Here is a 72,089-nt window from a genome sequence, read left to right as displayed (position 1 = left end):
CGCCCTAACTTGGGTGGCCTAGAAATTGAAGCATTATTTGTCCTCATATACTACTTATCTCATTTCACGCTTGGATCCACTAAAGTATATTTTCCAGAAGCCTATGCCCACAAGGAGGTTAGCGAAATGGCAAATATTACTCACGGAGTTTGACATCGTCTATGAGACGAGGACGGCCATGAAAGCCCAAGCACTGGCCGATCACTTGGCTGAGAATCGTGTTGATGAAAAATATGAGCCGTTGAGGACGTATTTTCCTAACAAGGAAGTGATGCATATAGATGAGTTGGAATTACCTGACGAACCAGGTTGGAAGATTTTCTTTGATGGAGTCGCAAATGAGAAGGGAATTGGAATATGAGCTGTACTTATTTCTGAAACGGGACGTCATTATCCTGTTACAGCTCAGTTGTGTTTCTATTATACCAACAACATGGCTGAGTATGAAGCATGCATTTTGGGTCTGCGACTAGTTGCAGACATGGATGTCCAGGACGTTTTGGTCTTGGGAGACTCGGACCTCCTGGTGCATTAGATTCAGGGTGAATGGGAAACACGGGATTTGAAGCTCATACTATATCGACAATGTTTTCACGATCTGAGCAAGTGATTTCGATCAGTGGAGTTCAGACACATCCCAAGAGTTCACAATGAGGTTGTCAATGTATTGGCCACTTTAGCATCGATGTTGCACCACCTAGACAAAATTTATGTTGACCCGTTGCACATCCAGGTTCGTGATCAGCATGCTTATTGCAACATGATAGAGGAAGAAGTGGATGGCGAGCCATGGTTTTATGACGTCAAGGAGTACCTCAGGATGGGGATATACTCGGAGCAGGCCACCGGAGATCAAAAAAGAGCCATTCGGTGATTGGCAAGTGGATTCTTCCTCAGTGGAGGAGTGTTGTACAAAAGAACCCCAGATTTGGGATTGCTGAGATGTATAGATGCCAGTCAAGCCATGACAGTTATGACAGAGGTACATGCTGGAGTTTGTGGGCCACATATGAGCGGATATGTATTGGCGAAGAAGATTCTTCGAGTAGGGTACTATTGGCTCACTATGGAGCGTGATTGTATCAATTTCGTGCGAAAATGCCATCAGTGTTAGATACACGGAGATTTGATTCATTCTCCGCCGACAGAATTGCATACAATGTCAGCACCATGGCCATTTGTTGCCTAGGGCATGGATGTCATTGGACCTATTGAGTCGGCAGCTACCAACTGTCATAGGTTCATTCTGGTGACCATCGACCATTTCACTAAGTGGGTTGAAGCTAAAACTTTCAAGTCAATAACCAAGAAAGCAGTGGTGGATTTTGTTCACTCCCATATCATCTGTAGATTTGGGGTCCCTAAAGTGATCATCACGGATAATGGTGCTAATCTTAACAGCAATTTGATGAAAGAGGTATGTCAATAGTTTAAGATTGCACACCGCAATTCCACGCCATATCGTCCCAAGGCGAATGGAGCAGTTGAAGCGGCCAACAAAAACATAAAGAAGATACTTCGGAAAATGGTAGAAGGTTCTAGGCAGTGGCATGAAAAATTACCATTTGCATTGTTGGGTTATCGCACCACTGTCCATACTTCGATAGGGGCAACTCCTTATTTGTTGGTATACGAAACTGAAGCAGTAATACCGGCGGAAGTTGAAGTTCCATCCCTTCGGATTGTCGCTAAGGCTGAGATTGATGATGACGAGTAGGTCAAAACTCGTTTGGAGCAGTTGAACTTGATTGATGAAAAGAGATTGACAGCTGTGTGTCATGGCCATTTATATCAAAAGAGAATGGCGAGAGCCTACAACAAGAAGGTGCGCCCCAGAAAATTTGAGGTGGGGCAGCAGGTGTTGAAACGAATCCTGCCATATCAGGCCGAATTAAAAGGCAAGTTCGCCCCGAATTGGCAAGGACCATTCATTATAACCAGAGTGTTGTCCAATGGCGCTTTATGTTTAACAGATATCGAAGGGAAATGCGTCGACATGGCTATCAATTCTGACGCAGTTAAGAGATATTATGTATTATTTCTTTTGATTGTAATGGTTGTTTGTTTGTAGTTGGCATTTATCAGAGAATGAAATGACGGAGGTCATTCTTTCTTCTATCCAAACACTTTAACCTTTGCTTCCCCTTTTGAGCCTTATTTATTCTTTCATATCCCTATTTTGGAATCAGTAATTAAAATGAAAGAAAAAGGAAAAGAGAAAAATAATGATAATAAAGGCAAAAGAAAGTCACAAGAAAATGAAGGAATTGGGAACTACGTCTGACCTGATTCCTCAAAGAAGGATACGTAGGCGCCTCACGGCTCGGTCATAGTGTAACATAGTGTGCATAATGTAACATAGTGTAACAAAATAAAAATCCCCGAGCAAGAAAACTGGGGCAGAAGTTTGCGTTTGTAATTTTGGTAAGAAAGTTTGATTCCAAGAGTTGTACTGTTTTACCCATCAAAATTATTTTGAACTTTTGATACCCCTTTTCCTTTTTAACCATACACAAAAACCCATATTGATGTCCAAAAATGACCTCCCGATCAGTATCTGAGAAGTGCCAAGTCAATGCAAATGGAAGTCGTGAATAACACTCTAATCCCCAGCAAAGAAGAAGATCATAAGCTGGAAATGAATTGATAGCCGAAAAGAATCCCCAGCAAAGAGAGTCATATCGACAGCACTCCAATCCCCAGCTGAAAATAAAATAAAATGAGAGAGTCTTATTAGTGAAAACCTTCACAGGCACCATAAGGCAATGGGAGTTGAGAGAAACGAGAGAATCTTATTAGTGAAAACCCCTCGAAGGGCACTATGAGGCGACAAGACAAGATTGGCTGAAAGGATCCGCATTTGGCAAAGAGTTGAGTGTCTGTTTATCCCCAGCAACATGAGGCCGTCCGAAGGGTTGATTGATACAAATAGACTGGGTTGATTAATCTGAAATGCGCGACATGATCGTTCGGATCGGTTATATCATTCAGATAAGTTCTTTTCTTTCCTTTTCCGCAGCATTTGTTCAGAAAGACTTCTTCTTTTTCTATTTTTTGAAATCATCACTTTTTCATTTCTTTGTTTAAAGACTTTACCTCCCCAGCAGTTTGTTTTTGAAAAGGATTTTCAGAGCTTACTACCAGTTGCCAAAATGGTGCAAAGCAAAATGCGAATAGGACAGGCCAAAGATAAGGTGATAAAGCGAAAAGAAGTTGGTCGCAAGACCACATGATGAATGGGTCTAGATTCCAAGAGGACCAAATTTCCATGGGAAGTTGGAGAAAAATGGAAAAGCAATAGTTAAAAGGTTATGGGGATCCCCAGCAGATTTGCGAGATACAGGAACAACTTTGACAGATTCTCGACCAAGTTCCGCAATGGTCGGACAACACAGAGCGGGGAAGGAAGAGAAAAGAAAAACCATCCCTAGCAGAAGTATCATCCTCAGTAAATAATATCATCCCCAACAAGTTTTGTAGCAAAGCAGGGAAAGGAAAAAGGGAAAAAAACATCCCCAGCAGAAGTGGCACGACCACTCACCACGTTTTAAATTAACAAATTTCTCTTTGATTTGAAACAGGGAAAGGAGGTATTATTGACAACGGGAAGACAAGTCCACAAAGAAGATTATCAAACTGGGGCAGAAAATTTTCGCTTTCTTGAAATCAGATACCCACATGGGGAAGATGGAAGATAACACAAGTTTTGAAGGAAGTGGAATCCCCCGCAGTATACGAGAAGGGAGATATAAGTTTTAAAAGAAAAGCAATCTTGGAAGAAGCAAGATAACCCAAAGTTGCAAAAGTAATGGCCTTTGAATCAATATCATCCCCACCATTGTTAAAAGAAGGAAGATAATTTCCCAGCAGTGATATCCCCGGCAGGTTTCAGAGAAGTGAAAACACCAGCTTGAGGAAAGTAGTCCAAGTGGAAGGAAGGCACCAGCTTTAAAGGAAGTAGTCCGTGAAGAAGGAAAATAACATAGCTGTGAATAAAACACCGGCATTTGTCCCCAATAGATTTCGGAGGAATAAGACACCAGTTTTTTAAGGGAAACAGTTGAAAGAAGATGATTCAAGTTGTCGAGGTCAGGAGCCCACCTGGAGAATGGAGGTGTTATTTTTAAGAAGTTGTTGAAGTCAGGAGCCCGCCTGGAGAATGGAGGCTGAATTGTTTTAAGAAGTTGTGAGGTCAGGAGCCCGCCTGGAGAATAGAGGTGTTATTTTTAAAGTTGTTGAAGTCAGGAGCCCACCTGGAGAATGGAGGCTAAATTATTTTTAAGTTGTTGTTGAAGTCAGGAGCCCGCCTGGAGAATGGAGGCTGAGTTATTTTTAAAGTTGTTGAAGTCAGGAGTCTGCCTGGAGAATGGAGGCTGAATTATTTTTAGGTTGTTGTTGAAGTCAGCAGCCCACCTGGAGAATGGAGGCTGAATTATTTTAAAGTTGTTAAAGTTAGGAGCCCGCCTGGAGAATGGAGGCTGAATTATTTTAAAGTTGTTGAAGTCAGGAGCCCGCCTGGAAAATGGAGGCTGAATTATTTTAAAGTTGTTGAAGTCAGGAGCCTGCCTGGAAAATGGAGGCTGAATTATTTTTAAAGTTGTTGAAGTCAAGAGCCCGCCTGGAGAATGGAGGCTGATTTATTTTCAAAGTTGCTGATAAAGTCAGGAGCCCGCCGTGAGAATGGAGGCTGAATTATTTTGAAGAAGTAGTTGAAGTCAGGAGCACGCCTGGAGAATAGAGGCGTTATATTTTAAGAAGTAATTGTTGTTGAAGTCAGTAAAGCAGCGGGAGACAATAAAATCCCCAGCAGAGGAAGGCAGTTCAAGATTCGAAGGAAAATAATGCGAAGCTCACAAGAAGGAAATAAACAGTTCGAGATCGGCGATCAAAGGAGAATACACGTCAATTCAGAAGTAAAGGCAACATCAGAGGAAACACAAGGCAGCAAGGCAACACCAGTCACATGACCTAGTTTGAGAATAAAATTTTGTAATACATAGCTCATAGCTTAGTATAACTTCTTTATCTTTAAGCAATGGTGTAATAAGGAGGTCGAAAAGCAGTAGCAACAGCATGCAGCCACAGTAACAGCAAAAGGCAGTCCCATGGTAGTCCCAGCTACAAAAAATTTCTTGAACTACATTAACCTGATTCCCTTCTAGCCAAGGATATATAAGAAACCTTTGAAGCAAAGGTTCGGTTAAATCTTTTTCAAAAAATGCTTCACACAGAGTACTCCAACGGGCAAAAATCGCTCGTATCCGCTCACTTTATCTTTGCACGAAAACTTTTTGTGTTTTCGGACAAAGAGGGGCAGCTGTAAGCACGTGATTTTTGCCCTATGTGAGAATTACTCCCAAAAATTCAAAATAAAACAATTTTCCTTTGTGTGCAATTTTGAGAATTTTCGTGGCATTTTTTATAATTATTTGTATTTGTCCATGCATGTTTATTTGTTAAATTAATAAAAAATACAAAAATATGTTGAATTTGCATTTAGGATTTAATTCTACAATTAGGAGCAATTAAGTTTGTTTTTACAAGAACAAAAAAAATCATAAAAATAATGCACGTTGCATATTTAGCATTTAATGTCCAAATTGTGTGATTTTATCGTAATTGTTATTTAATTGTGTGTTAATTGTTATTAATAATTAATTAACACTTTTATAAATTAATTTAGTTCTATAGGATAATTTAGGATTTTTAGAATTTAGTTTTAGTTTAAGAAAAAATAAAAGAAGCAATAAAAGAAGAAGAAAATCGGATTGGGCCTTTTCTTCAATTCTAAACCACAAGCCCAAAACCAAATAACCCTTTATCCAACCCAAAAAACCCCACCGAGTCGACCCGACCTGGTCCGCCCCATAACCCCAAACAAACACCCCCCCTTCTTCCATTTTTCATTTTTGAAAAAAACCCTAAACCTAAAAACCTAAAACCACCCGCCCCCCTCTCCTCTTCATCTTCCCCAAACCACCCCCCCTTCCCCTCCACCATCACCTCTCATGGTTGCCTGCCCTCTCTCCCTTCATCTTCAACCAACAAACCAAACGCCCAAGCTCCCTTCGTCTTCAACCAACGAACAGCACCCCGTCCCCATTGTCCCAAACGACCATCTGCTAAACGACCCCTCGTCCTAAACAACCATAGTCCGTCGAGCTCCAGCGTCGCCATGGCTGTTGCTTCTTCTGATTCGTCTTCAACTCCAACTGTGGACGAACCACCATGAATGACCAGCTGACCCTCCAGTTGCGAGCTCCAGTCAGCTCCCATGGCTGCTGCTGCTTCACCCATCCCATGGCTGCTGCTGCTTCACCTGTCGTCGTCCAGCTGACGACCAGCAGCTCCTTCAGTCGACCACACATACCCACGACGAACAGCAGCCGTGAAACAACTCCAAACGCCAGCTCCACTGTCACGTCTTCAACACCCTAAGTCGCCGAAAAAAACAGCAACCACCACTCCACATAAGCAACCACCATCGCTTCTGCTACGTCCAGCCATGAACTCGATCGTCACTACGTCAAAAATGAAAATGGGTTGAAAACAGTGATGTTTGTTCAGTCGCGTTGAGTTTCCGTTCGAACCCGGACATCAAACTAGTAGGTTTCCGTTCTCTTTTCTTTTAGTTTTCTTTCAGTAAATTCATCTTCCGCTCCTTTTCTTCTTTCCATGATTATGTTCTTGTTCCGATAGGTTGGTTTGAATTCGAACCCAGGTCTTTGTTTGAGTTAGATTTAATTTGTGTTCATTTTTTGTTTGAAGTTCGCTAGTTTTTTATCAAGTGATTTAATGTGAGTGTTTATGTGTTGGTCTTTAGTTTTTGATTTAGTTTGAATCATTCATCTTTGTTGTAATGTTGTTGGATTTAATTCGAAGTTCAATTGATGATCGAGTTTAGTGATTTGTATTTACTTGTTTGTTCTGCTGAGTTTGTTCGGATATGAATCTAACTTTGTTGTTAATTCATGAACGTTGTCGATTAGGAGTTTGTTTGGCAAGTTTATTCAGAATTTGATTATTAGTTGGAAATTGATTAGATGAATTGGTCAATTGATTTAGGAGGACTGGATATAGCTGATGGGGTAGAATGGTAATTTCTGTAGTTTCAGGGGCATTTTCGGGATTTTAAATGAGTCTTAAAAAATCATTAATTGGTGTGCTCCATCCACTAGGTACTAATAATATTAAAATATTACATTGTTTAATACATGATGGGGGACAAGACAAGTGGTAGCGAGAATTAATACATTGTTGAATATAGTGGGGGACAAAGCATGCGGTAGTGGGGAATAAGGGAATTAAATAAATAAAAGATATGTGTTAGTGAGAACTAATATATTTGTTTAATATAGTGGGGGACAAAACATTAAGTAGTGGGATTCAAAAGGGGGATGAGGAGAAGATGGTGGGATTTAATTTAAGTGTTTCAAGTTTGGCTATAAATAAAGAAGAGCTTGACACAAGTTGAGGGGGGATTTATGAACATTAAGAGAAATTTGAGGATTTTTCGGAACAGAAAAAAAAACATTCTGGAAATCTAAAGAGAGAGTAGTATACACCTGATATACACTCTGGATACACTAGATATACAGAGGGAGAATTCATTTTGAAAAAAAAATTCGAAAAGGAATCTAAAAAGGGGGGGTCAGAATTGAAGGGTAAAACATTAACTGGTCTTTCAATCTAAAAAAGGTGAGTAATTTAAGAACTAGAGTCTGAAAGACAGAGAATAAGAAATCGATTGTCCTATTGCATTCCTGGTTCACTTTGTTTCTGCCCGTTGATTGCTGTTGGTGTTTCTGGGCTTTCATTTGGTTTGTTCCTTGAGTTTGGCTGGTTATTTGTTATTGTTTCATTGGGGTGTTGCTGGAATTCTGCTGGTTTTATTAAACACTGTTACTGGGTTGTTTTGTTTCCGTTACTGTTGTTGTTGCTGTGTTGTATGCTACTGCATTTCTGCTGATCTTTCTCTTCTTTTGCTTCCAATATCAGGTACACAACTGATACGCTGGTTACTGTAAGCTGAAACATGAAGCATGAATACAAATAAAGAGTTGAAGTTTTAATTTGATTTAGTTTTGTTACTGATTGTACTTAGGACATTCTATACACTACTGTTTTGTAAAAAAAAATCTGCCATTTCTGTATAACTGGACAGTGTTATAATAATGTAGTCAATAATGTCCCGTTGTTTTAGTTTGGTTATTAGGTAGTATGGGTTCAAATGCATGTTAATAAAACCAAGCCAGTAGACTGTTTTAATATCATGGCAATCTAGCTCCAACAATCAATTGTTTGAATTTAGGATTAAAACTAGACACTTAAGTTACTTCATTCCAATTAATTGCTCTTTCTAAAACTTGCATGTAACTTGCTTGGTTAGATACTATCATCTTATATCTCTGTAAGTGCAAAATAGTGAACATGTGTAGAAATAATTAACTAGGCCCAATATTGGAATAAGATGGCCCAAGTTACGTTTAATACTACATGCGGTGAACCTGGGCCCACGTTGGCCAATGGGCTGTCCATATTGTCTTTACATTCTGATTTAACAAATTGCGTTCGGAACCCGACTATAACAACTCGTAAGCATGTAAATAAATTAGGACCTTTTCTCTTTCATTTTTAGAGACAAATTTAATAGAAAAATGTAGGCACTTTAGGATTATCCTTTTAAAATAAACGAGATGAGCCTCGCCCAATAAAACGCACAAATTGTAGGGCCCTCAATAATTGGTTAATAATTGTATAGACTTCGGATTCGGCCATTTAGCAAAATTTCACGGCCTTACCTAAAATAATGATACGCTAGTTGCTTTAGGCTCGCCTTTAACAATTTACTTTCTTAAACTCGGGTGCACATTTATGTGACCCAAATCCAAATCTCAACGGAGTCGAAATGTGTCGTTAATCACGGGTGCATTGATTGTGACGTGGTTCGAGATGCATGTCCATGACGTTGCAAATTCCTTTAAAAGATAATGAATGAGACGATCCTCGACAAACAAGAATACACAAATTGCGGGGCCCTCAACGGATAGTTATTTCGAATGCTTAGATTTTGAGACAGGCCGCATAGCGAACTTTACGGCTTTTCTCAAAAATAACAACGCGTTAGTCTTTAGGCGCGTATTTAATAATGTTATTTTCCTAAACTCGGGTGCACATTTATGTGATCCAAATCCAAATCTCAACGAAGTTGGAACGTATCAAAAATTGCGGGTAAATTTATGTGGCGCAATTCGAGATGCATTCTCACGACGTTGCAATTCTTTGAATAAATAATAACAAAGCGGTAAACAGTAAAACATTTGCATGTAGGTTCATAATTGTATAAAATCAGATAATTAAGCTGAATATGACAGTTGAGCGACCGTGCTAGAACCACGGAACTCGGGAATGCCTAACACCTTCTCCCGGGTTAACAGAATTCCTTATCCGGATTTCTGGTGCGCAGACTGTTAAACAGAGTCATTCTTTTCCTCGATTCAGTATTAAAATCGGTGACTTGGGACACCATAAATCTTCCAAGTGGCGACTCTGAAATAAATAAATAAATCCCGTTTTGATTGTCCTTTAGTTGGAAAAACTCCCCTCTGTGCCCCTCCAGCAGGGGCACAGGTGAAAAAGGAGGTGTGACAAGCATCCAGGCTATTGGACGAAGTGCATGGAGGAACCTGCGGGCCGCGCATGAATGGTTTTATCTTAGCAAAGAAGATACTCCGAGTAGGGTATTTTTGGATGACTATGGAAACAGACTGTATCCAGTATGTTCGCAAATGCCATCGCTGTCAGATACATGCAGATATGATAAAGGCGCCTCCAAACGCGCTTACTGCAACAAGCTTACCGTGGCCATTCGCCGCTTGGGGAATGGATGTTATCGGACCTATCGAGCCTGCCGCATCAAATGGGCACAGGTTCATCTTAGTGGCAACCGATTATTTTACCAAATGGGTCGAAGCAGCATCATACAAGGCGGTCACTAAGAAGGTTGTGGCGTGTTTCGTGCGTGACCGCATTGTTTGTCGGTTCGGAGTTCCAGAATCAATCATCACCGATAATGGTTCCAATCTCAACAGCGACTTGATGAAAGCAATGTGTGAAACTTTCAAGATCAAACACAAGAACTCTACAGCCTACAGACCTCAGATGAATGGAGTTGTGGAAGCAGCCAACAAGAATATCAAGATGGTACTAAGGAAGATGGTCGAAAGTCATAAACAATGGCATGAGAAGTTATCATTCGCCTTATTGGGATATCGCACTACAGTCCGCACATCGACCGAAGCAACTCCCAACATGCTGGTTTATGGTACAGAGGCGGTCATTCCCGCCGAGGTAGAAATCCTCTCTTTAAGGATCATACAAGAAGTAGAATTGGATGATGCAGAATGGGTAAAAGATCACTACGAGCAGTTAGCCCTTATAGATGGAAAAAGGATGAATGCGGTTTGCCACGGTCAGTTGTATTAGAACAGAATGTCTAGAGCCTTCAACAAAAGGGTTAAGCCAAGGAAGTTTACACCGGGGTAGCTGGTGTTGAAGAAAATATTACCATATCAAGACGAAGACAAGGGGAAGTTCTCTCCCAATTGGCAGGGTTCGTAAATGGTCCATTGAGTTCTAACTGGAGGAGCCCTTATTCTTGCAGAAATGAATGGGGAAGTCAGGCCGAAGCCAATCAATTCAGATGCAGTGAAATGATATTATGTGTAACCACTTATGATTCTCTTAACGATGTAATTTGAACTATGCCTGACCTGATTTGCGTTTAAGAGGGGATACGTAGGAAGCCTTATGGGTTCGGTCATAATTTAATAAAAATTCCATTTTCCCCCGCTATTGGAACCGGGGCAGAATTTTGAGGAGGGCCCTCAAAATTCCGAAGTTAATTTTAGTTCATCCATCGCCAGAAGCGTCGGCCCAGCAAACTGGGGAAGAATTTTGAGGAGGACCCTCAAAATTCCAAAGATGTTTTTTAGTCATTTAGCACAACCGTCAGAAACGTCCGCTCAGCAAACTGGGGCACAGTTTTGAGGAGGACCCTCAAAATTCCGGAAAAAAGAGGTCGCAATGTCCTGAACCACGTCGCAGTCGTTGGATCATCTAAAGAAAACTATTTTCGATTATATACTTACGATATATTTACTAAATCATGCATAACTATTATCCTGATTATTGTTGTTTAGTGACGCTACCCCAATGACACACAACATCAAGAGCCTGGGGAAGACGAACTAACCTTTCCCCTCACAGAACTCACGATTTTCTTTGGATGCAGGCACTCGACTCGTAATATCGTCAGGTATATTTATGTACGCATACTTTACCAAGAATGCAACTTCTCAGAATCATCACTTGCCCGCAGTTGCTATCCATACACAATCTCCCCAGTAGTCATATTGTCGTAATCGGCTATCAGCTAAGAGATCTTACTACTGATCATCCTTTTACATTCCTACACTGCATAAGGCTACCTTTCTGCCTTCCGAGGTTAAGCTCTACCTTCATCTACGTTTTTTGCATAAGGCTACCTTTCTGCCTTCCGAGGTTAAGCTCTACCTCTATCATCATCTGCATAAGGCTACTTATCCGCCTTTCGAGACTAAGCTCTGTCTCCATCTGCATTTCCTGCATTGCATAAGGCTGCCTTTCTGCCTTCCGAGGTTAAGCCCTCCCTCTATCTGCATTTCTCTACATTGCATAAGGCTACCTTTCTGCCTTCCGAGGTTAAGCTCTACCTTCATCTGCATTTTTGCATAAGGCTACCTTTCTGCCTTCCGAGGTTAAGCTCTACCTCCATCATCATCGCATAAGGCTACCTTTCTGCCTTCCAAGGTTAAGCACTACCTCCATCTGCATTTTTGCATAAGGCTACCTTTCTGCCTTACGAGGCTAAGCTCTACCTCCATCATCATCGCATAAGGCTACCCTTTCTGCCTTTGGAGACTAAGCTCTGTGTCCATCTGCATTTTGCATAAGGCTACCTTTCTGCCTTCCGAGGTTAAGCTCTGCTTCCATCTGCATTTCATAAGGCTACCTTTCTGCCTTCCGAGGTTAAGCTCTACCTCCATATGCATCGCATAAGGCTACCTTTCTGCCTTTCGAGACTAAGCTCTATCTCCATTCTGCATCGGCTGAAAGATCGCCACTTTATCTTTCTCGCATGGCTGAAATATCGCCACCTTTTATTTACGTCTTGCATCGACTGAAATATCGCCGAATCCTACATTTCATGGGATGAAAGATCACCACCTTCTACATTTCATGGGCTGAAAGATCGCTAAATTGTCCAAAGGCGTCATTGTTCGGAGGCACCATTTGCATAGCCCGAGAACGCCATGTCATGACCTGAGGACCCCATTTTATCTTTTGCATATCATTATTCAGAGGCATCATAGTTCAGAGGCATCATTCTCATAGCCTGAGAACGTCATTCCATAGCCTGCGAATCATTTATCATACGCTTCATGGCCCAGGACATCATGGTCTGAGGACATCATCCTACCCGTCCGAAGACAGCATTCATGGTCCAACGGGAACTTGCATCACGTTTAAGTTTATGCACGATATATGTTTGTATTGCTCACTTATAGGTACACCGACTATCAACAGCCATCTTAACATGAGCGATCCCGCTTTGGTTCCCGCAGTCTATTAGATTTCAACCACCTTTCGCAACATAAACATCGCATCCGTTCCTTTCGAAAATCTCCATCAGCATATTCCGTCAATGGATCCTGAACTACATATGGCCTGACTCCTGTGAGACCAAGGATATGTAGGCAGCATAGGAACCAGAGCTCGGTCAAAACTCCTTTCAAATCGCCACTTCCGGTCAAAATTGGCCATCTTATCTTTACCCGACAACTCTTTCATCATTCCCGGGTAAAGAGGGGCAGCTGTTGATACCCAATTTTTCTCTATGTATTTTTATACAAAATACTTTCAAAATAGCATGTACATGCACATATAAGCATGCCCCAAGAGTTTTGGTATTTTTTCCTAATTTTTAAGATTTTTGAAATCAATTTATTGTCTATTTTAGCAGTGCAAAATCCATAACCAAAATCATCTGTTTTGGTGAATAATTTATTTTATTCGCATACTTATACCAAAATATAGTTAAGATAATTTTGGTACATTTTTACAAATTTATTTGGTATGTTAAAAACTAAATTGCTTATAATTGCAATCGTAGCCTACTTTAAGATTAATAGCATTTTATAATGGTAAAATTGGTTCCAATATTTTAAAATTAATATTTATATATTGTTTGTTGGCTCAGTACTTTTATTTGCTTTCAAGATCATTTTATCATTGTTATAAAAATAAAAAGGGAAAAACTGGCTATTTAAAATCTGGCCCATTGCATTTCAATCATAGCCAAATTGATCACTCTAATTGACCCAATTCTGAAACCCAATTGGACCGGACCAATTTCGATTTAACCCAACCCCTTTACCCATTTATCTGACCCACTCGGTTTTCTTTTAATCCCAGCCGTTGATCTTTTAGATCAACAGCTCCCCTCATCCCCTTCCTTTTTTAATTCAAACGACCCCTTTACCCAACCTCATTCTCACCAACCACCGCCTCTGCAACCCTCCACTATCTCGAACCCTAGCCTCTTTCTGCCTTGTTCCACCGTATTTTCACCGGAATCCATGGCTTCTCAGGCCATGGACAACCTATATTCACCTCCTCCGACTCTTGCATGCCTGATGCTCAAAGGTTCGAGGCCAGACCTCGAAGGTATTCACTCAGACCTTCACCGATTCGAAGATTCCGGCCATCTCCGACTTTGCTCCGGTGGCTCTTGGTTTTCTGAGCCTGTTTCTGACCCCACGGTTAGAGAAAAAGGGGGCGTCGACGCTTGCCTACCTTGAACCAGAATTGGAAAGGCTAAGTCAAGAGAATGTGGATCTGAAGGCCGAGACAGTGGTACTATGACGTGCTATAGGCGAGGATACTCCTTAACATGGTGTTGAATGTCTCAAGGTGAGAATTCCTGAACCTAAGGCATTTAGTGGTGCAAGGAGTGCATGTGAATTGGAGAATTTTCTTTGGGATATGGAGCAGTACTTTCATGATATTCGTGTGCAAGACGAGATGGAAAAAGTAACCTTGACTAGCATGTATTTGAATGAAGATGCTAAGTTATGGTGGCGCACTCGTGTGGATGAATATGAAAGTTTGGATAGACCAAAGATTGAGTCGTGGGAGCGGCTTAAAAAGGAATTGAAGGATCAGTTCCTTCCTAGTAATACATCTTGGATTGCTAGGGACAAACTGAAAAAGTTGAAACACACCGGATCAGTTAGAGCATATGTGAAAGATTTCACATCTTTGATGTTGAGCATCAACAACATGTCGGAAGAAGACAAGTTGCACAACTTAATGAGCGGACTGTAACAATGGGCACAACTTGAGTTGTGAAGGCAGAATATTCAAAACCTTGCAAGTGTTGTGGCTGCGGCTAATGCATTGGGCGATTTTCACTTGAGAAATGAGACTTCTGCTTCAAAGACCAAAGACGGAAAGAAGGACAAGGCAAAGAAGTAGAAGAAATGTGAGAATGACAATGCACATGAAGATAAGGGTAAGGGAAAGCATGAGGTTGGAACTTCAAAAAGCAAGGAGAAAGGCAGCAAATTTTGTGGTTGTTTCCTTTGTAATGGAACACATCGAGTGAGGGACTGTCCAAATAAGGCAGTGTTAAATGCTATGACTGTCGCGGAGAAGAGGGCTGCATTAGAGGCACTGAACAGTGACAAACAAGTTGTTGGTGTCAATGCAATTGTAGCTGAAGAGAGAAGGGGTCAAGGGGCGTTGATTGTCAACCCCTTAGGACTCCTAAATTGAGCTAACCTCGACGAGGACATCGAGTTCCAAAGGGTGTGGGTGGTTTGTTAGACCTCCGCCAATTGAACTCGACTTGACAACAAGAGTGTTGTCATGAGGCAGCAAGAGTGTTGCTAAGCTAAGGTGCATGAGCACCACCAAGGCAAAAATGGGAAACGGGCAAGTGATGTCCAAGGCTTTGATGGAGGCGAGGCAGCTTGGCAAGGTCTTGACAATGAGTTGCGGGCTGAGGGTGGCACTTGATCATGACAAAGGCATCAAGGCATGAGGTATTGATGCCATGCCAAGGCAGGAACGATGAGGCAAAGGCAGGCTAATATGCAACGGGAAGGCAGTGCGTGGGCAGACTTGTCATGGCATTGAGTTGCGGCAAACAGGCCAAGTTCGTAGGCAATGGCAAAGGCAAATTGTGGCACAATGCAGCTGGATACAATGGTATTGGCGCCTAGTCCAAGCCAAGGCACGAAATTGGGCAGCAAGTCTTGGATTGATAAAGTCAATGGCGGTTACGGCACATGCTGTGCACATGGGCAGCATTTGGGCTTTGCTAAAATGTTGGCAAGAGTTAGCAACGTTTTTGGGGCCATGATCCCATTATCCTTTAGCATGATTTACATTATCCTAGTAGTTGGGGGTGTCAACTACACTAAGCTAAAGTAGTGGGCTAAGTGGGCAAGTGCCTAAGCCTAAAAATAGGTAACTATTGTGTAAATGGGGCTAGTTCATACATTATAAATGGACAATACCCTTTCCCTTTGGAGAGTGTGGGAAAAAACGTGTAGAGTGCATGTTTGAGTTAGGAAGGAGTCCTAAATCTGTTTTCAAGAGTGAAAACCACCTAAGGCTAAGAGTAGTCTTCTGAGGGTCAAGAGTGATCTTCATTTTTGTACGCGGACGTACTTTGAGTTTGAGTTTCTTTGTATGCTCGAGGTAAATATAAAGTTGAGAAAAGAGTTTCCTGTATATTGTGTCTCTTTTTCACTTTAAAATTTTCTGTCCCTTCATCTATTTTTCGTTGCCTAAAATCAGTCAAAGCTTACTACATTGAAAAGCTGCCTAAATTAATCTAAGTCCAAAGTTACTGAAATTTTGGCCGAGTGTTGGAGCAGGTTGAAGTCAAGTCGAGACTTGGCTGCCGCGCGGGCTGTTACTTTTTATGTGACATAAAATACGCCTGTGACACTAGGGGTATACAAAGGAAACCGACAAACCGCGCCAAATCGATAATCCGAGTCAAATCGAGAAAAAAAACTCGACTATGGTTTGGTTTGATTTGGTTTGGTGTTAGAAAAAAAACTCAACCATAATTGGTTTGGTTTGGTTTTAATTAAAAAAAGTCAAACCGAAACCAAATCAACCCGACATTACATAAATAAAAGTTTTAAAAAAATTTTATATATAAATATAATTATTGTAATGTAATTTATAAATATAATTTAAACTCTTTAATAGTTATCTCTTTTAATGTATTATTTCAAGCTTGGACTTAGAACTTTTGAATGGTCAAATATATTTTATAGCCCATAAAAGTTAGTAACTCAAATAAAGCCCAAAGCAAAATCAAATTAATATTAATGCTAACAAAAAAAATCAATTTAAAACTAGAAATGACAATATATTGGATATTTATTTTTTTAGTTTTGCATTGATTTAGATAGTAAAAATGCATAACTCACTTTTAATATTATGTAGTCATGTAATTAATACTTAGTACTTATTAGTCGTACTTATTTTAATATGATTTAATACTTTTAGATTGTGTTTATTTTTATTATGGCTTATTAATTAGCAATATTTATTTTATGCAATTTGTTGAGTTTTTTAGTATAATCATGACTCATCTCCTATTATTTTGTATCATTTTATTGGGTAGCATCTTATATAGTTTTATCCTACTAGGACCTAAAAAATATTAGAGTACAAAATTATAAATTTTATGCTATGAAGGTTTTGTCTGAAAAAAACCCGAAAAACTCTAGAAAAACCGTTACTGAAAAACCCGACCTTTGTTGATTTGGTTTTGGTTTATAAATTTAAAAATCGAAACAATTGATTTGATTTGGTAATTGAAAAATTCGAACCAACCCAACATATGTACCCCTAACAGTAACAAGTAAATTGTCCATCAAACAGAAATAGGTAGTGAAAAAGAAAAGCAAATGATTTTTGGAAAGAGTTAGAAATCATGGTCAACACTTTTTCGATACTTAAGCGAGCTTTGGCCGTTTTTAGCTTTAGGTCTTTAACTAGTTCGAAAGATAAACTATCAATTAATGACATCAAATGAAAAATGGAAACTACTTGGCAAAAGAAAACACTTGGAGGATACGAGGATGTATGTAGGAACTGATCAAATTTGAAGCTAAATTAGCTTACCAATGAAACAAAGGTACAAAATTAAGATCTTTTACTAATTAAATTTAGTAATTCAATAGTTCTAACTAAAGAGAGAAATCTATAAAATTCGACTCATTTCAACTCATAGCAATTTTAGCAAAATCTACTCCAAGAGAACGTAAACTCCTAGAAAGTAATATTAAGTTATTTTTGGATAATATAATGGGCCTAGAACTCCTTCAAACAAGAGACTGACTTACCACCTACATTTCCAGCACTTGTTAATAACCTAGATTGACATGAAAGAAAGAGCTCAAGGTCCATTGACCCATACAATTCTAAAATCTTATGCATGCATTTAGAGGTAATTAATTTTCTTTCCTTTCTTTAAGAAGAAAATTTCATAGGTTTCAATCCGTGCTAGTGTAGTCTTCTTCAAACACAATAAAATCGGAGCCCTAAATTAAGTCTCTAATAGTCATATTGATATTTGGCTGATTCTATGTATCTTACACTAGCGTTATCTTCCTTCTAACTCTTTCTCACTTGCTCTTAAACTTTCTCTCTCTTGCTTTTAGTTTTTGTTGCTAAGTTTTTTAACAAATATTTTCTCTCAAATTTTAGTTTAGTTTTTGTGTCATTAGTGTCAAAGATCTGACATGGATACTTCCAGATTGAGCTAAGAGTGATCGGAGCTAAGAAAGAAAAGGATATATATATATATATATATACATATATATATATATATATATATATATATATATATATATATATATATATATAGTACATGCAACTGACTCTAACTAACTTCTAATTGCATAATTAGCAACTAATCTAACAGACTCTTTGCCAGCTAAGTGCCAGCTGGCTTCCTATTCACGTGACACTTTTAACACTCCCCCTCAAGCTGTGTAATATGAACAAATTAACATTCCCGGCTTGGATAATAGGAAGTCATGTTGCGCCTTTCCTAAACCTTTAGTTGGAATATCTGCCAGTTGTAAGTTTGTGGACACATGTTTTGTGTGTATAAGATCTTCTTGTATCTTCTCCCTAATAAAGTGACAGTCGATTTCTATGTGCTTCATACGTTCATGATAGATAGAATTAGCAGCAATTTGAAGTGTTGCCTTGCTATCACGGTATAGCTTAATAGGTAACTCCAACTTCACCTTCAGTTCCTCACACAGTCTAATGAGGCAAACTATTTCTGCAATTGCATTGGCCATATCCATATATTCTGCCTCTGCTGCACTTCTCAATATTGTACTTTGATTCTTTGATTTCCAAGAAATTAAGGAGTCTCCCAGCTTGAATATGAAGCCACTAACTGACCTTCTTGTCATGGGACAAGTGGCCTAGTCTGCATCACAGTAGACGTTAAGTTGTGAGGAAGGCTTAGATGATAACAAGATGCCAACCCAGGTGCATTCTTCAAGTACTTCACCACCCTTAAATCCATTTTTATGTGTGATTTCTTTGGTTTGTGCATAAATTGACTCAGGTTCTGCATTGTGTAGCTTATATCTGGTTGAGTCATTATTAGGTAGAGCAGCTTCCCTAGCAATTTCTGATAGCTAGATGGATCATACAACAACTCATAAGCATTATCCTCAGTTTTATAGCTATGATTAAATGTTGCACTAGTGAACCTTTGATTGACCTCCATAGGTGTCCCAGCAGGCTTTGAACCAACCAGACCTAAGTCTGCAATAAGGTCCAATGCAAACTTTCTTTGACATACTAGTATTCCATCTATGCTCTTTGCAATTTCAAGACCAAGAAAGTATCTCATCTCCCCCAGATCCTTGATCTTGAAATGCTGGTGGAGCATGAGCTTAGCTGTATTAATGAGATAAGGAGATGAACCTGTGATGAGGAGGTCATCCAGATATACCAGGATGAGGACCAACTCATTCCCTGATCTTTGAGTAAAGAAGGAATAGTCATGATGACTTTGAACAAAGCCCGAGGATAGAAGTGCCTCACAAAGCTTAAGATTTCTATGTCGAGAGGCTTGTTTCAAGCCATACAGAGACTTCTATAGCTTGCATACTCTCTTACACTCCCCCTGTCCTAAAAGACTAGGAGGTGGAACCATGTAAACATCCTCCACAAGATCACCCTGAAGGAATGCATTGAGTACATCTATTTGATGCAACCTCCAACTATGTGTTGCAACCAAGGATAAGATAGTCCTCATAGTGACAATCTTAACCACAGGTGAAAAGATCCCTGGGTAATCCAACCCCTCCTGCTAAGTATACCCCTTGGCTACCAAACGAACTTTGTATCTATCCACCTCTCCTTTAGCATTGTATTTGATTTTGAAACCCATTTACAACAAATGTCCCTCTTGTAATGAGGTAGATCAACCAGCTACCAAGTGTGATTGTCTTGAAGAGACTGCAGTTCTTGCTGCTACCCACTATGGATCATGAAAAGCTTATTCATATGTATCAGGCTCCCTTACAGATGGGATATTGCAAAGGACCTTGTAATAAGGGTCTGAAGGTGAAGTATATGACATGTATGCTGATAGAGGATAAGCTATGACCACCACATCATGTGATAAAGGCTTGGACCCCTTATGAACATAGTCACTAAGCCAACTAGGAGGCTTTGAGGTTTTGCATGACTTCCTTGTGCATGTAAGCTCACAAGAACTTGGAACAATAGTAAGATTTGGTACATTATCATAAGGAGCCCCACTAAGAGTGTGAAGTTCAATACCAGTAGTAAGGACTAATGCAGTTGTATCATTCTCAGAAAAACCACTTGTAGAGTCTCCTAAATTCAAAGAAGAAGGAATAGAAGGATGATCCACATCCAATCCACACTCAATAGTGAATGGAAACGGTCGTTGGAAGAATAGTACCCAACAAGAGTCGGGGTGGATTTCCACAGGGAGTTACAATGGGTATTAGGAGTACACACTTGACGAAAGCGAATGGGATAAGTAAACTTGCACTTCCACAAAAGGTTTTGATTTCTAATTTTAATTTTAGTCTAACAATTGTAAGCTACAAAAAGAAACTAGAAACAACTAATTATTTTTGGTATTTTTCCAATTAGTTAAAATGCCTAGGGATGTGACCATGACCTAGGTATTCGCCTAATGGGTTAAATATGTTAATATTTATTTTGTTGATTGGGGTGTACTATAGCTCTCAACTCTACATTACTCACTCAATGCCTCTCAGTCAAAGAGTGATTTTGCCCAATTCGACTTTGTTTACCATAAAATCTGAGTAATAATTAAATTTATATTGTGGTTTTAAAGATGTCATTTAATCTAGTACTAACTGTAAATAAGGAATCAGGTGTATAAATTAAAGAGTAAAGTAATCCAAACCAGTGTTTAAGCAAGTCTCGACCTCGAGCTATGGCAACCTCGAGGTAGGTGAATAAGAACAGTAAAATAATAAGGCAATTTAGAAGAAAAGTAAGCAAGAAAGTGATGTATGTATATTCTCTTGCCAATGATTCATACGTTACAAATGATTGATATCCCCTTTATATAGTAGGGGAATCCCAAATAAGGTACACTTCTAATTGTAGTAGGGAATCTTATTATATACCTGTCTAATCGCCTAGTACAAATCTATTTCGGAATTTACGGGAATCTCATTCGTTCTATTACAAAATCATAACGGTATTATCTCGAGGTTGGTCATACTTGGCCTCGGTTCATCGAGCACTTCAATCTTCGAGTCTTGTATTCTGCCATCGGGCTCGAGCCCGATCTATTTCGAACTAGTTCTCGAAGCGATCCCTTGAGCCTACAAAATCAGATATACCCTATTTTTACCGTATACAGATAGTCCCCGTGTTTCTTAGAGTAAGATGATAAGAAACGATTTGATCCTTGGTCCTCTGATGCCTCGATCGTGATGTCAATCCAGTGACGTCAGTGATAGAAATGATTGAAAGGTCGCATCGAAATAGTTCCCAAGGTCATTAATTGAAGGCGGCTGATGGTCGGCCATTGGCTTCCTCAAACTGTTGAAGCAGCCACTATAAATAGGTTGATTTCACAACCTTTGCAATCTTTACTTCTCAAACCTTTCCCAAATCTTTACTAGCTTCTTCATCCTTTTGAGCCCATCCCTTTATTCAATTTGTGCTTGCTGCAACACCAACTTCTCCTCTTCTATTGAGTTTCACAATAGTGATGGCTAAGATATCTAAAACGGTTCCTCAAAAAGGAAAAGCCTCCTCATCATTGTGGTCGACCGGTGGTAGAATGGAGGTGGCACCTTGTATCGAGGAGTGCATTCTTGGGCCATGCAAGCTATCTTCCGATTTCATAATCGATAAGCCTGCATCAGTTCCAGGCCGATGCGAGCCTATGTCCCGATACCTCTTCTCGATAACTGAAGACAATCTTAAGCAGGTAAAAAATGACTGCAATAGAGAGGATAAGGAGGTAGTGATTCCTTCCCTTGAGGAGGATATCACCACCCATGTGGAAGGATACTTAAGCATGTATGCTTATCCTTTCACACTAGGTCCCGTAGACCCAGTTATTCTTGTTCAGTCACCTATATCAGGTGACACTTGGCCAGATCCACCCTTATTTCTGGCACATTGTCAATTTGCCGAGGTATTTTTTGAGCAAGGTCGAGGGGATGTCTTTTACCCTCGACTATTTGATCAGGTTATACAGCCCTCGCCTCTATAGAGGTGGGTTGATAAAGCTCCAGCATCGATCCTTGAAGGCGATGTTCTCTAGCATCGATGAGGACAAGGACCGAGGATGGATGGGTCGATTCGCCCAAATCAAGACCTCCGACCTAATTCCTACCGAGAGGATGCCATTCCTCGGGGAATGGAACATGAAACGTAAGTACAACCCCATCGATGATGCTCACTACCCTGCTTTCTCTATTCTTCTTCGATCTAATTTCTTTTTGATGGTGCAGCTTCCCCTTGGTTTCCTGGTGTGATTCCGGACCTCACAGGTTGAGTTCGACAACTGGCCTCCACTTCCTCATATGCTGAACGTTGTTGGCGAGATTTGGCCAAGGGTTGATGGGAAGCTAAAAACCATGGTGAGTTCCTTTATTCATATGTTGACGAATCTCTGCAAAATACATACTTTCCCCCTATGCAGGCCTCAGAGACATTGTTGTTATAAGGCCGCCTTCGCTTGGTGAAGAGGAAATCCTGAAGCCGAACAAAAAGAAGAAAAGGAAATGGGATTCGCCCCCAAGTTCCCCGAAGTCCAGGAAAAATAGGGCTCGAAAGCCTAGGGCTGATCCTGCATCCCTATCTGCTGACGTGGTCCAACAACTTCAGGATGATGAGGAAGAAGAAGAGGATGCCGACTGATTGCTGGTAGCTCAGAAGAGGGGAAACACTAAAGTTTCAAAGGCTGCTGAACCGGCGGTGGCTGATGCAGTTTAATCTTGAGCTGAAGAAATCTCGGAGGGGAGCTCGAGTAGAGTCACCGAGCCATAGGGTGATAAAAATGCACCTCGTCATAAGGAACATCTGGTGGATGAGCCCGAAGGGCATAATTCTGAGGCCATCCAAAGAGAAGATAATGTCCCAAGTGAATCACTTGGGATAATTAACATATATGATTTGCCGCCCAACCCTGTGTTCTCCGAAGGGTAGTTCCGAGATGCTCGGGCCATGAAGACGCCCGATGTGGGGAAGACCCACAAAGGGAATGATATGTTCTGAGAATGCTTTGTGTGGGTCGAAAATGGTCCCGACTCGGATGCTTCGTTTATTTTTGACGAGGCTCAGCGGCTTCTTAAACAAGTAAGTTTCCGCCTCCATAATTATGTTCGTGTTTTATTCTCATTTTTCTAAGTCTGACTTCTTTTCTTTGTGTGAAGGCTGTGACGCTCCATCGACAAACACTTTCCAAAGATCGGGCCGAGCTTGCCCGATGCAAGGGCAGACTCAAGAAGCTCGTGGAAGAGAGGCACAACCTCAAACTCCTCTACGTTCAAAAAGAGAAGGAAATGAGGGACCTTCGTGTTGCTCTGACGAGGCACGCCAAGAACAGACAAAGCTTATTAAGCAGGTAATGTAACTTTTTGGGAGTTTTCTACGTGTTCATTTGAATTAGCGATTAACACTTTAACTTTGCAGGCCCAATAGAAGGGCGAGCTGGTAGAGCAGTTTCGAGAGGAGGTCAAAGCGAAAGAAGCCGGGACCCTAGGGTGGAAGCAGCATATGGATTGTCTTGCCTCGGAGAAAGACACTCTTCGGGCCCAGCTAACTTCGGTCGAATGCTAGCTTCAAAATGTAAAGGGGGAAAGCTTGGCCCGAAGCTGAAAGATTGAGGAGCTCGAAACTAAATCCGCCTCTAAACTTGCAAAGGCTAAATCTAAGGCAGAGGTATTTGTGGGCTCTTATCGAGCTGACGTCGAGGCTACCAACATTCGGGCACAGGAGATCTCTATCACTGCTGAGGTCAAATTGTTGTGTGATGTCGATCATGCCAGGCGACAATCCTGGAGAGAGACACTCGAGGAATTGCATGCTCGATCTCTCAGCTGATATCGAAAAGGCAAAAACTTTGAAGGATGAGGCTACCGCTTTACTCTCCGATGATGAATACTCTGATAGTGGTTCCAAGAGTGAAGGAGATGATGATGAAGTCCCCGAGGAGGAGGTTCTCGAAGATGTGGCTCCCAAAGATGCGACTCCCAAAGTAGACTAGGCCCTTAGGATTTTTTGTTTTGTTTTTTGTGCAAGGCCCCTTGTGGGCATTGTAAATACCTTTTATGTATATAAGGAATTCCTTTTCTTTCTGCTCCATCTCCTATTTGTTGTAAAGTCTACGTTGTTTTCGTTTTGTGAAATTTTTTTGATGTTATAACTTCAATAATTGAGTGAGCACTAGCTCAGACTTAGAGTAAAACAAATCATTAAGTTTTTTAGTAATTAATGGGAAATCTTTAAACTTATAATAGAATACCTCTTAAGGTTTTTTGATGAATCCCCGAGCTATGCTTAAGTCAATTTTATACGAGCTCGGGACGGTAGGACCCTTAGGTCCAATTTGAGTGAGAACAAGGTCTTGTACTCTAAATGTTTTGGCTCTTAGGTTCTTTTAGGTTGGGCCGATATAGCCTTTGAGAGATGGCTATTATTTTCCCTTTTCAGCTTAGAAGACTTAGTAAAAATTTCTTTATGCCTTGGCATGCATTTTTTACCCATTGGGTTGTTTGAGGGGTTAGTGTCGATCAAAACCATTCTGTTTTTTGTACCTTAGCACAAGTTTGTATTTGAATAATTCGATACCTTTTAAGGGTTTTCGAGGGCTGATTTTATCGAAGTCTTTTGATTATTTTGCCGAGGGTAGCCTTTATTAACCGGTTTTCAGAGAATTCGAAGGCCTATTTTTATTGCGGGATTCGGACATCTCCGAGCCGCGTTATTTAGGTCGTAGCTTTTAGTATGGCCGTAGCCTTCGGGTGTGCCTTTTGGACTTATTTCTTGATAAAATTTCGAACTTGTACAAAATGTTAGTCCCCGAATATGATGGCCTTGGACTTTACGTCGAGGGGTACCTCTTTGAGGTCTTATGAATTTGAGTTTAGATAACTCGAATGTGTTGATTGTCGATGACAGTCCCTGAGTATTCGAGGTGTATTTGCGTTTTGGCCATTAAGCCATTTTTTACAGAATCATAAGTATTTGATATAGAAATAATGCTTCTTTGTATAATTCATATACGCATACATATTTTTACATCGAGACTCGACTATTCCATATGGACACGGTTCATCTGACCATTTGGCCCATTACAAAGTTTTCCTATCGAGACCCTTTTTGGCGTGAAGTATTTTTCTCGAAAATATAACCTCCGAGGGTGATGCCTTCCCAGTATTAGAGGTTGATTGAAAAGAAGCCTTGGATACTGGTGAGTTCTCCTTAGGTAGCACATAGTTGTTGCCTCGTTAAAAATCTTGCCAGAAAAATCCATTTGGGATAAACCCGATCTAAGGGAAAAATAGTGCAACGCGTGCTTTAAAACCTAAGGTCTTCATGTAGAAGGGTTCTCTCGACGTCTTCGATGGAACACCTATAATAAGTTAGTATCAAATACAAAAGGAAAAAGGGAGAAGGTCATACCTCATCAATAATATCGTTTGAGTAGTGATACATTCCAATTTTTTGGCAATTGTTAGCCTTCCATCGTGCCAAGTTTTTAAGATCCTTTTCCGATGGCTCGATATGGTCCTTCCTAGTTTGGGCCTAGTTTTCCTTCATTTGGGTCTCAAGTATTGAGGGTGACTTTCCTTAGAACTAAGTCCCTGATTCCGAAGTGTCGAAGGTTGGTTTTTCTATTATAATATCTCTCGATCCTTTCTTCTGTGCAGCCATTTGAACAAGTGCAACTTCTCATTTTTCATCTCATAGCTCGAGGCTAGTATTCATAGCCTCGTGATTTGATTCCTCCGATGCATGTAGAAATCTGGCGATGGGTTCCCCAACCTCGATTGGAATTAAGGCCTCGGAACCATATATTAAAGAGAATGGGGTTGCTCTCGTTCTGGACTTCGATGTTATTTGATATGCCCAAAGAACCTCGGGTAGAACTTCTCTCCATTTCCCTTTAGCGTCGTTCAACATTTTCTTTAGGTTTTGAATGATAGTCTTGTTTGTCGATTCGGCCTGTCCGTTTCTGCTCGGGTGATACGGCATTGATAAGATCCTCTTTGTTTTGTTGAAGATTCAATGTTAAACTAGCTACAAATTACTCAAAATAGACTAAAACCGCCGTTCACGTGCTCTGCTAAGATAAAGATACCCTAAAATGTGAAAAAGAAGTATTTATACAAGGCCAAATTTTCTGGAAAAAAATACCCCCGACGGAGGTACCGCAGTCCGCAAGAAATGGACTGCGGCCGCCGTGAGGCTTTTTGGCTTCTAGTTTTGGTCTCTGAATCTAGCCACCACGGACCGCATAAAATGCACCGCGGCCGAGGTAGCTTCACCGCGGTCCACATAAAATGGATTGCGGACCGCGGTGTCTTGAAACTTCCAAAATCCCAGCTCTCTGAATTCCATCTCCGCGGACCGCAACAAATGGATTACAACCACGATGAGGCTACTGCGGCCGCCAAGAATCTGTCGTGGACCGTATTGCTTGAGCTTCCAAAATTGCATCCCTCTGATTTTCCACCACGGACCGCAATAAATGCATTGTGGTCGCGGTGGGTCTATTGCTGCTACAGTGGATTTACTGCTGTAGCAGAGCTTTGACTTGTTCTTGGTACTTGAGCAGGTTTCACTCCTTTTTGAGCTGGTCTTGACTTCCTTGTCACTTTTTGACCAAACACTTCAAACAAGCACAACATGTAAGCTTTCGGGATTACATGTATACATTTTTAGTCTAAAACTCAATCAAAAATGAGTATAAAATAGACTAGAATCCCTAGTTATCAATAAACTGAACCCTAGGGGGCTCCCAGCTTGTCGTCCTCGACCCTGATCTTCGATTGATAATGATTATGCACGTCTACCCATGTTACAGTTGGATACTCGATCAGACTTTTCTTCAACTGTCGTGACGCGATCGAACTCCGCTCGTTCAACCCCTGGGTGAAAGCTTAAATGACCCAATCATCTATGACTGGCGGTAATTCCATTCGATCCATTTGATATCAGGATACAAACTCCCTTAGCATTTCATCACCTCTCTCTATTATCTTAAAACGTTCGATTACCTTGTTGCGACCTTTATGGCCCCGGCGTGCGCCTTCACGAAGGCGTCTGCTAACATAGCAAAAGAGTCGATGGAATTTGGTGGCAATTTGTGATACCAAATCATTGCTCCTTTTGACAAAGTTTCCCCAAATGTTTTCAACAAAACTGACTCGATCTCATCATCATTTAAGTCGTTTCCTTTAATCTCGCATGTGTACGAAGTGATATGTTTATTAGGATCGCTCGTCCTATTGTACTTAGGTATATCTGGCATACAGAACTTCTTAGGTATGGGCTTCGGAGACACACTCTGAGGAAATGGCATTTATACGAACCTTTTGGCATCCAAACCTTTTAAGATCGGGGGTGCCCCCGGTATTTGATCAACACGAGAGTTATATGTTTCCACTTTCTTGTAATTACCTTCAATTTTTTTCCCTCCCGATTCGATTCTCTTGGTGAGATCCTCGAGCATCTTCATAAATGCAGGATCAATCCCCGATCCATTACCGTTCGACCTTTATGGCATAGGCTCAGTACGGTGAGTGATTTCTGGTTCAACCACACTCGGAGTTTTATGTTGACTTTGAAGATGAGAGATAGCACCATGTAGAGCCTGTATCATCTCGAATATTACCTGGAGGATAACTCCCCCGTCTCCTACACCCTGTGTTCCTTGGCCACCAGATCGAGCTTCCCTGCGTACACTTTCTCTAGGGTCTACGCCTAAGTCCGCGTTCAAAGTAATGTGCGAACTAACATCGACTGGCTCGTCAATTGGCACTTCCCTAAGGTTAATCTATGGTACACTAGCTCCCGAAGCAACTACATTGTTGTTTTCCCCGTGAAATCCAAGACCATCATCACCATGTATGGGTGCATTTTGCGAGTTTGACATGTTTTAACCTGAGAACAAAAATTCTTTACAAGAACAAGTGTGAAAATAACGTGTGTTATTAGAATCAATACTGAATAAATCACTATTACCCTTAGCCCCACGGTGGGCGCCAAACTGTTTACCCTAAAATCTGAGTTACAATTAAATTTGTATTGTAGTTTTAAAGATATGTGATTTAATTGAGTATTAACTGATAAATAAGGAATCAAGTGTATAAATTAAAGAGTAAAGTAAGTCAAACCAGTGTTTAAGCAAGTCTCGACCTCGAGCTATGGCAAACTCAAAGTAGGTGAATAAGAATAGTAAAATAATAAGGCAATTCAGATGAACAATAAACAAGAAAGTGATGTACGTATATTCTCTTGCCAATGATTCATGCATTACAAATTATTGGGATCCTTTTTATATAGTAGGCGAATCACAAATAAGGTACATTTCTAATTATAGTAGGGAATCTTATTATACAGCTTTTTAACCACCTAGTACAAATTCGTTCTAGAATTTACTTCATGATCTTAGGGCCACTGTAGGAATCTCGGTCTTTCTGTTACGAAACCATAATAGTATTATCTCGAGGTTGGTCATAATTGGCCTCGGTATTCATCGAGCACTTCGATATTCAAGTCTTGTATTCCGCCATCGGGCTCGAGCCTGGTCTATTTCAAACTTGTTCTCGAAGCGATCCCTTGAGCCTACGAAATCGGACATACACAATTTCGACAGTATACAGACTTTCTCAAGTTTAAATGGGTATCAAACAAAATAGTTGATATGAGCTCAAGTCGGGCTCTCACTATATCTAGTTTGAACCCTTTAATTAGGCTAATCAAACTCTCAATTAACTCAATTCCTTGTTAGCCGAGTTATCCTAGACTAGGTCCATTTTTCTTAAGTAGAGACTAAGTAAAAAAAGCATGAATCAATATTTACAACCATTAATTCTAAAATTGAAGCATAAAATAAGCTAAATAATCAATACCCAATCATAAATAAGCATTAAATTAAATACCCATAAGGTTTATACACTAGGGTTGGGTTACAACCCTAGTAAAAGTCTAGCTACTCATAGTAGAAATTTAAGAAAATAAAGAAGAAATTCTAATTAAACTCATAATCAAGGATTAAAATGGTAAAAGATAATGTTTAAACACTAAAATAGTCACAAAATTCCTAAAATGGCAAAATGTGTTGGCTACAGCAGCTCAAACTTCAAAACTTGACCTAAAAATATGAAACTCATCTATTTATAGTGGGCCAAAATTCGCTAACAAAATGCCCTTCGAGAGGTTTTGTGGTCGCACAATTCCATGAGCGGCCCGTTGATTTCTTCAGTTGATAGGAGCCTGGATTCTGCAGCCGCACATTTCTGGGTTTGTGGTTGCAAAGCATCTTCTGTGGCCGCACAATTCTTGTACGGTCCGCACTTCAGCAAGGCTTCAGGACTTGATCTTTTGTAGACTCTCTGAATTTTGAATCATTTGTCAATGCAGGCCCTGTTCTGCGGCCGCATAATTCATATGTGGTCCGTATGTTGGCCAAAATTTCTGCTGGGCTATTTTACTTGATGTGCGACCGCAGATGGAATTCTGCAGTCCGTACTTCCTTCTACGATTGTAGAAATCCTTTTGCGGACCACACTTCTTTGATGTTGCGCCCTTTATTGCCTTGTGAATCAGTTCACTCCTTTTGAATTAGATTTCATCATGGGAGACCAAACTTTCAATATTCCTACAATTTTCACACTTTCATTAGTTTCGAGAACATAACTTAATATTTTCGGACTAAAATAAAAGTAAAAATGTGCTAATAAGTAGTCAAAATTCCCACCTATCAATGGATTGGAGGGAACAAAGACTGGTTCTGTTGTAGATGAAGTATCCAATGGAGCTACATTAATAATGGTGTCAATAACAAAGGGATCATGGCAACCTCCCCAACACTCCACAAGATCGGGAGGTCTAAGTTGATAGAAGGAGGACTTGAAGGGAAATATTTCTTTAAATGAAACATCCCTGCTAACAGAAAATAGTTTGTTGGCTAGGTTATATAGCCTATAGCCTTTCTGAGTGGTAGAGTATCCCATATGCACTACTGGGATTGCTCTTTCTCCAAATTTGTTACTTTTGGCATCCACACTTGTGGCATAACATATACACCTCAGTACCCTTAAGTGTTGTAGATTAGGATTTCTCCCACAGAATACCTAAAATGGTGACTTTCCTGCCAAAGCAGTGGATGGAATCCTATTAAGTAGATAAGCAACATTCTTCACACATAATCCCTAGAAAGTTAGAGGAATTCAACTCTAGAACCTGATAGTTCTTGCTACCTCAAGAAGTTGTCTGTGCTTTTGTTCAACAACTCCATTCTGCTGTGGAGTATGAACACATGAACTTTGATGTACAATTCCTGCAATACTGAACAAATATATACAATGTGAGTTAAGAAGCTATGTACCATTATCACTTCTGAAAACTTTGATTGAACTATCAAACTGTGTCTTTATTAATGACATAAAAAAATTCAATACAACTGAGACATCTTTTCAACCTTAATAAGAACACCCAGAGCATTCTACTATAATTATCTACAAGTGTAAGAAAGAATCTATGACCACCATATGTAGGTATTTTGTAGGAACCTCATACATCACCATGAACTAGCTCAAATAGTTTAGTGGTTCTACTAGTACTTTGAGGAAAAGAAAGCCTAGTTTGCTTAACTAGAAGACATATGGATCAAGTTCTATCAGTATCTACCTTATAAATGTTCATTTGTTGTAGTATTCTGTGAGAAACATGCCCCAAGCTACTATGCCACAGTATTGCAGATTGAGTCCCAGTAGCAGCCAATGATTATGATATCTTATTCTCTATGTTATTTCTCCAATAGTACAAGTCATTGTGCATTCTACTTGTCCCATGTCATGCATCACGAAAAAATCAGGATAGAAAGACATGAAATATTGCAATTCTCTAGTTAGCTTAGTAACTGACAATAAATTAAACTTGAAGTCCGGTACACATAACACATCATTGGTGTCCCCTTGTGCCAATCTACATTTACCAATATGACTAATAGGCAACTGTTTTCCATCACGTAGATGCACTAGTAAGCCTTGCTTAGCATAGTCATTCAAATCAAATAATATTTCAGGAGTAGATACCATATGATTTGTTGCTCATGTGTCCACTATACAACTGTGCCTATTTTTACTAATAAGAAAAGAACAAATAGTCCCTTCCATATTAGCTGATAATTCTGGAACATTATCTTTATTGAACATTTGTAAGATGTGACTATAATGTTCTGGAGCAAATATAACAGTGACACCACCTGTAGATCCCTGAGATTGTGCATCATGTATCTGCACAGGATTATGTGTCCCCTGGATTTGCACCTGCGTATAGTTGTTATTCCCATGTGTTGTGCCTGCATAAAGGTTCCCAAAAGCTGCAATCATACCTGCTTGCCCTGTATTGTAGCTTCCTCTAGCTTGAGCTGTGTATCCTCCATGTTGTGTGGCATGTGTTCTTTGATGAGAGTGACCAGCAATTGTTCCTTGGTGGCTAATATGTGCTCTTTGGTAATCAGTAGGTGCTCCTTATTTCCTTCTGCCTTTAAAGTATGCCGAATAACCAATGAGCTGGTAATAGTTTTCTTTACTGTGTCCTTTCATCTTGCAATGTTCATAAAATATACGGTAATTCCTTTTATTCTTTTGGACCGAACCTCCTTTTACTGCTGAGCTCCATAATGTTGTAATGTCATTTCCCTCAGAGTTCAACCCAATGTGTGATAAGGTTCATGATGTACTCTTTTGACTTTCATCCTCAACACTTAGAGCATAATCCTGATTCAAAGTTGATTTCATCAGAGTTTGCCTTCTAGCTTGAGCATAGGAATCATTCAGTCCACTTAAAAATTGTAGTAGCCTCTCCTGTTGAAGGTGATCTGCAAACTCTTTCGAATCTATTGAGGGTGCCATTGTATCATAATTAGCCCAGAGCTCTTTCAATTTCGTAACATACATGGACACTGAATCTGTTCCTTGAGAAATTGTCGCAATTTCTCTATGCAATTGAAAATTCCTCATTCTATACACCTTGTCAAACCTCTCCTTTAGATCTTCCCATATTAGGTGAGCATTAGAAGCATACACGATTCTACTAAGTAAATCTGGAGATATTGTGTTCATAATCCACGAGAGCACAATTGCCTTACAAGTCTCCAGTCTTCATGCAGCTCTGACCTAAACTGATCCTTAGTGCATGTGTCATTGACGAACCCTAGCTTTTGTTTGGCCTGAATTGCAATTCTCATCGATCTCCGCCATAATCCCTAATTCTCGGATCGAGTGAGTGGGACTGAAATCAATATGGAGCTTAGAGTATCTGAGGGATGCATGAACAGAGGATGAGTGTGGTCAATTTTCTTCATCACCATTATCGATTCGATGTTCTCGAGGGAAGGAGATGAAGACGAAGGAGATGAAGTTTCATTCATATGAAGTCAGAGAAAGATTAGACGAGAGTAATGATCACACAAAGCTCTGATACCATGTCAAAGATCTGCCATGGATGCTTCTAGGTTGAGCTAAAAGAGATCGGAGCTTAAAGAGGAAAAGAGAAGATGAGGAAATATTTTCACTGTTCTATTGAAAACTAACCGCCTATACATACATATACAGTACATAACCAACTCACTCTAACAAACTTCTAATTGCATAATTAGCAACTAATCTACTAGACTCTTTGCTGGCTAATTAGTAACAGTTGGCTTCCTCTTTCACATGACACCTTAGTTAACCATGTTTGTTGTCGAACATAATTAAATTCCTACGACTTAATAAGTCCTGTAAATTATACGAGAAAGGTAAAATTGGTGGGACATAAATTAGCTAGCACATCAAGCTAGATCCCCCAAGTTTATAGTTATTTTTTATCTTTCATAATATCTTTCTAATTTCGTAATTTGTTTCTAAAAACTACTGTACTAATAGTGAGGACGCGGCTCCTCTCCAGTTACACCCATTAGTCAAAAGTCAATGAAGTCAAACTCTTACTATTGCAGTTTTAATTATGACCTCGTAGTCTTTGAGTTGTCTCCACGAGATTATATATATCTATCATAATTTTTTGACAAAATAAAATTTTATTACACAGTCAATTCCATTAGTATTCATGTGATGACGGACATAGTTGACTTGAGAACACCACTGTTCCTTCACAGTATATGAGATCATCTCGAGAAACAAGAAGAAAACAAAAAATAAAAAAAATAAAAAGAGAGAGGGGCTTGCTTCTAATTTTCCAAACTTGAACTAATCAATTAGTCCATTAGTTTCAACAATTCGGATTCGTTTTCTACACATAACTATTTCATTATTTAATTTATTTTTCTGATAAGAAACACTAATTGTACGTAGATCACCATCCTAGTCAACGTAACTCTAGTCGTAAAAGTCAGTGGATTACTATACTATTAATTTTTTGATGTGACGCAATTTACGATCACATTAAACTAATTCAAACACTAAACGCGGTTGTTTAAGTCAAATCTTTAGACCACTATATAAGGACGGCATTTTGTTTTGCTTCTAATTTAACTTATATGATTTAATTAGAATAGTTTTAGTGGTTTCGTCATCCATTATATCATCTATTACGCTGTTCTTTTCCATCCCATTTGTTTTTCTAATTACACGATTATCGTGAGGTTTCAGTATGAGCATAAAATATGATACACAGTACTCACATTTTCTATAGTTAATTTGGATAATGATTAATTAAATCATCATGTGAAGTGCCGTTGGCGCTTTGTAATTATATTGACCGTTTAGTCAACTATTATATTAACACTACTAATTATGACATCGACAAATCTTCCTTGAGGCATTTTATGATCAGTAGTTGGTTTTTGCTTACTGTTGTTGTTTAATATATTATATTTAAACCAATTAAAATAACTTGATTTCCCAGGAGACAGTTGATATTAATGATAAAAAATGCACTAATTAAATTATGCGGGGTAGAGTTTTCCTTGTGGTTAGAATATTTTTGAATGATTCTTGTTATTTACCTGAACATTTGACTCTTAAATCTTGAAAGCAAAAATGAGCTAGTAAAAAGTACAGTAGGAAGTAGGAACAAAGAAATTTACTTAATTTTATGCTGAATATACACGCAGCTCCTCAAACTGGTCTATTTTTTCACTTAGACCAATATTTTAGTAGCTGTAACGGTTTTAACCCTTGCATAAAGATTATTGGACTATTAAAACAGTTTATCGATAAAACTATTGTATCAATTGCATCAGAAGAAAATGTCTCTAGTGCAACGATTCGTTAATTAACTCTCTCTCTCTCTATTTTTTTTTGTTTCTTTTTTCCCTTGTTTGGAATGTTCATGCTAATCTCACGAGTACTGTATCAATATGCACATGAATTTAAATGTCACCTGACCACAAAAGTTCTTAATTACTAAGGAAAAATGGTGGTAACGAACTGCAAACTACACCACATTAAGGATTACTCAAAAATATAGAAAGCAAATGGAATTCTTCTTCTCTCTTTTTTTTCTTTTCTTTAACGACCCAAAAAATTCCGAGTTTTTGTCAATAAACACGAAATACAGAGAGATCGAATTAAGAATGAATGAAAGTCAAAGCCATAAGGCACCAGCTTGTTTAAGCAAGGGAACTAATTCACCCGAAATGTGAGTTTCCATCACTTTTTCTACCCCTCCTAAAAGCTTCCCTCCTACAAACACCGCCGGCAACTTCTCCTGAGCGCCGCCACCCTCAATTCTCGACAGCTCCTCCAACATGGCGGCTTCTTCCGCTGCATCGACGTCGAAAATGGTAGGGTTTACACCCAAACCCAGCAGCAAATGCTTCACGACAAGACACATGCAGCACCCACGTGTGGCTACCACGATTATCGCACTTTCCGCGACCAAGTTCGCCAACCTCGTATTCAAGTTACTCTCACTAGGCTGTGATCCGCGACTGGTGGAGCCGCCGTTCTTGGTGGCTGAGTACGAGCTCATGCTTGCGCCGCCGCTGCCGCTGCCGCTGCCGCTGGGGGTAGTTCGACTCATGGTATTGGTAAATGGTAGGGCGGAATGAAGAGGGAGAGGGAAGTGAAGCGCAGGCCAGCGTGGAATATGTACAGTTGGAAGCGGGAGACTAACGTCAACGGCTGTGATGTAATAGTGGGCATCACACTTACTATTTGCTACGTGTAAAATGCGTCACAAACTACTTTTCTATTCCAATTGACTACGTCATCTTATTTTGATGAAGCTTTTTGTTTTACCCAAAATAAATGTTACTTTACGAGAATAAGCAAATTGGTCACAATAAATGATTAATTTATTTTTGGTACATCCATTAAAAAAATACTAAATTCTAGACGAAAATAATTAGTGTGACTAAACTACCCTTCATTAAATGTTACATCATAATTATAGTAGTACTTACTTCTCTTCTCAAATGTGAGGAGTAAATGACTTTTTAGGGATACGTACATAAGGGTAATTCTGGAAAACCAGATTGAATTTTTTCTTGATTATATAAATGGATACTTATTTTGAACCAAAATAAAAAAGCAAATTGGTCACTTATGTGGACCGGATGGAGTATTAATTACAGTACTTTTGTTTTAAATTATAAATAATTTACATAATTTTTAAAAAATCTTTTAACAATTATTGCTCATTTAAAGATGTTAATGCTACTACTAGTAAATAATTTTCTTAAACAACGAATAGTACTATTTTGCTTCCGCATAAGCCAACTCTGAAAATAACAAAGTAAAGAATCAAAGTCAATTATTCGCAGTTGGTGGTAAAAAATTGGAGCATTCACTTTGCTTATGTTGTATTAGTACAATCGGAAATGTATATGGATTTAAGTTATAATACTAATAATTACGACATTGGTAAATTTTAATTTTAACATGTGGTAGCAAATTAGTTATTATTTTTATCAAATTTACTTACTAGTATTTATAAAAATTTACTTGTAATTACATGGAGTAATAAGCAATCTGATTATATAATTATGTTTCAACCAACAAATCCTTTTTATATTATATGACAAGCATAAATTTGACTATTTTTTATATCAGCGCCAGTTTCTTTTTTCTCCCCGTCTGTTAGATTTTCTTCTAACATAATAATTAATAGAGAAAGATCGAATCTAACTGGTCACAAATATTTAAGAAATCTAGAGATTCAAAGTTTTGATACTATGATTTGCATATTGCACGCTGGGATGGTGTAGGGATATTGTTCTGCATCTCTTTTCACATCTTATAATTACTCGGTCAGGAGTAAATTGTTTTTTATGACATTATTCACTTATCTTAAGTAGAATGAGACTTACTAACATCAGTCTGTTATAAAATAAAAGCAATGCAGTAAAATGTAAACAAGAAGAGATAGAGAGAATGAAGAAGTGTTTTCTTCTTTCACTTTGGTATAATTTTTCATTGCAATTACATGGCCTTTTATAGGCATAAAAAGTAAAGATGATGGACATAAAATAGGAAATTTAATCTTTAAGTTATTCACAACATGGGCATCCAATGTAGCATCCAATGTAGTATCCAATGTAGCATCCAAAGTAGTATCCAATGTAGTATCCAAAGTAGTATCCAATGTACAAACTATTCATAACACTCCCCATTGAATGTCCATGTAAGATAATGTGCCTCATTAAAAACTTACAAAAAAAATATTGGGATGTACATAGTTATTTATAATATGCATTGCTTGATGTCTCATTAAAAACCTTACCAGGAAAACTCAGTGGGACAAAACCTTGGTTAAGGAAAAGAGTGCAGCGTGTAGTTACTCCCCCTGATGAAAAATCACTTAATGTCTCGAAGACGACGCATTCCAATCTTATATATCAGCTTTTCAAATATTGAGGTTGGTAATGCCTTAGTGAACAGATCAGCCAAATTATCACTTGAACGAACTTGTTGTACATCTATTTCACCATTCTTCTGAAGATCATGAGTGAAAAAGAATTTCGGTGAAATATGTTTTGTTCTATCCCCTTTGATATATCCTCCTTTCAATTGAGCTATGCATGCAGCATTGTCTTCATACAATATTGTTGGAATATTCTCTTTCGAAGAAAGACCACATGTTTGTTGAATGTGTTGAGTTGTAGATCTTAACCAAACACATTCTCGACTTGCTTCGTGAATGGTTATTATCTCTACATGATTTGAAGAAGTAGCAACCATAGTTTGTTTTGTCGAACGCCATGATATGGATGTACCTCCACTTGTAAATAAATAGTCTGTCTGAGATCGACCTTTGTGTGGATCAGACAAATATCCTGCATCTGCATAACCAATCAATGATGGCTTGGATTCATTTGAATAAAATAAACCCATATCAATGGTCCTTTGGAGGTATCTGAATATATGTTTAATACCATTCCAGTGTCTTTGTGTTGGCGAAGTACTAAATCTTGCCAATAAGCTTACTGAGAAAGCTATATCTGGTCGGGAATTATTGGCAAGATACATTAATGCCCCAATTGCACTAAGATATGGTACTTTGGCACCAAGAAGCTCTTCATCATTTTCATGAGGTCGGAATGGATCTTTCTTTATATCAAGTGATCTCACAACCATCGGGGTACTCAATGGATGTGCTTTATCCATATAGAATCGCTTTAAAATCTTTTCGGTGTATGTCGATTGATGGACAAATATTCCATCTTTCATATACTCAATTTGTAGACCAAGACAAAATTTTGTCTTTCCAAGATCTTTCATTTCAAATTCTTTCTTCAAATAGTCTACTGTTTTTGGAAGCTCCCCAGGAGTTCCAATGATATTTAAATCATCAACATACACGGCTATTATAACAAATTCAGATCCAGATCTTTTTATAAAGACACAGGGACAAATTGGATCATTCTTGTACCCTTCTTTCAACAGGTATTCACTCAGGCGATTGTACCACATACGTCCTGATTGTTTCAATCCGTATAAAGATTTCTGAACCTTTATTGAACAAGTTTCTCGAAAATTTTTATATGTTTCTGGCACTTTAAATCCCTCAGGTACTTTCATAAAAATTTTGTTGTCTAATGATCCATACAAATAGGCTGTAACAACATCCATTAGATGCATATCAAGTTTTTCTTGTACTGCCATATTTATGAGATACCTGAAGGTGATAGCATCCACTACAGGAGAATATGTCTCCATATAATCAATTCCATGTCTTTGAGAAAACCCTTGTGCCACAAGTCGTGCTTTATATCTAACGACTTCATTTTATCATTTCGTTTTCGCACAAAAACCCATTTATACCCTACTGGCTTTATGCCTTCAGGTGTTCGAACTATGGGTCCGAAGACTTCACGTTTTCCAAGTCAAGTTAACTCTGTCTGGATAGCGTCTTTCCATTTGGGCCAATCATTTCTCTGTCTACATTCATTGACAGATTTTGGTTCAAGATCCTCATCTTGTTGCATTATTTCAACAGCAACATTATAAGCAAAAATGTTATCGATAACAATATTATTTCGGTTCCATCTTTTCCCGGTTGAGACGTAACTTATTGATATCTCTTCATTTTCATTATTTTTAGGTACCTGGACATCCTCTAAGGTCTTATCATTTGTTACGTCTTGGGGCTCTTCTTGAGCCACTACCTCTGTGTTATGTTCACTTTGATCACTTGCTCCTTTTCTTCTTCGAGGATTTTTATCTTTAGAACCGATTGGTCTACTACGTTTCAAGCATGGATTAGACTCATTTGCTTTAATTAATTGTTCTGTCAGGATATCAACTCGAATTGGAGCATTAGCAGCTGGAATATGTGACTTAGTCACCCTTGGTAGGTTAGTGAATGCATCTGGCAATTGATTTGCAATATTTTGTAAATGAATAATCTTTTGAACCTCTTGTTCACATTGATTTGTTCGAGGATCTAAATGAGACAGTGATAATGCATTCCAATCTATCTTCTTTTTCAGCTGCTTATTTTCTCCCCCTAATGTTGGATATACTGATTCATTAAAATGGCAATCAGAAAATCTTGCCGTAAATAAATCTCCAGTCATCGGCTCTAGATATTTTATAATAGAAGGAGATTCATATCCAACATATATCCCCAACCTTCTTTGAGGACCCATCTTTGTGCGTTGTGGTGGAGCAATTGGAACATATATCGCACAACCAAAGATCCTAAGATGGGAAATATTTGGCTCCTGACCAAAAGCCAATTGCAATGGGGAGACTTTATGATAACTTGTGGGCCTTATCCGCACAAGTGCTGCTGCGTGCAAAATAGCATGACCCCATACTGAAATGGGAAGTTTTGTTCTCATAAGCATTGGTCTAGCAATTAATTGGAGGCATTTGATCAATGATTCTGCTAGACCATTTTGTGTATGAACATGAGCAACAGGATGCTCAATTGTTATCCCAGTTGAAATACAATAATCATTAAAGACTTGGGATGTAAACTCATCAGCATTATCAAGACGAATTGTCTTAATTGCATAATCTAGAAATTGTGCTCTTAGCTTTATTATTTGAGCCAACAATCTCGCAAATGTCATATTGCGAGTTGATAGTAAGCACACATGTGACCATCTTGTAGATGCATCTACCAAAACCATATAATATTTGAATGGTCCACATGGAGGGTGAATGGGCCCACATATATCATCTTGTATACGTTCCAGAAATGCAGGGGATTCCATCCTAACTTTAATAGTTGATGGTCTAATAATTAATTTTCCTTGAGAACACGCAGCACAAGAGAATTCCTTAAATTGAAGAATCTTCTGATTCTTCATTGCATGTCCATGTGAATTCTCAATTATTTTATGCATCATATTAGAACCAGGATGGCCCAGCCGGTCATGCCAAATAATAAAATTATCTTAATTAGTAAATTTCTCGTTTACTACGCATGTGTTTCAATCCTGCTAATACTTGTGTAGTATAAGCCGGAGGAAAGAGCATGTAACATTTCAAGCACATATTTCTTACCGGACATTATTGTAGTAATATAAAGATATTCAATGTTTTCATCATTTGTAGTCTCAATATGATAGCCATTTTGGCGAATATCTTTGAAACTTAATAAGTTTCTTTGAGATTTACTACAATATAGTGCTTCATCAATAGCCAAATTTGTTCCTCCTGGTAGTAATAAATTGGCTCTTCCAGAACCTTCAATTAATCTTGTACTACCTGATATTGTATTAACATTCGCTTCTTTCATTACCAAAAAAGAGAAATATCTCTTATCTTTTAAAATAGTGTGTGTTGTAGCACTATCCAGAAGACATATATCATCCTTATTAATCTTGAATTCAACTGAAGACTGGGGAATTTTCATATTCTTCACAAAAAAAGACAAATAATACATCATAGGAAATATGAAAGACAAGCAGGAAAAAAACATTAAGAAATACATTAGAAATGTAGAAACTAGCAACACATGATGCATTAGGAAAATACACTCAAGAAAAATAAACTAGTTGCAAACATAAACATAACAACTTTTATAGCTTCATTCCCCAGTAAGATGATTAGTTCTTCAGTCAATATCCTCAAAGAAGTCCCCAACTTCTAAATGAGTAATATTTGTTAGGCCTTCAAAATCATCATCTTTATATGCAAGATGTGCCTTAGAATCATATTTATTTGAGGGATCTGCTTCATCATCATTATTTTGAAAGGTCAAGTGTGCCTCCACATTATTTTCTTTTTTCTTTAGGGAGGCTTGATAAAGTTTGACAAAATGTTCTGGCGTACGACAAATGTGTGCCCAATGACCTCTCATACCACATCGGTGACACATACTAGCTTTACCTTTTGAATGATTAATTTGAGAACCCTTATTGTTCTCCAATTTATTTCCACCATAATGACGATAATTGTTTTGCCCCCTGCCACGTCCACGTTTACGACCATGTCCACGACCACGGTAATTATTTTATTTTCTTTCAAACTTATCATATGTTGCTACAGCATTCACTTCCGGAAATGGAGCTGGCCCAGTGGGACGGGCTTCATAATTTTTCATTAATAGAGTATTATTCTGCTCGGCCACAAGTAGGCATGTGATTAACTCAGAATATTTCTAAAAACCTTTTTCACGGTATTGTTGTTGTAGTACCATATTTGAAGCGTGAAAAGTAGAAAATATTTTTTCCAATAAGTCCTCATCTGTGATAGTGTCTCCACATAATTTTAATAGAGAACTTACTTTAAAGATAGCAGAATTATACTCACTTACGGTTTTAAAGTCTTGCAACCTTAAATGTATCCACTCATACCGAGCTTTTGGTAATACTGTAAGTTTTAGGTGGTCATATCGATCCTTCAAATTAATCCATAATTCAATTGGATCTTTTACGGTTAAATATTCAGTTTTTAACCCTTCATGTAGATGATGATGAAGGAAAATCATGGCCTTCGCTTTATCCTGATTTGATGCTTCATTTCCTTGTATAATAGTATTTCCAAGACCTTTAGCGTCAAGGTGAATTTCAGCATCAAGAACCCATGATAAATAGTTCCTCCCGGTGATGTCAAGTGCCACAAATTCAAGTTTTGATAAATTTGACATAGTGAAAACTATCATAAAAGATGAATAAGTTAGAGAAATAATTATAATACTAATAAACAATTAATAAAAATAAAACGATTAAGGTAAAAGAAATAAAAATAGAGCTATATCATGTTAACAATCTACTATTTCATTTTATTCTTGCCATAAAGTAGAAATTGCATACTTGTTTCATTTCACTTTATATACTTGTTTTATTTCACTTTATATTATTGATATATATGTGTTAATAGAACTGAACGTGACTAACATTATTTATATGTTCCAATAAATATAAAGTAATTAAACTATAAAATTATTGCTTGCCAATTTATTTCTCACAGTTCTTCAAAATGCCTTAAAGATATGTTTTGATCTAGGGAGTCCATGAATATTATAAGTATGACATTAGTGCATAGCTAGTTTGATGACTTTGAGGTCCTCTAAGAGTTGAGCACGGAAGGAAATAGTTATTTTATCACTGCAATGTACTTAAACTATTTAAGATGCCCAAGCGCACAAGTAATCTGCAAACAATGAGCATATGATATGTACTGCCATAAATAAAATGATTATAATGATACATACCTTAATAAAATATGGCTCAACTTAGCGGGAGTTAATAATAAAATTAGAGCTTCGTGTTGATAACGTGTTATAAAATAAAAGCAATGCAGTAAAATGTAAACAAGAAGAGATAGAGAGAATGGAGAAGTATTTTCTTCTTTCACTTTGGTGTAATTTTTCATTGCAATTATATGGCCTTTTATAGGCATAAAAAGTAAAGATGATGGACATAAAATAGGAAATATCTTTAAGTTATTCACAACATGGGCATCCAATGTAGCATCCAATGTAGTATCCAATGTAGCATCCAAAGTAGTACCCAATGTACAAACTATTCATAACACAGTCATATATATAAACGCGATGAGATTCGAAATTATATGTTCAAGTCAACTTTAAATTAAATGGGAGCACATAGAATTATTTGAGAAGTGCTCTTGCATTTCACAAGTTAATCAGATTATATTTATGTGGAAGATAAAACGTCGATTACATCATTTTCAACAATCAGGGAAGAAAAGAGAGAGAGAGAGAGAGAGAGAATCATGTATATATAGTGTAAAGGGTAATAGTCATCCATCCTTCTAAATGGGCACTTAAATTTCTTATATATTAGCAAAACAATATAATGTTTCATCAATATAATCCACTGTTATTATTATGCCTGTATTTGTAAATAATGATTCTGGAAATTAGGACGTTATCTTATAAACGTAAATACAAATAAAATAGAAATTAATTCGAACTCACTGAATTCACAGTGTTTCCTTAAGGAATTTAATCCCCTCCTTGTACCCAAGGTTATGGATTATTTCCTCCCAGGTTAGAACGAATTACACACTGGTGTAGCGGTACTTCAAACCCCAGTGTTTCAGCAAATATAAAGTTCGGCAGCAAATCACATTTACGGATACTTTGTTTGTAGTTTAAAACAATGCAGAACAAGGGAGGAAAACTCAAAAGTCGAAAGGACATTATGAGAGGAAGGAATGCAAATTATAGCTAACGTTGAGTTTTCGGTGAAGAGAAGATCAATAGCTCTCAATTCTATTTCGGTGTATGATTCTCCAACTGCTGTTGCTTATATTTATAGCAGTCAGTTGTGAGACCCGCCCCCTCTCTATGGTGGAGCATGCACTAGCTTGTTATGGAGCAAGCACTTAGCCATGGTGGGAGGAGCACTAGGAGGCTGCTATTGCAACTGGTGGTACAATACAAGGATTGGAACATATCTATTACAAACACGGATAATATTACGTCAATATTTACTATTAACAAATAAATTTGATCCAAAATATTAATCAATCAATTGACCAAATCCAAATCCAAATCCGAAGCCGAAGCTGAAGCCGTAGCCGAAGCCGAGCCGACCGAGCGAGCGAGCGACGACGACGGCGCGAGGCTTGCCTTTTTCCTAACTCTTTAAGAGCTACATGAAGTGCATTTGTATATAAACCTACCAAACTCATTTTCCTCTACCAATGAGGGACAATGTCTCATTAAAAGGAGAGGGAAACTTAAAATTTTACTCAAAATTTTCATTTCCCTCCATTTCTCATTCACCCTCTTTTTAATACCTTTCTATATTAAAAAGAAACTCAACAATCCCCCACATGAATGGGGAATGGCTATATCACGGAAGTATGCATGAAAAACTTGTGTGATTTGCAAGCAAGGATTAATTGCATCTGAATAAGTAGGTTTCCCTTTGAACTTTCCGTAGTGAACTTATGTCGGATATACTCGGTCAATCGATAGATTTGATATCTTTGAACCGTCGAACTTTAGTGTATACCTAGACAACCATAAGTCACACAATCAATCCCTTAACCATCTTTGGTTATCATTTTTGTGTTCGTTTCAGCCATGAACACTGCCTGATTTCATAAGTGCGTAGAGAATTGGCCTTGCAAAATTATCCTTGAAGCGGCTAACACTTCACACTTACATAGGTGATTCCTAAATGTGTCATCCTGTAGATACACTATTTGATATACCCTGTATCAAATTTAGAAATCAATAAAAAGCCTTAATATTTTATCCTTGGTACTGAACATTGTCTCATCACGAGAATGGACTAAATATTTTGTTGACAATGTTGAACCGTCATTAATGACTTTGTTTGATCTCCTTGAACCTAAATCTTGGGATCTCTAGTCTTCTAGGTAGAGTTACCGCCACAATGACTTGTTCTCGGCCATAGTCCCATTCCCCTCAATGATTTCTCAACCACCTCTCTAGTTAGGCCTTTTGTAGGTGGATCCGACACATTATCACTTGACCTTACATAGTCAATCGTGATAATTCCTCTAGAGAGTAGTTGCCTAACGGTTTTATGTCTTCGTCGTATATGACGAGATTTACCGTTATACATAACGCTCCCAGCCCTTCCAATTGCTGCTTGGCTATCACAATGTATGCATATTGGTGCCAACGGTTTGGGCCAAAATGGAATGTCTTCCAAGAAATTCTGGAGCCATTCAGCTTCTTCACCGGCTTTATCTAAGGCTATGAACTCAGCCTCCATTGTAGAGCGGGCAATACATGTTTGTTTGGACGACTTCCAAGATACCGCTCCTCCACCAATAGTGAATACATATCCACTTGTGGACTTCGAATCAGTTGAACCGGTGATCCAATTTGCATCACAATATCCTTCAATCACCGCAGGATATTTATTGTAGTGCAAATCAAAGTTTTGGGTATGTTCTAAATATCCCAAAACTCGTTTCATTGCCATCCAATGAGATTGACCTGGATTGATAGTGTATCGACTCAGTTTACTTATAGCACAAGCTATATCTGGTCGTGTACAATTCATGATGTACATTAAGCATCCCAAAACACGAGCATAATCCAATTGTGATATGCTTTGGCTTTTGTTCTTTGCTAATGCAAGATTCACGTCAATTGGAGTCTTTGCAACTTTAAAGCCTAAGTGCTTGAATTTTTCAAGTACTGAATTAATATAATGAGATTGTGACAATGCCAGACCTTAAGGAGTCTTTTGGATCTTAATCCCCAGAATTAAATCAGCAACTCCTAAGTCCTTCATATCAAACTTGCTAGTTAGCATACGCTTAGTCGCATTTATGTTGGCAATGTCATTACTCATTATCAGCATATCATCCACATATAGGCAAAACAATGACTATGTGATTTGGAACATTTTTAATGTACACACATTTATCACATTCATTTATCTTAAAACCATTTGACAACATTGTTTGGTCAAATTTCGCTTGCCATTGTTTTGGTGCTTATTTTAGTCCGTAAAGGGACTTAACAAGTCTACATACCTTATTTTCTTTACCTGGAACCACAAACCCTTCAGGTTGTTCCTTGTAAATTTCTTCCTCTAACTCTCCATTTAAGAAGACCGTTTTAACATCCATTTGATGAATTTCAAGACCATACACTGCAGCTAATGCTACTAACATCCGTATGGACGTAATCCTTGTAACTGGGGAGTATGTATCAAAGTAGTCAAGACCTTCTCGTTGTCTATACCCTTTGACAACAAGTCTTGCCTTAAATTTATCAATAGTGCCATCATCTTTCATTTTTCTCTTAAAAATCCATTTAGAACCCAAAGGTTTATTTCCAGGAGGAAGATCAACCAATTCCCATGTATGGTTGTTCAATATGGATTCTATTTCACTATTGACCGCCTCTTTCCAGAACAATGATTTCGAAGAAGACATAGCTTTTTTAAATGTTCGAAACTTATTTTTTAATAAGAAAGTCACAAAATATGGTCCAAACAAAGTAGACGTTCTTTGACGTTTACTACATCTTGGATCCTCCTGATAAAATGTACTTTCTTTTGTTTCTTCCCGAGGTCGTTTAGATCCTTCATCAAACAACTCACATTCCTTTTTATACAGATATATATTTTCAAAGAACTCAACATTATCTGATTCTATAACCGTATTATTATGAATGTCAGGATTTTCTGATTTATGAACCAGAAATCGATATGCTTTACTACTGGTCGCATATCCTATGAAAACACAATCAATTGTTTTCAGTCCTATTTTTACCCTTTTGGGTTTAGGAACTTGTACTTTTGCCAAACACCCCCACACTTTAAAATAATTCAAGTTGGGATTCCTTTCTTTCCATTTTTTATATGGAATGGATTGTGTTTTGCTATGGGGTACTCGATTTAGTATTCGGCTAGCCGTAAGAACAACTTCCCCCCACAAGTTCTGTGGCAATCCAGAACTTATCAACAATGCGTTCATCATCTCCTTTAATGAACGATTCTTTCTTTCCGCAATCCCATTGGATTAGGGCGTGTAAGGGGCTGTTGTTTGATGAATAATTTCATATTCTAAACATATTTGTTCAAAAGGAGATTCATATTCACCACCCCTATCACTTCTTATCATTTTGATTTTCTTGTTAAGTTGCGTTTCAACTTCATTTTTGTATTGCTTGAATGCGTCTATTGCTTCATCTTTACTTTTAAGTAAGTAAATATAGCAATATCGAGTACTGTCATCAATAAAAGTTATGAAATACTTCTTTCCACCGCGAGATGGTATTGACTTCATATCACAAATATCTGTGTGAATTAAGTCTAAAGGATTTGAATTCCTTTCTACCGACTTATAAGGATGTTTAACATACTTAGATTCCACACATATTTGACATTTTGATTTTTTGCATTCAAACTTAGGTAATACTTCCAAGTTAATCATTTTTCGCAAGGTTTTATAATTGCCATGACCCAAACGTACATGTCATAAATCATTTGACTCAAGTAAGCAAGAAGAAGCTGAAATTTTATTATTAGTTTCAACAACTATTACATTCAGCTTGAAAAGGCCCTCGGTAAGGTAACCTTTTCCTACAAACATTTCATTCTTACTAATCACTACCTTGTCAGATACAAAAACGCACTTGAAATCGTGCTTTACAAGAAGTCCAGTAGAGACTAAGTTCTTCCTAATCTCGGAAACATGAAGGACGTTGTTCAAAGTCATGACCTTGCCAGAAGTCATCTTGAGAAATATCTTATCCTATCCTTCAATTTTTGTTGTAGCAGCATTTTCCATAGAGAGCGTCTCTTCGGGTCCAGCAGAAGCATATGTAGAAAATGCTTCCCTCACAGCACAAATATGGCGAGTGGCTCCAGAATCAATCCACCACTCCTTTGGGTTTCCTACCAGGTTGCATTCAGAAAGCATGGCGCACAAGTCATCAACATCATTATGCTTTTCTACCATGCTTGCTTGACCCATTTGCTTGTCTTTCTTCCGAGCACGTTACTCCGTAGATTTGTGTCCGATTTTCCCACAGTTGTAGAAGTTTCCACTGAACCGCTTCTTGCTTGGGTTGTATTTCGGACCAGAAGCCTTCTTTCTCTTTTTGTTATCTTCAACTTTTGCTCCCATTATTGTTGAATTTCCACGGCCTCTCCTTTCAGCAGCTTTATTGTCCTCTTCGATTCTCAATCGAACAATGAGATCTTCAAGGGACATTTCCTTTCATTTGTGTTTCAAATAATTTTTGAAGTCCTTCCACAATGGAGGCAACTTCTCAATTATTGCTGCTACTTGGAATGCTTCATTGATGACAAGACCTTCAATGAAAATTCTGTTAGTAAAATTACTAAAAATTTTACTTTCAACATCAGTATTCTTTTGAAATATACCTTCAGCAAGTAGATCATGAATAATTACCTGCAATTCCTGGACTTGGGTAATAACAGACTTGCTATCTACCATTTTGTAGTCCAAAAATTTTGAAACGACGAATTTCTTCATCCTGGCATCTTCAGTTTTGTATTTCTTTTCAAGCGCATTCTACAATTCTTTTGACGTCTCCACGCCACTGTATACATTATAAAGATTATCCTCCAGTCCGCTAAGAATATAATTCCTGCACAAGAAGTCAAAATGCTTCCACGCCTCAATCACGAGAAAGCTTTCATTCTATGGTGTTTCATCTAGAAGATCAGGAACATCTTCCTTGATGAACTTCTGTAGACATAACGTAGTCAAGTAGAAGAACATCTTCTGCTGCCAGCACTTGAAATCCATCCCAGAAAATTTTTCGGGTTTCTCTGTCGGTGCCAACATCGGAGTTCGACTTGTCGATGCGTTGGCAGTCATCATCGGAACAGCTTGATTTCCGTTGTCATTCGCCATTTTTTCTGGAAAAAAATGACACAAACAAACATTTAAAAGTGGAGTAAAAATCATGTAGATTTTAATCTCCAACAAAACGACACGAAGGCTTTAAAACTGGAGTAAAAATCACGTAGATTTTAATCTCCAACAAACCACCACGAAGGCTTTACTATCCAAACTGGAGTACACAAAAACCACAAAGGTTATAGTTTCCAGAATAATAAAAGTAACACAAATACAGAAATTAAAATTATTAAATTCCTTAAGCTTGTTATTATTATGCCTGTATTTGTAAATAATAATTCTGAAAATTAGAACATTAGCTTATAAACGTAAATATAAATAAAACAGAAATTAATTCGAGCCCACTGAATTCACAGTGTTTCCTTAAGGAATTTAATCCCCTCCTAGTACCCAAGGTTATGGATTATTTCCTCCCAGGATAGAACGAATTACACACTGGTGTAGCGGTACTTCAAACCCCAGTGTTTCAGCGAATACAAAGTTCGGTAGCAAATCACACTTAAGGATACTTTGTTTGTAGTTTAAAACAATGCTGAACAAGGGGAGGAAAACTCAGAAGTCGAATGGAAATTCTGAGAGGAAGGAATGCAAATTATAGCCAACGTTGAGTTTTCGGTGAAGAGAAGATCAATAGCTCTCAATTCTGTTTCGGTATGTAATTCTCCAACTACTGCTGCTCATATTTATAGCAGTCAGTTGTGAGACCCGCCCCCTCTCCATGGTGGAGCATGCACTAGCTTGTTATGGAGCAAGCACTTAGCCATGGTGGGAGGAGCACTAGGCGGCTGCTATTGAAACTGGTGGTACAATACACGGATTGGAACATATCCGTTACAAACACGGATAATATTACGTTAATATTTAATATTAACAAATAAATTTGGTCCAAAAAATTAATCAATCAATCGATCATTTGTAACACCTCCTTTTTACCTACACCCCGTAAAAGGTATAAATACAAGAGAGTTTTTCCAACTAAAGGACAATCGAAACGGGATCGTTTATTTATTAAAAATCAGAATCGCCACTTGGGATAATTTAGGGTGTCCCAAGTCACCGGTTTAAATCCCGAGTCGAGGAAAAGATTGACTTTATATTACAGTCTGCAAACCAGAAATTTGAGTAAGGAATTCTGTTAACCCGAGAGAAGGTTTTAGGCATTCCCAAGTTCCGTGGTTCTAGCACAGTCGCTCTGATCATACTTGGCTTATTAAAATTGCTTATTTTAGATCCTATGTGCATTTACCCCTTTACCGCTTTTTAATTAAGAAAATTATCTTGAACTGAGTCACGCGTACGTGTACCCATTTGTTTGGCACGTCAAAATCATGTCACGCGAATGTGTCCACAATTAATAACGCTTATTATTATTAAGAAAGTTTAGCCGAAGTTACGCAAACGTATACTCCGATTTTGTTTTTAGAAATAGTAACTGTGTCACGCGAACGTGTCCATAATCACGATAGTATTTTAAACGGGCCTAAAGCAAACTACAAACATTCAACTTTGTGAGGGCCATAAAAATTCAACTAAATGGCACACCTCGATTTCTAAAGGATTAAAATTAATTAAGTGAGGACCATGAGTTATGGAGAAGTGATGTGAAGAATGGAGTAAACTAGTTAACAACTCTCAACAACCCAACTTCTTAAAACCAAAAATATATTATAAGGTCTAAATCTCCCCAATTTTATATCAAAGACCAAAGACTAGATTTCAAACACCACGCAACGGCCCAAATTCCATAACCCTTTTGAGTTACTCTATTTTGTTCCCTTTTCCAAATCTTATTTGACCAAAATAGGTGTTTCATGCAAGATAAATCTAGAATTGATATATGCATCTCAAGCACTCAAATGGACTGCACATGAAGCAAATAACTTGAAATAAGAAAATATCTACGATATTGCTATATGATGTTAAACCTTCAAAACCAAAAAAAGAAAAAGAAAAGAAAAAAAAATATGCGTCAAACTCATTCAACAGATTCATGATCTTAACATATTTGCAACCACAAGCATATCATTTCAACTTAAACACTCATTAATGTAGACAAAATTCCAATAAATATCATGGAAGCAAAAGCAGAAGAATTAAAAAGGAGAAGATGAGACCTTTAGATAACTCTGAGCCGATGTACAAACAGTCCAAACGGAAATTATCCAAAAGCGAAAATCAGGACAGGGCGTGGATAGAGGAAACCTCGCCGGGAAACTTCGACGACCTTGACGACCTGAGCTCGACTTAAGAGACCAGCAGCAGTTAAAGAAGCTGAAGCTGCTACGTTTATAGTAAGAATAAACTGGTCAGAGATGGTGAAACTCCGGCAAAACGCCGGAAAAAGCAGCAACGTCGAGTTTCAGCAGCTCGAGCTCGACAGAAAGAATTGACAGCGATAATCATAGACCGTAACCAACATACAGCAACTTCCACACGACTCAAACTCGCAAACGACTCCAGACCTCAGCTAAACATCCATGTTTCAGAAACTAAGAATCAAACCAAGGATGAGGAAGACGAAATATTTTTTGGACTGTTTTTCGACTTTCTGAAATCTCGAACCTGCCTTACGCTCGTTCCTTCACTCCGTTCATGTGCGTGACTATGTGTGTGTGAAAGTGAAGCTCGCCAGATATGGTGTCGCTGGCGGAAGGTCTGGCGGGTCAAAGTCGACGAGAAGGGTGGTAGGGAGATGGGTGTTGGGTCGTTATTTGAGGTGTTACGGCGAGCTCGCCGCTGGTGAGGAGAGGAGAATTTGAGGGGTCGTTTGGGTGGGGAGAAAGACGAGATCGTGGGGGGTGCTTGAAGAAGATAGACGGAAGAGGGGTGGGGGTCGTTCTCTGGTATTGATTTTGTGAAGAAGATGATGCGCCGCTTTTCGTTTTTGTTTTCGTTCAGCCTATTTCATTTTAGCGTCCTCTTTTTGTGTTTTTCCCCCTTAGATTTTTAGGTACTAATTTATAGGTAGAGTCTAGGTTTTTGGTAGGGTTTTAGGTTAAGGGGTATGGGCCTAGGAATTGTGAGCTTGACAATTGTGGGCTATGTCCAAAATTAGGCCTAAAGATGGGTTGCTCGAGCCCAAGCTCTATTCTTTCGCTGCGAATGAGATTAAAAATACGGGCCCATTTGTTAATTATTTCTACTATTCAAATAATTATTAAAATAAAACTAATCATTAAAACAAATCTATTTTTGGTATTTTCAAATATCATATTAAAATAAAATTACTATTGTTGTATATATTTTTTAAGATTTGTTTTTATTAAAAATGACTACAAAACATTAATGAACCTATTTTTGTGATTTTTTATTTTTTTGTAATAAAATAAAGTAAAAGAGTCAAAATTACTTAAAATATCTATATTACGCCTAAATTAAATATTTTACGCTAATATATAAAAACTCTTGGGGAGGGTCAAAAATCACATGTCTACAACTGTCCCTCTTTGACTGGAAACGTACAGAGTTTTCAGACAAAGATTGACTAGACAGGTTTTTTGACCCGACCCTTATTTGGAGAGACTAAAACTGAGAAAGAGGGGAATATGACCGAGCCCTGGTATCTGGACTGCCTACATATCCTTGGCTATAAAGGAATCAGGCCACGTGTAGTTCAGAGATGAGTGGGATGACAGAGTATGCCGAGGTGGAGATCCGATCGAGGTGCCGTTCCGCTGAGGTTCCGGTCCGCGGTCCATGTTGTTACATCAAAATCAAAACATGAAAAAGACTAGCTAAGCCTATCAATTACGAGTTACAAGATTCCTATCTATAAGTCTTCTGAAGCTTGATCTTGAGTCTTGAGTGGTTCTTCATGCAGACTTTAGATTTGAACCTTCACGCTCGCCAGTTGCAGGTTCTAGCTCGTTCTTCTCCAGATTTTCGGACCAAGACCGTACATGTATTGCTTGTGACCTCGGCCATGTCTTGAGCAGCTCACATCCTTCATCAACTTCTGCATTTGGATAAACTTGTTGCTTTTCTCTCTTTTCCTTTATTGATTAACTTCTGTTGATCATCTAGGACTGCTGACTCGCATTCTTGATGCGAACTTCTTTCGTTACATGACTTGAATTGCATTCTGAATTGAATTCCCTTTTTCCCAGGTGGGCGCCTGATTGCTGAACTTGAACCGTCTTATCTTGTTACTTGACACTGTTTTCCCTTGCACCTTGAACCATTTTCCCTTGAAACTTGAACTGTCTTCCTTCGACACTGCATTCCCTAGAAACTTGAGTTGTCTCCCCTTGTTCTCTAGTGGGCGCCTGATTACAACAAAATAGACAAAACAAAGAAATTTTTTGTGCCCCAGTTTGCACTAGGAAGATTTGTGAGTTGTTAGAAAATTGTAAACCACTTGTACTATTGATGCAGTGATGAAATTAAACTAAAGAATAGACTAGTAAAACTATAGCTAAGCTTGACTAAAGTAAAAACTGACCCTATTCTCCAGACGGGGCTCCCTGACTGCTGACGTGAAATGTATTCCCTGCTCTTCAGGCGGGCTCCTGACTGCTGACTTGAAATGTATTCCCTGCTCTCCAGGCGGGCTCCTGATTGCTGGACTTGAAATGTATTCCCTGCTTTCTAGGCGGGCTCCTGACTTCTAGCTTGAAATGTATTCCCTACTCTCCAGGCGGGCTCCTAACTTCAAGATAGACAAAACAAGGAATTTGAAAGCTAAAATTTAAATTGTACTCCCTTATTCTCCAGGCGGGCTCCTGACTGCTACGCTTGAAAGTATTCTCTGCTCTCCAGGCGGGCTCCTGACTTCAACTTGAAATGTATCCCCTGCTCTCTAGGCAGGCTACTGACTTCATAATAAACAAAACAAGTAATTTGAAAGCCAAAATTTAAATTGTACTCCCTTGTTCTCCAGGCGGGCTCCTGACTGCTAACTTGAAAGTATTCCCTGCTCTCCAGGCGGGCTCCTGACTTCAAAACAAAGCAAAGAATTTGAAAAATAAAACTTTAAATTGTACTCCCTTGTTCTCCATGCGGGCTCCTAACTGCTGCGCTTGAAAGTATTCCCTTCTCTCCAGGCGGGCATCCTGACTGCTAACTTGAAATATATTCCATGCTCTCCAGGCGGGCTCCTGACTTCAACATAGACAAAAATAAAGAAAATTTTCTGCCCCAGTTTGGTGGCTGGGGACAGATGTGATTGTAAAACTAAATCATATTACCAAATATTACTAAGGATTTGAAAGCTAGGTCCCATTATTCAGGGGGTCCTAACAACTCTTAACTAAACGACAATTTAAAATCTAAGTTATATCTTCTACATGTGTGACTTCTGCTAAATCTTGCTATCTAAGAGGATCTTTAAACTACTCCTCATTATCCAGGAGGGTCCTAAAAATCAAAAGTCTAATCTTATCTTAAGAGTGACAACTTTCATGTCTGAATTATACTGCCCTACAGCAGACTTTACGCTAAATGTTGTTATCTAATCGAAATCTTAAAACTAAGTCACATTATTCAGGAGGGTCCTGAAAACTCATAATTAAATTCTATCTCGAACATGCAAACTTCTAAAACAACTTATATTCTTTTGGGATACATTTATGCTAGATTATGCTATTTTCTGAACTTTAAACTAGGTCCCATTTCCAGGAGGGTCCTGAAAGTTTACGGTCAAACCTGTTTGGTGACTGCCTTTCTCCAAGGAGGGTTTCTCCGAAACAAATGAGTTTTCTGCCCCTGTTTCAAATCAAAGAAAAGTCTTGTCAGCTTAAAAATATGGTGGTTGGTTTGTGGCCTTGACTTTGAGGACGGTTGCTCCTTCACTTCTCATGATAACTGATTTCCCCTCGAGGACCTTGCTTGCTTATGGACTAGCCACTTTCTCTGCCTTCCTTATCACTGAAAATGCCCCTTCTCCGTTTAGACCCAATTCCTTCTATCTGTTGCACTGCTCATGAACTGACATTTACCAACCTTTGTGTTTTACCGAAAATACCTTTAATCCCTCCACCTAACACCCTCCATCTGTTGCATCGTGCTCTTGTGTTGACGTTTACTGGACCTTTGTGTTTCTCATGAATTCCAAAGCACGACAATTGCCACCCACTCATCGTAAATGTTGTTTTTCTTGACTTAAACCACTGGCCTTGGCCTTGAGGTCTATTGCTCCTTCACTTTCCACGATAACTTTGATTTTTGCTCGGTATACCCCGCTTGTCACTGATTAAACACCTTTTGTCGATCTTACCACAGAAAATACCTTTGATCCGTTCACCTAACACCCTCCATCTATTGCATTGTTCCTGAATTGATATGTACCAAACCTTTGTATTTCATAAGGATCCCAAAGAATGTTGATTATTACTAGCTCAATGTGCTTGTTGTTCTTTCCTGACTTATGACACTTTAATGTACTGGCCAGATCCCGTTTTGTGCAATTGAAAAGCTGGTGGCAAATTTTGAAGTCATTTCTCAATTTTTCTGACCAAACAGACTCGGAACGAGGAGGTAAACAAGACAAAAGGAACAGAGTAAAGTACAAGGGAAAGAGATGATTCCTAACAAGAAAACTACAGAGTAGAAACCTATCAGATGTGGATACCAACTCTAATGACCATGACATGCACATGCTGATTAAGTGGCCTAATCTGTCAAACAAATCTGATGTTCAACTCTTGTTATACTCTTGAACCGTGAAACTGGGCTTCGATGCTCCGATCATCCGATCTGATTCACAATCCTCATTCGACTTGTAGTGCCCGGAGGGTTTTCACCATCAAGCTTCTCTCATTTTGTTCTTTCTCTCAACTTACCGTCGCCTTACGGTGCCCGCGAGGGTTTTCACCAATAAGACTCTCTCATTTTCATTATTTTTCTGCTTGGACCAGAGTGTTGCCCCTGATATGAATTACCTCTCCTTGCTTGACTTGGCATTCCTTGAAGACTGATCAAAAGGTCTTTCTTTGGACCGTAACGTGGGCGTTTGGATAGGGTTAAAAAAGAAAGGATATCAAAGGCTCAAAACAATTCACATGGGTTCAACATTACAACTTTCGGAACCAGATTTTCTTACACCAACCACGACTTCTGCCCCAGTTTCTTGCTTGGGGGTTTTTGGATTTTGTTTGATGAGACCGAACCGTGAGGCTGCCTATGTATCCTTAAAAGGAATCAGGTCAAACGTAGTTCATGACATAGGAATTACTTTGTTGTTGTGATTTTCTCTTTTCTCTTTCTTTTCTTTCTCTTTCTTTTCTCTTTTTGTTGTTTTCCTTCTTTTTTTTCCTTTTTTTTCTTTCTGCTTTTCTCTTTTCTTTTCTTTTCTTTCTCTTTCTTTTCTCTTTTCATTTTTCTTCTCCTTTTCCTTTCTTGTTGATTCTTTCTTTTTCTTTCACTTTCTTATCCTCCACACTTGAGTTTCTGAATTGGTGTCAATGATCCGAAAGAGGGGTACGAAAGAAAAATAAATAAGGCTCAAAAAGGGTGACGAGGGATAAAGTGTTTAGATAGAAAATCAAAATACATTCGTCATTCTAACATTCAAAACATGTCAAGTACAAACAACACAATTAAACAAACCAAGGAAAACATTCGTAACATCTTTTGGTTGCGCCAGACTTGATGACAGCACCCACACATTCGTCTTCTACATTTGTTATATCCAAATCACCATTGGACAACACTCTCACTCTCATTACCATGAACGGCCCCCTACAAATTTGGGGCAAACTTGCTTTTATCTTCAAATTGATGCGGCAGGATGCATTTCAATAGGGGTTATTTATGTTCTATCTGCCCCAGTTTCATACAATTCGGGCTTGAAGTGATCTCAACATGCCTTACTTATTTCCCTCAAATGTCCCTATCATCTTCAAAATTGTTTCATTCATTGCCTCATGACTAAACTGAATTTTTAAGACTAGGCCGAGAATTACGCATACATGTCATGTTACTAGAGTCAACAGGAAAAGAACTATAAAAGAAAAGAGAACTAAACGAAAATGACTAGAAATCACAGAAAACAGAAAGTTGCATTAGACAGATGGTGACAGGGTTTGGACAACAAAAAAATAAACTAAACTGGGGCTACAAACCTAGAACAAACCTTGACAACACTAAACAGGCTACTAGACTAAACAAACTAGGCAAAATAAGAGGATAGAAGGGTTTGAGTCACAAGAAAATTTTTCTGGATTACAATCCTGAAATAACCCGGACAACAGAAATGACAACAAAATAAACTACCAAAACTCCTCCCTGGCTAACCAAGGCAGGAGCGTCTTTCCAACTGCCAAGCTCGGCATCTTAGCCACTGAATTCTGCATCAACATTACTAGGACCTTCACGAACTTCCATCACATTGTTCTTAACAAATTGCTTTTGGATTCCCTTTGGTGGCTCGTTCTTAAGATCAACCTCTGATAGCACTGAAAACTTTGCAGCGCGTGGGCCTTCGAGGATCTCAGAAGAATTTTCATATTCCTTTTGAAAACAAATCATACTCACTATATGCATCTCAGGCAATGGACTTTGGCTAGTGTCTGCTGCATCTGGATTTTGCACGACAATGTCACCTGCATCAATAAACTTCTGAATTGCTTTCTTCAGATTCCAACAGTTCTCTATGTCATGCCTCGGGGCATCTGAGCAATATGCGCACCTTTGAGAAAAATCAAACTTCTTTGACAGAGGGTTTGGCATTTTTCTATGAATTGACTTCAACATGTCCAATTGCTTCAACGTTTGGAACAAACTGCCATATGACACTCCCAATGGGGTGAAAGCCTTTTCTTTTTTCAGCAACCTCTCATTTTTAAATGCTTGATTGGGCGGGAAACCTGATCCAGGGGGTTTTTAGTAGTTCGTGGGGGTGGATAGGCATTTTGTGGAGCTGGGTACTGAGAGAGTGATGTACGATTTTGGGAGTTCCGTGGAGAGAAGTGGCATTGGGGAGGATCATCTGGTGCATCAGGATATCCATGGGGACGATGTCGAGGCTGGAAGTGTTGATCGGGAAAGCCCATCGGATCATCTTTTCTGTTTCTCTTTCTTCCACCCAAGCTTACGGGGATGTTCTGAATGTCTTTCGAACAACTCATGATTTTACCTGATTTGATTCCCTCTTCTACCATCTCTCCCATTTTTAACACATCTTTGAAAGGCCTTCCCAAGGCCGAGATCAAATGACTGAAGTAGGTGGGCCACTGGGCTTTTAGGAAGAGCTCAACCATTTCTTCTTCCCCAATCGGGGTATTGACTCGAGCAGCCTGCTCCCTCCATCTGAGTCCAAATTCTCTAAAGCTTTCCTCCGGCTTATTTTCCATTTTAGATAGGGAGGAGCGGTCTGGGGTAACACCTGATCTGTATTGAAAGTATCGAACAAAATCTTGAGCCATGTCACCCAATGTATGCCACTTACCAACATTTTGACGATTATGACATTCCAATGTTGCCCTAGTTAGGCTCTCACTGAAGTACGCCATCAACAAATCATCTTTCTCACCAATACTTCTCATTTCACTGCAATAATCCCTCAAATGGGCTACCGGATCTCCACACCCATCATACAAGTTAAACTTTGGCACTTTAAACCCCACAGGCAGACGAACGTCGGGGGACATAGACAATTCTTTGTAGGACATGATGCCCTGATCTTCCCTTCCTTGTTTGTTCTTCAAGGATTGTTCTATGCCTTTCAGCCTCCTGGGTATCCCCTCTTTCCTTTCTCTTCCTGTGAACCTTTCATTTTCAACATGCAACTTATCCCGAGGGCTCTGTTTGTATGAGTTGGGAACTTTGTGGGCAACTTCTGAGGGGTAATATCGGGCATTGTGAGCTTTGAGTGGGTGCTCATTGTTGGGGATGGTGGAAAAGACAGGAGGGTAATTTTTAGGAAAGGTAATTGGAAGATGAGTGACGGAGCTACTAGGGTGGTTGGGAAAGCCATGGTAATCGGGTGAATCTGGAGAGTATGGGGGATCATCTGGCACTTTGACCGGTGTTTGGGTAAGGGTAGCATTTAGGAAGCTAGGTGGTGGCGGGCGTGGTGCCCTCCCAGTCATCCAGGCCTGATACATGTCCGCCATGTGTTGTCTTAACATCCCCACCTCTTTAACCAACCCCTTATCCTGTTCAACCAACTGCTTTCGGGCACTGGTATCAACCAACTCAATTCTATTGTTGTCTGCCATTGCCTTTTGATTTTGTGTTATGGAGAAGAGTTACCACTTTAAAAACCACAAACCAACCACCCTTCTGCTATGAATATAACAAAATGAAACCATCACGTTAGCGTTAGGGCATTTAACATAATATAATCTCACTTCATGTGCAATGCACCTAGCCATAGTTATCGGTTCTAAAAGGACTTCTAGGGTACAAAGGTCAGTTGGCATCATCCCAATTCGTTCATTTCAGCCTCTCTTTTCTTTATTTTTCTAGCACTTCTTAGCTCGCTCATTTTCCTTCCCCTTTTTCTTTATGATTATCGCTCTTTTTCTTCCTTCTCATTTCTCAAATCCCATGACTTCACCTTTTATTTTTCTCTTTTTCCGTTTCCCTTTTTCCTTTCTTTTAACAGTAAAAAAAAGTGATTCGATCGAACCCTATGTTGGTTACCTACATATCATGACCCCGCATGAATCAGATCTTTGCGTAGTTCTGGAAGATCAGGAATAAAGGAAACAAACTGACGTTCTCTTTTTCATTTTCTTTTTACCTTAGTGACTATTCTGATGAGAACAGAGAAATAAAGAAACAAATCCCTTTTTTTGAATTTTTCTTCTTTTTGAAATAAATTCTCTGCGGGAATTATTAAGGAACAAACCCTAGAGGAGACATTTGTTTTTTAGGAAGGAAATCTAGATATTAAACCATAGAAAAATATTTTGAACTTGCATTTGATATCCCTGAAGAAGGATTTCGCAGCGAGAAAAGATAAAAGATATTTTTGGATTTCAGTTTTTGATTACCTAAAGGAGAAACTCTAATGATAAACAAAAAATAAAATATATTTTTTCTATGTACAACATCCTAGAGTTCTAATGAAAATAAAAAGATTTTTTTTTTTATTTTTCACTAATTTCCCAAAGAAACACCTCAAAAGAAAAATCTTTTTTGATTTTGGAATTAACACCTTAAAGAAAGCTTTTAAAGAAGTACTAAAATAAAATTCTCTCTTTTTTTTTAATTTTGGTCCTAATATACTAAAGGGAACATAAAAATAATTCATTTTAAGTCCTAGATATTAATTGCCTAAAAGAAAAACAACCTCAAAAATTTCTTTTTTACATTTCTAGAATTAGTATTCTAAATAAAATTTATAACGGAAATAAAAAAATGCAACATCTCTTTTTTTGAATTTTTGGGTTACAGCACGTTTTCACACATAAAGCAGAAAATACAATAACAAAATACTTGACATTACTGTACAAAACTAGAAAGTAAAAGACGACATAAAAAACATAAAAATAAAATAAAATTAACAAATATAAAAATCTCCTTAAGCAACTCCTGAATGCAATCCTGACCGGATGGTCACGGGGTGTCTGTCATGATCAAGCTTTGGTAAATAAATCCACACCTGTATAAGAAAGCTTAAACAAACACTATGTGAGACAATAACATTTTCTAAGACACATGCAAGACATGATTAAGGCTATTTTTGCAAGATGGCTTATTTGGCTAAAAGGTGGCTAGAAGTGCAAAATTTGGCTAAGACCCCGCAAAGCCAAGAACATAAGATTTACTAGGAAGACCGGACCATATGTGGGTTGCCTACGTATCACGCCCCGAAAGACGAGAATCAAGTATGCGTAGTTCGGGCAGATTGGATACGGGCGAGAATAATAAAAACAACTAACATAAAGAAAACACATTTTTCCTTCTTTTTTTTCGAATAATGATGAAACATATAAAATCTTTTTGGATTTTCTTTTCTCTTTTTTTCGATTTTATTTTTATTTTGAAAAATGATAAAAAGTGCAAAATCTTTTCAATTTTCAAGCTCTTCTCTTTTTTTTTAAACAAAAATGTAATAGAAAACCTAATTAGGCCCCGCTCGCTTTATCCTCACACTCCAACCTCTCTTTTTCCCTTTTTCATTTTTTTTTCATTTTTTCACTTGCCCTCAACTATCATTGGTCCTCCAAATGACCATTTTACCCTTGAATAAATGCAACATGTAGCACATAGGATGCATCAAGATGGTCTTTTTGTTTCGGGTGCACCTGTCCTAGACAGACCCAACCCCTGTGTTGAGTCTCCGAAGTCAAAATGCACATGATGCAAACAAACGTCTTACTAGGGATCCGGCATGAGGCTGTGTTTTTCTAAGTTTAAATCCTGGGGTTTTGGTCTAGACTTGGGGTACCCGAGCGGACAACTGGGGCCGAGGAGGGGGCGACGTACCGGGAGCACTAAAGTCTACCCGACCCTGTCGCTTGCCCAGCCTCGTTCTATTTGGTATAATTTCTACAGAAAAAGTGGGCTACGCGAACGTATGCACCATTTTCAGAAGACTCAGATGGGTGGCGTAAGAAGACAGTTATATACAATCCAGACAATATTAAAGCGATAAACATATAGTACTTAGCACAAAAAGGTTCACAGAATATAGTAATAACAACAATAAATAAAGCCAAGCAAAATCATATTAATAAGCTCGAATTCTGAACCCTGAACCAGAGATTCTGGGTTCGATCCCCAGCAAAGTCGCCAGAGCTGTCACACCTCTTTTTTACCTACCCCCCGTAAAGGGTATAAATATAAGGGAGTTTTTCCAATTAAAGGATAATCGAAATGGGATCGTTGATTTATTAAAAATCAGAGTCACCACTTGGGATAATAAAGGGTGTCTCAAGTCACCGGTTTAAATCCCGAGTCGAGGAAAAGATTGACTCTGTATTACAGTCTGCGAACCAGAAATCCAAGTAAGGAATTTTGTTAACCCGGGAGAAGGTGTTAGGCATTCCCGAGTTTCGTGGTTCTAGCACGGTCGCTCTGATCATACTTGGCTTATTAAAATTACTGATTTTAGATCCTATGTGCATTTACCCCTTTACCGCTTTTTAATTAAGAAAATTATCTTGAACTGAGTCATGCGTACGTGTACCCATTTGTTTGGCGCGTCAAAAATCATGTCACGCGAATGTGTCCACAATTAATAAAGCTTATTATTATTAAGAAAGTTTAGCCGAAGTTACACGAACGTATACTCCGATTTTGTTTTTAGAAATTGTAACCGTGTCACGCGAACGTGTCCACAATCACGATAGTATTTTAAACGGGCCTAAAGCAAACTACAAACATTCAACTTTGTGAGAGCCATAAAAATTCAACTAAATGGCACACATCGATTTCTAAAGGATTAAAATTAATTAAGTGAGGACCATGAGTTATGGAGAAGTGATGTGAAGAATGGAGTAAACTAGTTAACAACTCTCAACAGCCCAACTTCTTAAAACCAAAAAATTATTATAAGGTCTAAATCTCCCCAATTTTAAATTAAAGACCAAATACTAGATTTCAAACACCACCCAACGGCCCAAATTCCAGAGCCCTTTTGAGTTACTCTATTTTGTTCCGTTTTCCAAATCTTATTTGACCAAAATAGGTGTTTCATGCAAGATAAATCTAGAATTGACATATGCATCTCAAGCACTCAAATGGACTGCACATGAAGCAAATAACTTAAAATAAGAAAATATCTACGATATTGCTATATGATGTTAAACCTTCAAAACCAAAAAAAAAAGGAAAAAAAAATATGCGTCAAACTCATTCAACAGATTCATGATCTTAACATATTTGCAACCACAAGCATATCATTTCAACTTAAACACTCATTAATGTAGTACAAAATTCCAATAAATATCATGGAAGCAAAAGCAGAATAATTAAAAAGGAGAAGATGAGACCTTTAGATAACTCTGAGCCGATGTACAAACAGTCCAAACGGAAATTATCCAAAAGTGAAAATCAGGACGGGGCGTGGACAGAGGAAACCACGCCGGGAAACTTCGATGACCTGAGCTCGACTTAAGAGACCAGCAGCAGTTAAAGAAGCTGAAGCTGCTACGTTTATAGTAAGAATAAACTGGTCGGAGATGGTGAAACTCGGGCGAAATGCCGGAAAAAGCAGCGATGTTTACAGCAACGTCGAGTTTCAGCAGCTCGAGCTCGACGGAAAAAATGGACAGCGATAACAATAGACCGGAACCAACGTATGGCAAATTCCACACGACTCAAACTCGCAAACGACTCCAGACCTCAGCTAAACATCCATGTTTCGGAAACTAAGAATCAAACCAAGGATGAGGAAGACAAAACATTTTTTGAACTGTTTTTCGACTTTCTGAAATCTCGAACCTACCTTACGCTCGTTCCCTCACTCCTTTCATGTGTGTGACTGTGTGTGTGTGAAGGTGAAGCTCTCCGGATATGGTGTCGCTGGCGGAAGGTCTGGCGAGTCAAAGTCGACGAGATGGGTGGTGGGGAGCTGGGTGTTGGGTCGTTATTTGAGGTGTTACGGCGAGTTCGTCGCTGGTGAGGAGAGGAGAAGTCGAGGGGTCGTTTGGGTGGGGAGGAAGACGATATCGTGGGGGGGTGCTTAAAGAAGATAGACGCAAGGGGTGGGGGGTCGTTCTCTGGTATTGATTTTGTGAAGAAGATGATGCGCCGCTTTTCGTTTTTGTTTTCGTTCAGCCTATTTCGTTTTCAGCGTCCTCTTTTTGTGTTTTTCCCCCTTAGATTTTTAGGTACTAATTTATAAGTAGAGTCTAGGTTTTTGGTAGGGTTTTAGGTTAAGGGGTATGGGCCTAGGAATTGTGAGCTTGACAATTGTGGGCTAGGTCCAAAATTAGGCCTAAAGATGGGTTGCTCGAGCCCAAGCTCTATTCTTTCGCTGCGAATGAGATTAAAAATACGAGCCCATTTGTTAATTATTCCTAATATTCAAATAATTATTAAAATAAAACTAACCATTAAAACAAATCTATTTTTGGTATTTTCAAATATCATATTAAAATAAAAATACGATACTATTATTGTATATATTTTTTAAGATTTTATTTTTATTAAAAATGACTACAAAACATTAATGAACCTATTTTGTGATTTTTTATTTTCTTGTAATAAAATAAAGTAAAAGAGTCAAAATTACTTAAATATCTATATTATGCCTAAATTAAATATTTTACGCTAATATATAAAAACTCTTGGGGAGGGTCAAAAATCACATGTCTACCGGCTCTTAGGTCCTTATATTCACTGAGTATGAAGTTGTTCTTGATATGACTGAGTTTCCTATTTACTAGTTTCACCTCTACATGCTTAATTGGAACTAATTGCTTTATGATTCACTCTTATTGCCTATTTGACTCTTACTTGACTTAACTGAAGATTTTTACCTCTCCTATTGTCATGCTATCTTTTTATAACTTCCTATCTTTATCTGAATTTATTATTATCTCATCCTATAATTGTTTAATCTTAATTGAGGTTGCGATTATCTTTGTGTCGCTGATCCTTAATTGAATTGTTGAATAACCTTCGTAATTGCTCAACCTTAAAAGGAGTTAGATATCCTATATTTCAGCTGACATAGCATTATTTGGAATTATTTGACTCATGTTAGCTTCCTTGTTGTTGAATTGTATAATGTGGGATCGTTGCTACATTTTAGTTTTTTTCCTTGTTAAGTTGTTCTCTTTATGCATAGCATTCTTTACTGTGGTTATTCCTTGTGAACGGGTTTTGCCGTTTCTTTGTGATTTAAAGTTCTTGAGTTGATTTACTTGTCGTACTTTGTATTATTGTCATTTTTGTTGTACTTTTTGTGGTAATGCACGAGGTTTTGTCGTGCTGTAGTTGTTATCTCTGTTGGTTGCGCTGCATATTTACTTTGGGACTATGAAACGGTATTCTGGGAGATCCCCCTATTCTGCATATTTACTTTGGGACTACGGAACGGCATTTCGGGAGATCCTCCTGTTCTGCATATTTACTTTGGGACTACGGAACGATATTCTGGAAAATCCCCATGTCCTTCATATTTACTTTGGGACTGCGGAACGGTATTCCGGGAGATCCCCCTGCATATTTACTTTGGGACTACTGAACGGTATTCCGGGAGATCCCTCTGCATATTTACTTTGGTACTATGGAACGGTATTCCGGGAAATCCCCCTGCAAACATTCTACGTGTTGTCTGCTCTTTTCCTTATGCTTACTAACTGGTATGAACTATGTTAGGACATTTGTACAAGAATACATGTAGCTAAGCAACATTATCGGATAAGAGGTTTTTCTTGAAATCATTGGGTATAGATGCACACAAATGGATCTATTTGGCACGTGAGTTGTCAGTATGGTTATGAGATGTGATATGGGCACAGGATTCCAAGTATTAGGGTTTCAGGTATTGAGACATGTGAGTTGTAATGTATTCGAGGTTCGGTACTTTGTGAACATTGTTGACTAAAATCAAATGTGAAAGTTGTTGTAGTTGCTGAGCTATTATTCGTCCTTGTTGTATCTGTGATTTCGGATTTAGGTTGTGTTTCTACTCACTCTTCTGTGTCATTATTATGGTCTTCTACTGATACTTGTCATTTTCCCTCTTTATTGTAATTAATGTATTGTTAGTCATATTGCATAGTTTTCATGTAGAAATCATGCATTGTTGTTCCTATACTTATGCTTGTTCAAGTTATTAGACCAGTAGATGTCTTGACTGTTCCTCGTCACTACTCCACCGAGGTTAGACTTGATACTTACTGGGCACCGATGTGGTGTGCTCATTCTACACTTTTGTATATTTTTGTACAGATTCAGGTATTGAATCGCTAGAATCTAGGCGTACCATTGCTGTAGAGACTCAAGGTAAACTTGTTGCTGCATTCGCAAGCTTCAGAGTCACCTTCTTATTTTGTATTTACACTGTTCACTCTTATTTCGAGATAATTGTATTTTAGAGGTTTTCTAGCAAACGTTGTAGAGCTTATGACTTGTACTACCGGCTTTGAGAAATTGTAAAAAAAATTGTAAATATTTCTATATCGAGAATGTTAGATTTTCTTTATTATTGTTGTTATTCAGTAAATGTTACGCTTCCATAGTTCCTAAGACTAGGTGCCATAACGAAACCCAACGGAGGGAAAATTGGATCGTGACACCTACGGTGGCGACAAGTTATTTACCCTTAAGACGGATAACAATTAAATTTGTACGCAACTTTAAGGATATGTGGATTGATTCAACACAAATAATCAAGAATATTAGATAAAAAAGTTAAAGACAAAATGAATAATCAAATCAAATGTAATGTTACGGCCCAACTCGAGCTTAGGTTGAATAGTAGTTTTGCTCTCGATCGGACCTTAGGTCGAAGCCAATTATGAATGAAGAATAAACAGTGAAGTAAGAACTTTACAATAGCTAGAAAGCAAAAAAATGAGTTTGTATTGACTTGATTTGTGTGTTACAATCTCTTCAAAGAAAGAAAATCCCCCTTTATATAGTAGGAGAGTTTTATCCCTAGTACAAGTCTAAAAAAATAAAAATCTTCTTTATTACTAATCCGTAACCAGACATCGAGCGAGATTCGCACCGTGATATTCGGTCAGGTACAAATATCACGGCTCTTTCTCCGTCATGCATAACTGTTTACCGTATTTTTTGAGGTTTTAGAAATCGTCCTGGATTCGGGGAGCGTCGTTTTATCATGTCCGATGACAACACATCGTTCTTCTTTCAGGGGTCTCGGTACGAAGGGTTTCCGGACTCGATTATAGTCTCGTGTGTCCATGTCCGTCTTCCGTTTTTACCACCAAAAAATCGGGGTGTGCTCCCGTATACAAATAGTCAATACAAAACTAAACAAATACTTTACGGGATTTTAATTTTAAAAAGAAGTTGTTATTATATAGAAACTAGTATTAGTACCCGCGTGATGCGTGGACATAAATCATGTCAAATGGTGATGTAGATTGTTTAAATTATGTGTGAATAACCTTAAAATATAAACCTCTCAGATAAGAATTATACAACATTAGATATTAATTATGAAGCAGGATATGAAACTATTATTTAAATCTCGTAGTGGACAACCTTTTTTTTTTTTTATTTGTAGTAACTTAACCCCTTGATTTTAGTACTTGTATTTTCGTTTTCTTGTCAATATTAAAGAATACTAAACATGTCATGTTGTAATCTATGTTGTTTGAGCACATTAGATCATATTATTTTAACAAAATTCTTACTATCACTTTGTTTTTATGTGAAATCAAATATGTCTTATTCATCACAGCATTTTTACGCAAATTCTTTTTTCTTTTTGTTCTTTTCTTATAGTTATTGTATTATTTAATATTATTATACAATCATATTGTTTTTTATTATCTTAATAATTAAATTAATGTCTTGCTTATTATCCTTTCAATAGTCTTTAATAAATATAAATTTTTTATTCTTGAAAATTTGGTATATTTTTATGCTTGTATCCTCTTATTCGGAATTTTTTAATCATTTAAATTTATTAGTAATATTTTTAAATATAATTTAATTATTAAATTTATTTATTTTAAAATTAATTTAAAGTATAAGTATCCTCACACTACCTCTATTTTTTATACATTCTCTTTCCTACTATAAATTTTAAATAGTTTTTATATTAATGCTTTTCCTATAACCAAAATAATATCATATTTTATTTTAAATTGTAACTTTGAATTAGTATAAAATTTTAATACATAAGTTATTTGATTATTATGTTCCAAATGTATTGAGTTCTCTTATAATTATTTTTGTATTAGATGCAGTTAAATTTTATTTCTTTTTTAGCTTTAAGATAAAAATTTAATTTTTATTTTTCATTAGTAAAATTAGCTATATTAGAATTGTTTTGTATTTTTAAAATTTTATTTTAATCATAGAAAAATATTTTCTTAATTATTTGAACACATTACATCTAAATATTATAGTAATATTTTCACTGTGATTTTATTTATTTACATAAATTTTCTTAATATTCCCTACATTAGAAATTTATTTTGTATTTTTTTATTTTATTATTTTTTAATTTTTATAAATAAGACTTCAATTTCGTGGTATTATCCATGGTTTGAGCATTCTCATCATAGTTTTAAGAATTTTCTAATCTCAAATTCAAATAGTCTTCATTTCATTTCTAATAGTAAATTTTTAATAATTTAACATAATTTTGGTATTTTTTTTAATCTATTATATGATCTTATTACGTTTTATGTGGCTTTTTATTAACTTATAACTATCGAATACTATTCATTAATATAATATAGATAAATATATAATTTTTTTAATCATAAAATAAATATTTATTTTGTTTTAAAAATATTTCTTGAAATTTAAATTATTTGAATTTTAATAATATTTTTAAGTATTGTATATTTATTTTATTTTATTTTCTAAACCTAAATATCCTCATATTATCTCTAATTTATTTTTATTTTCAATATTTTTAGTGTTTGATTTTCTCTATTAGACTTGAGTTACGTGGACTTATCCATATTATGACATCACAATATAAAATATTTTCTCATCTCAAATTTAAATAAGTTTTACCATTTTTCTCTATGATAAAAAATCTGAATTTGTATTTATTTTTCTCTATTTATCCTTTATTTTTGATATTGTATTATTCAATACCTAATATTATTATATTATCATGTAGATTTTTATTAGCTTGTTTGAATTTAATATCTATTTCTACCCCACTCATTGTAATATAATATAGATAAAAATTAAATAACCGTCTCATCTTAAATTCAAATAAGTTTCATCATTCTATTTTCTAAATTGGACTGCATTTTCAAAATTTTATGTTATGCTTTCAAACTTAGACTAACTACACTCAATTCAAATATTAATGATACAAAAATATTTTCTTAATTGTTTTAACACACTGTATCTAAATGTTGTAGTAATATTTACATATAAAATATTCATTTTCCCGATTTATAAATATTAATATGACTTTATTATTCTTGTTATTAAAATATTTTTTACTGATTATTTAAGTTTTTTCTTACCTTATAAATAATTTGTATACTTTATGTAAGATCTGATTTTCTTGCTTGAGTTTATTTAATTTTTAAACTCAATAAAAATTTTATATCTTAAGTAAATTTTAGTTTTATTTTATATTTTAACTATTCCAAAGTATGAATAGTCATTGGTTATCTCAATTTACGTATTTCTATATTTTATTATTTTTTTCTATTATAGTTTTTTAGTTAATGTATTACCTGACACTAATATTATTTACGTAGTTTAATTGAGTTATAAAGAAAACTGTACATTTTTCATACTATTATTATTATTATTATTATTATTATTATTATTATTATTATTATTATTATATTATTATTATTATTATTATTATTATTATTATTATTATTATTATTATTATTATATGAATCGAACACAGCGATTCGAGGATTTGAGCTTTCCGATTTCCGCTGGAACGAAAAGCCGCTCGCCGGAAACGAACTGCAACAGAGCTCGCCGCTCTAAGATCCAACGCCACCCAGAGCTCGCCGGAAACGAACTACAACAGCCCCATTTCCCAGCGACCATCCTTCTTCGACACCAACAGCCGCTCGACCTTCAACCATCTCTATCATAGGCGATTCTCGATACCACTGACGCCCGCCGGACTGTGGTTGGAAATTTTCAGATCCGGCAGTGAAGTCGACATTTCGACTCCGTCCTTGATTCATTAATGCAAAGTGATAGCGGTGATAGCTCTTTCTGGTTTTTGGGTCGTGGTATTTTCTGTATTTTCAGGAATTCTCGGAGTATTGGAGACAAGTTGGGCGCACGAGCACTGGCAAAGGAGAGCAACCTGGGCGAGTGTCAGCAAGTGGGCGGGAGCGTACAACTACATCGAGCACAGCAAATCAGCCACAGGTTTTGTTATCGGGAGTTGGTACCTCCTGTTTTACTGTTTCCCTTTTGGTGTTAGCTAAATTACTGCTATTTTACTTCGCAATAGTTAAACCTTTGAACTGGGATACTAGTTACCACGTGTTTCCTTCAAGTTTGATTTGTGTACGTTGTACACTAGCGAGACTTCTCTAGATTATTGTAGGTGTAGTGGCTGCAGTCTGGGATGATAAAATAAGGGCATGTCCTCGGGTGGGGCAGAGTGTGGGGTGGGGTTCAGGGGGTGGGTCGGGTAGCAGGGGAGGTAGAGGGGGCAAGGGAGCATATAGGTTGAGAATCGGGTCATGGAACATAGTTTCACTAACGAGTAAATCCATAGAGTTGGCGAAAATCCTGCAGAAGAGGAAGATTAATATAGCGTGTGTCCAGGAAACTAGGTGGGTCGGATCGAGGGCGAAAAACGTGGATGGGTATAAGTTGTGGTACTCTGGTGTCCTGAGGGGTAAGAATGGAGTGGGTATCCTGGTAGATAGCCATCTTAGGGAGTCCGTGGTAGAGGTCAGGCGGGTGAATGATAGGCTAATGACTATAAAGTTGGTGGTGGGTGAGGGTACTTTAAATGTTGTTAGCGCATACGCACCACAAGCAGGCTTGGATGAGGATATTAAAAGGCAATTTTGGGAGGGGTTGGATGAGATTGTTCGTAGTATACCGCCTTCTGAGAGGTTATTCATAGGAGGAGATTTCAATGGTCATATTGAGTTATCTGCAGGTGGGTACACTGAGGTGCATGGCGGATTTGGTTTCGGAGAGCGGAACGGAGGGGGCATTGCGCTATTAGACTTTGCCAAGGCTTTCGATCTAGTCATTGCAAATTCGAGTTTTACGAAGCGGGATGAACATTTAGTTACTTACCAAAGTTCGGTGGCGAAGACTCAGATTGACTATCTACTCCTCAGGAGATGCGACAGAAGGTTGTGCGAGGACTACAAGGTTATCCCAGGTGAGACCCTCTCAACGCAGCATAGGCTTTTGGTGATGGAAATTTGTATTAGGATAAGGAGGAAGAAGAGGTCAGTACAAGGACGCCCTAGGATTAGGTGGGGCGCCTTAACTAAGGATAAAGCTAAAGAGTTGGAAGGAAGGTTATCGGCAATGGGAGCTTGGAGAAGTAGTGGGGACGCAAACACAATGTGGTCGACGACGGCGGACTGTATAAGAAAGGCGGCTAGAGAGGTGTTAGGGATATCTACGGGACACTATGGTGGACACAAAGGAGATTGGTGGTGGAATGCAGTTGTCCAAGGTAAAGTGGAAGCAAAGAAGGCGGCTTACCTAAGGTTAGTAGGGAGCACTGACGAGGAGGAGAAGAGAGAGAACAGTCAAAGGTATAAGGTAGCTAGGAAGGAGGCGAAGATGGCAGTGACAAAGGCTAAAACGACAGCTTTTGCTCGTCTGTATGAGGAGCTAAGGAACAAAGGTGGGGAGAAGAAGTTATTCTGACTCGCTAAGGCGAGAGAGAGGACAACTCGGGATCTGGACCAAGTGAGGTGCATAAAAGATGATGACGGCAAAGTTTTGATGGGAGATGACGAGATTAAGAGGAGGTGGCAGACCTACTTTCATAAACTTCTAAGTGAAGAAGGGGATCAGGATATTATACTTGGGAAATCGAGGAATGCCGACAGTCACCATGAAGTAAGTAATTGTAGGGACATTGAGATCGATGAAGTCATGGAGGCAATGCGTAAGATGAGAAGGGGCAGAGCTACCGGGCCAGACGAGATTCCGGTTGAACTGTGGAGGTGTGTGGGTCAAGCAGGCTTGGAATGGCTTACTGCATTGTTTAGTGTTATATTCAAGACTAATAGAATGCCTGAAGAGTGGAGGTGGAGTACAATGGTCCCGTTGTATAAGAACAAAGGTGATGTCCAGAGCTGTAACAACTATAGGGGCATCAAATTACTAAGTCATACCATGAAAGTTTGGGAGAGAGTGGTAGAAAGGAGAGTGCGAAGGACGGTGTCTATTTCAGACAACCAGTTCGGGTTCATGCCGGGACGATCTACCACAGAAGCTATCCACCTTATTAGGAGGATGGTGGAACAGTACAGAGATAAGAAGAAAGATCTCCACATGGTGTTTATTGATCTGGAGAAAGCGTACGATAAGGTTCCTAGGAAGGTCTTATGGAGCTGCTTAGAGGATAAAGGGGTCCCGAGTAACTATATTAGGGTGATTAAAGACATGTATGATGGAGCTAAGACTCGGGTTAGGACAGTAGGAGGCGACTCTGAACACTTTCCAGTTATTACGGGATTGCACCAAGGGTCTGCGCTAAGCCCATTCCTATTTGCCCTGGTGATGGATGCACTGACTCATCATATTCAAGGGGAGGTTCCATGGTGCATGCTATTTGCTGATGACATTATTCTAATTGACGAGACAAGAGGCGGCGTCAACGAGAGGCTAGAGATTTGGAGACATGCTCTTGAGTCTAAAGGTTTCAAGTTGAGTAGGACGAAGACGGAATACCTCGAGTGCAAATTTGGAGTTGAGCCGACGGAAGCGGGAGTTGAAGTGAGGCTTGACTCTCAAGTCATTCCCCAGAAAGGTAGTTTCAAGTACCTTGGATCGGTTATTCAGGGGATCGGGGAGATTGACGAGGATGTCACACACCGTATAGGGGTGGGGTGGATGAAGTGGAGGTTAGCGTCGGGAGTCTTGTGTGACAAGAAAGTGCCACCGTTACTAAAAGGTAAGTTTTATAGAGCAGTGGTTAGGCCTGCCATGTTGTATGGAACTGAATGTTAGCCGGTAAAGAACTCACACACCCAGAAGATGAAAGTAGCAGAGATGAGGATGTTGAGGTGGATGTGCGGGCATACAAGGATGGATAAGATTAAGAATGCAGATATTCGAGAGAAGGTGGGTGTGGCCCCCATGGAGGACAAGATGCGGGAAGTAAGACTCAGATGGTTTGGGCACATTCAGAGGAGGAGCACTGATGCACCGGTTAGGAGGTGTGAGCAACTGGTTGTAGTGGGCACGCGGAGAGGTAGAGGGAGACCTAAGAAG

At 38.2% G+C, this 72,089-nt stretch overlaps 1 protein-coding gene and 1 long non-coding RNA gene across 2 annotated transcripts; both read right to left on the bottom strand.

Annotated features, from left to right (window-relative positions):
• Positions 1-34,452: 34,452 nt before the first annotated feature.
• Positions 34,453-34,890, bottom strand: LOC107764943 (glutaredoxin-C9-like). The gene has a single exon (XM_016583521.2). It carries the CDS (start codon positions 34,888-34,890, stop codon positions 34,453-34,455), a length of 438 nt encoding a protein of 145 aa, XP_016439007.1.
• An 11,932-nt stretch (positions 34,891-46,822) lies between these two features.
• Positions 46,823-51,144, bottom strand: LOC142175338 (uncharacterized). The gene is made up of 3 exons (XR_012704357.1): positions 50,237-51,144; positions 47,649-48,121; positions 46,823-47,548 (listed from the first exon to the last, which is right to left on the bottom strand). It is a non-coding gene; the product is annotated as an uncharacterized LOC142175338 (long non-coding RNA).
• Between the last annotated feature and the right edge of the window lie 20,945 nt (positions 51,145-72,089).

This window comes from Nicotiana tabacum, chromosome 3 (assembly GCF_000715075.1).
Source record: "Nicotiana tabacum cultivar K326 chromosome 3, ASM71507v2, whole genome shotgun sequence".
NCBI classification, from domain to species: domain Eukaryota; kingdom Viridiplantae; phylum Streptophyta; class Magnoliopsida; order Solanales; family Solanaceae; genus Nicotiana; species Nicotiana tabacum.
This window is presented reverse-complemented; position numbering and strand designations above follow the sequence as displayed.

Excerpts from the sequence above, each read along its gene's own strand:
- LOC107764943 (XM_016583521.2), bottom strand. The coding sequence starts at position 34,890 with ATGAGTCGAACTACCCCCAGCGGCAGCGGCAGCGGCAGCGGCGGCGCA.